The following is a 57,840-nucleotide window of genomic DNA, read 5'->3' on the forward strand; positions in this document are numbered from 1 at the left end:
TTCAAAAATGGAGATGAATGTAAGGAGTTAGATTTCTCCCCATTCCTTGCTGTTGCCACTTTTGCTTAAAGCCCTTGTAATAGTTTACCATTGCCTTTTTTTTTTTTTAATGTCTATTTCTGAGAGGGAGAGAGAGAATCCCAAGCAGGCCCCACACTGCCAGTGCAGAGTCAGACTTGGGGCTCAAACCACAAACCATAAGAGTCGGACCCTTAACTAAGGCATTCAGGCACCCCTACCATTGCCTTTAAGATAGAATCCATAATTCATAAAACCATAATGATCTAGCCCTTACTTATCTCTATCACCCCCTTCAGGCTTTCTCTCCCCTAAAAACCTCTCTCTATAACCGTTCTTAAACCGAACTAGCTTTTTAAGGGTCAAGATCTTTCCTTTGGACCTCAGGGCCCTGTGTTACCTCTGAAACAGTTTCACCCCCACAGTACCTGGCTAAACCTACCTACCCTTTGGATTTCACTGGAAATACTTCCTCAGCCTCAGATCTGTCCACTACATGCTCTCACAGACCTCTGTATTCTATTTTAGGAACACTTACTACAACTGTGATCAAATTACTGTCTACTCCTTTCTTTCCAGTTCATCTCCAGTCTACATCTTCTACCCTGGGTCTCACTCCCTGCCTTATTTCTAAGGTGCCCAGCACATAGTAGGTTCTCCATAAATACTTAATGACAGTAAATTTATCGGACACATCTACTTGCTACTTAGGAAAAAAGCGCAGATACATAGTTGAAAGATATTTTCTGACACCAAATTAGAAAAAGAAGAGGTCTCTTTGACCCAAGTTTTTTCGGTTTTGTTTTTTGTTTTTTACAGCTTTATTAAGGTATCATTTTTGTTTAGATTAAATAAGCGTTAGTCCACTAAAATCCACCCATGTGGTTAGCTCTTGGCTGAGCTATCAGATGTTGGTCCTCACGGGAGGAGTCACAACCAGGTGGGGCGGGGTACCAACCTTTGAGTATCGGAAGTAAAGATCAAAGAGGAAGCAACCACATTCAGGACTGGAAACGCCCACCTCCCCTACTTCCGGTCCCGCCCTTTGCTGGGCGCTCGACGGATTGGCCCCCGGAACAGAGGGCGTGCTTGGGCGGGACTTCCGGTATTTTGGAGAGGAAAGACGCTTCCGCGGGTTGAGGGAAAATTTGAACTGCTGATTTCCTGTGTTTATTTTGCGGGGAGGTGGTTGGCGTTTCAGCTTCTCTCCCGCTACTGACTCGACGAACGTCTCGGCTAAAAATATTCTCCCTGTGGCCTTATTCCTCTGCGCTTGTCACTGTTTTCTCTCATCAAGAAACATAACTTGTTGGTAATTTGTCAGATTCATGAAATATCCATCGAGAAGCAGTCGTGGGCAGACTTCAAGCATTTTGGCAAATTAAAGCACAGGGGCCGTTGATTGGCCTTATTTCCGCGACTTTTCATCTCAGAATTGCCGTGTTGAGTCCAAGACGTTGGTGGTGGTTTTGGTGAGGCTTTTTCTGTAACTACATATTGCCGTTTTGAAAAATGAGGTCCAATTGATGACAAGTACAGACTTGTCAAGTACGGAGATTGTTAAATATACTGTGACGTAATGTACTGGGTGGTGAAAACAAACAGGAATAAGACGGTAAAGATGAAGCTGAAATGTGGGTTGGAGCCGGATTATGTTTTTTTATGATAGGCTGGGAACTTTAAATATTCCACTGTTTCTTGTGTATGCTTGTTATTTAAGTAAATAAGAACTATATCTCTAACTTTTTTTTTTTAATTAAAAACTTGGCCAAACATAGAGATCTTTTCCCATTCGGCAATTTTTATTTTTTTCTGAAATAGCATCTGAGATATATATATGTGTATATATATATATATATATACACACACACACATATATATTTCTATTTTTTTCTGAAATAGCAAGTAGACATCTGAGATATATATTTCTATTTATATGTATTAACTATATTTCTATATATATGTTTACATATATGCAGTATAAATACATGTATTGTTATGAATATTGCTCGCTAAACGAACAAGTATGTAATCAAGTGTTGTAAAATGGTTGGTATGGTCTGGATAGTGGAAAGTTTCCTATAACAGCAATACTGGAAATGGATTGGAGAGGGAAGAAACTGGAAGAAGGTCCCAGATAGTTGCAGAAATGAAGGGGAAAGTTGATGAACTGAAATGGAAAAGGAGCCGGGTTCATAAAAGAAACCTACCAAATCAACAAGACATGTTACAGGGCTGTGGAGAGAAATATTGCTAACATTGAGATGCCATTAACTTAAATTGCAAATTCAGGAGGAACAAGAATTTTGAAATTCACTTGCTTATTCTTTCATCATTAAATAAATATTTATTGCACCCTTAGTATTTGCCAACTATTGTTTTAAATGCCAGGGATACAATGGTGAGTAAGACAGATGAGGCCTGGTTTGATTGAGTTTATACCCTGGTGGGCAAAGTCAAAAAGCGATCAAATGAATAGAATCAGTTTTGATAGTGATAGATGCTATGAGTAAGAAAGATGAAATGGATAAAAAGTGATTGGGAGATGACTAGGAACAATAAAGTCAGGCCTTTGAGGAAGTGATATTTAAGCTTAAAAGACAAAGAGCCAGCCATGTGATAAGCCAGGGGAAGGACAGGCTAAGCCGAAAGAACAGTGCAAAGGTTCTGATATAGGAAACATCCTGTTTTAAAAACATTAAAAAGGCCAGTGTAGCTAAAGTGTCCTGAGCAAGGAGAGAGTTATGAGATGACATTTGGAGAGGAAGATGGGGCCACATTATGTGGCTGTTATAGGCCATGGTTAGGAATGTCATGTAAGTGCAGAATGGTAGATTGTGAGCCAGCATGTGATAGATCTCATTTTTATTTTAAAAGATCTCTGTGGCTATTGTATGTAGCCTGGACTTGAGGGAAGTAAGAATGAAAGTGAAATTAGGGGACGTTGCAGAAGTTGCTTTGGTGGGAGTGATTATGTTCCATTTTGGTCATGTGGATTGAGTTTGATTAATTTAGTCATGTGGATTGAGTGGAACATGAAGAGAGGTCTATCAGGCAGCTGGAAGCACTGGGAGGGATCTGGTGGATTTGGAAGTTCTCTAGAGAGAAGAAATAAAATTGTGTGGCTCTCCTCAGGAGAGACCATATGGTTTAATGTTTACTTATATTCTGACATATTCTACAGAAGATTATAGGCCAGTCATATGTAGCCGATTACATACATTGAAAGGGGGTAAGACTCTTAAAAAATTTTTTTTTAACGTTTATTTATTTTTGAGACAGAGAGAGACAGAGCATGAATGGGGGAGGGTCAGAGAGAGAGGGAGACACAGAATCTGAAACAGGCTCCAGGCTCTGAGCTGTCAGCACAGAGCCCGACGCAGGGCTCGAACTCACGGACCGCGAGATCATGACCTGAGCCGAAGTCGGCTGCTTAACCGACTGAGCCACCCAGGCGCCCCAAGACTCTTTTAAAAACCAAGGGTGGATGTAAAAGCAACACGGGTGTATATAGTAAGAAGAGATGAAATGGGGACTGAGGTCAGGTCTCGAATCCTTGATTTAAGAGAATGGTGAAAAGGAATGATTAAACTAAGAACAGAGGTAGGGGTGCCTGGTTGCCTCAGTCAGTAGAGCATGTGACTCTTGACCTCAGGATCATGAGTTCAAGCCCCACGTCAGGTGGGGAGCCTACTTAAAACAAAAAAATCAAAAACAGGTAGATGTGGTGGGGTAAACCATGGCACTCCCCCCCTCCCGCTTTTTTTAAAAAAGTAAAAAGGCAGAGGAACACAATTCGGTGCAGAGAAAGGTAGATAACACTATCACAGTGACCAGTTTAGTAGGATGAAGACTGAAGTTACTGGGTGCAGGGAGTCATCGGTGACAGTTCTGAATCAGTGCAACAATTCCAGCACGAAGGTGGAAGGAAACTGGATTGCAATGGATTGAAGATGGATGGGAGTGAAAGTAGATAATGAGTGGATACTTGAGAAGTTTTTTGGTAGGAAAAAGGTAAACTGAGGAACGTTACTTTTTTCTGTCAGGTGAAAGTTGATCACCTGAGTGGCAAAAGATAATGTTCTAGAAGGGGTTGGGTTAGTGTTTAGAAAGGAAAGTCTTAAAAAGGATGATGTCCTAGAGGGAGGTGGGTAAGTGTCAGAGAGGATGGGGTTGGTGTTAGAAAGGAATCATAAGATTTATTGAACTCGACATTGCAATACTGGGACTGGCAAATGTGTTCCCTTGTTTAATCCTTGCAACAATCCTGTTACTGTCCCTCATGTTACAAATAAGGGAAACAGACAACTTGAGGCATTTAACTAGTCTAGTAAATTGTAGAGTATGAATGGAACCCAACCCTCTAATTCCCCTGCAGTCATCCCTATATGGAAAGCATAGGTGATGACACATTCTAAAGGTAGGGAAAAAGAAATTGAATTCAGTGAAGTAAGAATGAGTCTAAGACACTCTATGATTAATTAACTTGCTCAGTAGTGACATGGAACTTCTTCCTTAATGTCAGACTAGGGACAAAAATCCAGGTATTGGGATTTATTTTTCAGTACTCTTTTTTCTTAGGCCTGATAGTTTTGGCCTGTCTTTTGCATGCATTACAAATGATTTGCTGTATTCTTATGCAAAGGTGGAATTTCCTTTTATTTGAAATTAGTTACTGAGCATAGAATTTACAGAATTTAAGCTTCAGGAGAACTAAAGCTATTGAAATTGTAAAGGCAGTTATAACTAGGTGGGCTTTCTTCTCCCTCTACGTTATCTTCCCACCCTGGAGTAAAGCTCTAGGGGGTAAGGCATTCTGTTAAGGTTGTTAATTTCAGATCATTTAAAAGTATGTAGTAAAGTAATCACTTTTCCCCCCCAAAAAATAAATGCAACGAAAATATGTTTTGTTTATGTTCTTAGAAAATGCATTCACTTTTTATGATAGAACTTTTGTACATTAAGGGAACAATTTGTGCTACCCTGTTTCCTATTCAGTCTTCTCCTTGGAAGGACATTTTATCCGTAGTCATAGTAATGGCAGCTGAAGTGCAAATGGTACTTTATGAAGATGATTCCGTGCAAGTGCAATATGCTGATGGTTCCAGACTACAGCTTTCTCCTTGTGGCTCTGAATTTTTATTTGAAAAGGCACCTCCTGTTTCAGCACATCCTTTAGAACGACCAGAAAGAATTCGTCAAAGGACACATTTTGTTATCAGCACTTACCGAGTAAGTAATGGCTTAAAAACAACTCATTTTGGTACCAGAATATTGGTGAGGTAGCTAGAATGTGGAAAGTAATTAGTATTCTAGATTACTGTCACTTTGAATTGATTTTCAAATTATTTTACATTTTTTGAAGGTTATGTTTTGTATTTCTTTCTGTAGGAGCAACTACAGCGAGCCCTAGATTTTCGAAATTCTTTTGCTACTTGCCCTTTTTTATCTGAAAGCATCATACCTTCTGAAAGAAAAAAGGTAATTTTTTAAAGCTTTTTTATAAGTAATATTTGAGGACAAGTAATTAGAAACAGGTAGTTTAATTTTTTTCTTCATGAAACTTGGGAATACACACTGCTGTAGAATGCGTAGGCCTATATTGTTCACCAGACTACGATGTTCTGATATGATATATATATATATATATGTATGTATATATTTCCATATATATTTTATATTTACATATATGTGTGTGTGTATATATATATATATATTTTAAATAAAGTTTATTTACTTAGAGCATGAGTAGGAGAGGGGCAGAGAGAAAGGGAGAGAATCCCAAGCAGGCTTCATGTGTCAGCACAGAGCCTGATGCAGGGCTTGAATTCACGAACCGTGAGACCATGACCTGAGCCAAAATCAAGAGTCGGATGCCCAACCACTGAACCACCCAGGCACCCTGATATGTTATGTACTGATTGAGACCCAGAAGATGCATAGTTCATCTTCCTGACCTTTTCTTTGTAGCCAAAGATTATACTCAGAATTTTTCAGATTAATGACTTTTTATTTTATATTCATATTTTTCTGTTACTAGCAAGGATTTTAGCCTTCTTCCTTTCACATCTGGGTATGAATTCATTTACTGGAACACTGGACGTTTTATTTTTATTTTTTATTTAAGGAAACTCTACACCCAGCATAGGGCTCAAACTCACAACCCCAAGCTCAAGAGTTGCATCCTCTACTGACTGAGCCAGCCGGACGCCTCCAGGTGGATGACTTTTTGATTCTCAGAGGTGTCAAAATTAAGAAATTATGTGGCTGTTTTCAGTAGTTTATGTGCAGTTCATGTGTAATAGAGATGTGTATATTTGTAGGTATACATATTTTATTTTTTTGCTTATGTTCTATTTTGAACTTTTTTTAATGTTTATTTATTTTTGAGAGAGAGACAGAGAGACAGAGCTTGAGCAGGGGAGGGGCAGAGGGAGAGAGGTAGACACAGAATCTGAAGCGGGCTCCAGGCTCTGCACTGTCAGCACAGAGCCCAACGTGGGGGTCAGACTCACAAATCACGAGATCGTGACCTGAGCCGAAGTTGGACACTTAACCAACTGAGCCACCCAGGTGCCCCTGAACTTTTACGAATAATAATAATGATAGCTGTCATTTATTGAGGATTTACTATGTGCAAAGAAATAGGAATGATGGTAAAAATATTTAATAACACCAGTATGGCATGGGTCTCTGATAATCAAAGTGGGTATTTAGCCAGTCAGAATAGGTATATTGGCTGGATATTATCCCCTTTATATAGCTGAGGGAACTAAATCTCAGAGAGTTTACCTAACCTTGTTCATGGACATTTTCTAAGAGGTAGTCAGGATTTGAATCCAGTCTGTTTGAAGACTGTCTTCTTTTTTTTTTTAAGACTATATCTTTTAATTAGTTTCCACTACTCGATAATGACAAAGGAGCCAAGAAAAATCGTAAGCTGTAATTTAGTGTATAAGGCTATTTTTCCACTATCTTTTGAGTAACTGTATTTGTTGAAACTGCAGTTTGCTGCTGATAGGGTTATTAGATAATCTAATTCTAGAAGAGAGAACTCTCTTAACTGACCACCCTTACAAGCCAGTTTTGCCATCAGTGAATACTGTACTAACATCTGTACATATAAATAGCACTGTAGGTTTAAGAGGCTTTCTTTTCTAAATTTAAAGTTTTATATAAATGAAAGCTGAAATGTTTACCTGTTCGCAAAATTAATTGGCTGAAAGACCGTTATGTGACACTGGCTGGTTTTATCTTATATGGAGAGATGCCATAGTTACTGGCACCTGTCATGAGCCTGTGCTATTGGTCAGGATCAGTTTACTTTTGAGTAATTCAGTTTTTAAAAATGTTGCTTTTTTTAGGGGCACCTGGGTGGCTCAGTTAAGCGTCTGACTTCAGCTCAGGTCGTGATCTCAGTCCGTGGGTTTGAGCCCCGCGTCAGGCTCTTTGCTGACAGTTCAGAGCCTGGAGCCTGCTTTGGATTCTGTGTCTCCCCTCTCTCTGCCCCTCCCATGCTAATGCTCTCTCTGTCTCTCAATAATAAATAAACGTTAAAAAAAATGTTGCTTTTTAAACAACCTAGAATTTTTTATTTAACTTAATTAATTAATTAATTATTATTATTTTTTTAATGCTTATTTATTTATTTTGAGAGAGAACAAGCTGGAGAGAGGCAGAGAGAGGCAGAGTGAGAAGAATCCCAAGCAGGCTTCATGCTGTCAGCCCAGAGCCTGACATGGGGCTCGAACTCACAAACTATGAGATCATGACCTGAGCCAAAATCAAGAGTTAGACACTTAACCAACTGAGCCACCCATGTGCCCCGCTACCTAGAATTTATTTTAGCGTATGGTATGCTAGGTGCTATCTAGGATAGATAGTCTTATTTAGTGTATTTGCTAACCCTTTGAGAGTACCATTTATTTTTATTTTTTTAAGTTTATTTATTTATTTGAGGGAGAGAGAGAGAGGAGAGAAGGAGGGAGAGAGAGAAGGGGAGAGGCAGAGAGAGAATCCCAGCAATCTTTGTGCTGTCAGAGCAGAGCCTGAAGTGGGGCTTGAACTCATGAACCATGAGATCATGACCTGAGCCGAAATTAAGAGTCAGACGCTTAACTGACTGAGCCACCCAGGTCCTCTCTAGTACCATTTATTAAATAAATCATTCTCCCTTTCCCTCCTTGTTCTGAAAGGTTATATTATTACATGTAGCATCTTAAGATGTGGTTGATTCTGTTTCCATATTACCTGAGTTGCTCTGTCAGTGATTTCTATACTAGTTCCATATTAATCATTTAAGTTATGATTGCTTTTAATATAGTATTGTTTGTAGTGTTGTTTGTACATGGTAGTTAGTGCTGGTCTTCCCTCAGTATTCTTTTTCAGAGTAGGCATTTGAGAAGGGTTGAAAATCTTTTTATCTCTGATTCATTGAACATTTTAAACAAAAATGTCTAACGCTAAATATAGTCAGGATAACTTTTTTATTTTTCTTCTCATTCTTTTTAAAAAATATCGATCGATTGATTGATCGATTGATTGAGAGAAAGAGTGCACACACGTGAGCATGGGAGGGACAGAGAGGGAGAGAGAGAATCCCAAGCAGGTTCCACAAACCCGTTGTAGGGCTCTAGCTCACAAACTGTGAGATCATGACCTGAGCTGAAATCGAGAGTTAGATGCTTAACTGACCAAGCCACTGACAGGCACTCCTTTTCTCTCTCTCTCTCTCTCTTTTTTTTTAATATTTATTTTTAGAGAGAGAGAGAAAGAGAGAGAGAGAGAGAGAGAGAATGAGTAGGGGAGAGGTAGAGAGAGGGAGACAGAATCCAAAGCAGGCTCCAGGCTCTGAGCTATCAGCACAGAGCCTGACACCGGGCTCAAACCCATGAAGCGTGAGGTATGACCTGAGCCGAAGTCAGACGCTTAACCAAATGAGCCACTCAGGCGTCCCTTCTCTCTCATTCTTTGTGTGTGTGTGTTTTACATCTCTCTCTGTAAGAGAGAGAATCTTAATATCAAATATTCTTTAGAAAACCATATATATACACCAACACCTGGCTCTCCATTTTCATTCTCTCTAGATAGTAAAACACAAACAAAACTTTTAAGAGCTTTCTTATACAATATGTAAGCATCGAATGTGTGGAAACACTGGACTGCTGACAAAATACTCCCCATCTCTCTTTGTCTCCTCAACTCAGCGTATCTTCATTGACTTCTCAGAAGTCAGATGGCCCAGTCCTGATACTGATGATGGCATGCTGTGTATGCAGAGCGGCACCGTGAAGATATCATCATTAGATGGGCATGCATACCTTTGTCTGCCGAGATCGCAGCTTGAATTTACAGTACATTTTTTGTGTAAAGTAAGCCAGAAGCCAGACTCATCTATAGTATTGTCAGAAAAGAAGATTCAAGCCAGAAAGGACAAACTAGATGAAACAGCAGGCAAAATCTGTACATATGGAAGTTTATCAAGACAGAGACTGAAGAATAAAGAAAACGAACTTTACTATCAGACCATGAAATCCAAGGAACCTTTAGAGAAAAAGAGCTGTGTAAATGGAGCCGAAGGGAGTGGCAAGCCACCTCTGCCTGGTACAAAACACACGTGTGTATACACGTGGGTGAAACAGTGCTGGCCTGTGGCCTCCTGTCCAGAGGAATGGAAATATCCCTTGTCTTTAGCACTGCATTTGCATGATAAAATCAGCAGTGTGTCTAGAATTGATGCAGCCATCACCCAGAATAAAACTTTGACTTCTGATATTTCAGAGGCAAGAGGGAAAGAGGTTTCTGTTCTTCCCAGGGCCCTGTTACTCAGCTGTCCTGTCCCACACCTGCACAGGTAATGGAAGAACAGCTTATTTGTCATAAAGCCCTTGTCAGAGCCAGTCTTTATCTAAAGATATTTTTTCTTTTGTAATCATCTGCTACCATTCATAAGGAAAGTTCACTCAGTGAGCCAAAACTTTGCTAATAACCGATAGTAAAGAATTTCCCTAGCCAATGTGTTCCTTATGTGTCTTACTCTGTGTCCACGCATTGAGTGGTTATGGAAGGCTGACTATACGCTATATACTTTGTTAAGCACAGAGACTATAGAGATGTCTAAGCTATAGTCCCTGCTTTTTAGGAGCTTAGACTCTATTAAGGTCACTGTCACTGACAAGATGGTTAAAGTGTGATAAGTAGTGGCACAGGGCTCTGGCAGTGAGCACAGAGAAGCCTCAGCTGCACCCAGTGGAGCCCGTTACCTTGTAGCTGGAGCATGGTTCCGACCCGCTGATGAGCATGGGTTCTTTCTTTCATACCTAGTCTCAGAGGCCACCCCTGTCTTTGGTTAGCTGACTATAAATCTATTTATTGAAATTTTTTGAAAAAAGGGGTAAATGTGGAGAAGCCTCTGAACACCAGATATAAACCTTTTCTCTCCCTAAGAGGTGAATAAACTAATGGTTACAGATTTGTAACATGAACTTCCATAAGTAGTAGAGTAATAATGGTAATAGCTAACACAAAGCGCTTACGTGCCGGGCACAGCTCTACTGTAGCTATTTGATTCTCATAGTAGCTCCATGAGGAAAACACTGTCATTGCCCCATTTCGTTGAGGAATCTGAGACACAGGAAGGTGAAATAATCTGAGCAGGGTCACGTAGCTAGTGCTTGTAGAATTGGGGTTTGAGCCCAGGTAGTCTCCCAATACATATTTGTTATTTAAATACGTATTTTAAATATGATTTTTCAGGCTGGTCATGATTATTTGGTTAAAATTGAAAGTTCTAGTATTATGAGTACACACTGAAAGAGATTTAGGCTTCTAAATTAACAATTTTCAGTAACTTGCCACTAACTTTGGATTAAAATCCATTATCTTTAAACATGGCTTAACAGGCCTTCCATTTTCTGGTCTCTTCCTACGTCTATGATCCTCACCACGTTTGCCCTTGCTTTTTCTACTCTTGCTAAACTGGACTTTTTACAATCTCTAGAATGCCTGTTCAAGCTTGGTTTCACCATTGCACCTACTCTTTCCTCTGCGAGGAGCACTCCTTTATCTTTCTCAGTTCGCTGACTTGTGCACGTCTTCTGGTCCCAGCACAAGCCTTTCTTCCTTAGGGTGGTTATCCCCAAGTTCCTAGACAGGATTAGGTTCTTCTACGTGTCCATAGCATCCAGTAATTCTCTTTTCTTTGTGTTCAGTGTTTACTACTTAACATCCCTGCTTGATAGGAATCTTCCCTGAGGGCAGTGACCATGTCTGCTTTTTTGGGTGTTATATCTGCAGTGTGCATAGCATAGATATTGCAGGAAATATCTGTTGTTTGGATCCTTAATTTATGTAATTGTGCTGAGATTGAATAAGAAGATTGTTAAAAATACTGAAGGAAAAAAATCCATGGAAAAATAAGATTAGTTTTCAGTTCCTTCATACACTTTTATATTAATTTTTACTTTTCTTGGATCTAACAAGTTAAGCCAGAAATAAATGTTACAGTTGCCCTATGTGGTTGATTTCTAAAGGTAATTTTGTTGAGCAACCAGAATTAATAGCTTGTATTTTGTCCTTCACAGGTGGAATTTTTGTGATTCACTTTCACAAGGACAGTTTGATGAAGAATATTCCTATCCTGAACTAGTGAAAGTAGTTTGGTACAAAGGTGTAACTTATCGGTAAGGCACCAGTGTTGGAAGTATTTAGTGGTGTCTGAGGAGATGGGACTAGCCTTGCAGACAGACTCCCACAAAAGGACACAGTTTGGCAAGGGCCATCATTCTTATGTTTGGTCCTACATTTTATAGGTCTTAAAACTTAGTTTTATTAGTGCACACAGGAGTCTTGTGACTAATTCACATTAACCATATTTACAAGATTTTTGTGACAACTCCAGAGCCAGTGAGGCTTAGTTTTGCTACTGAATGAAATACTTAGGTCAGTTATTTAGGATACCCCTTCCAAGCATCGGGGGATCTAGTTGTCTGAATTAGTCACATCAAAATGTTGCCTATTGAGCATGGAATTAGAGAAGATTAGAGGCTCCTCTGTGTCTGCACTATTCCATTGAATTATCCCTACCCCACCACAAAGTACACCTCTCTAGTGACTAGAATACTAATGTTGGCTAGATTTAGGGTTTTACTTCTATAAATAATGCTAGAATAGCATTGTAAGATTTTGTTCTTAGGGCTTTCCTTTTCTTGCATGAAAGCCCATCCCCTTCTGACAATATATTCTTCATATATTTCTCAGTAAAAACTGACTTGGCTGAAGTTTTGTACATTATATATCCCCAGTACCTTGATTATACTTGGCTACTTCAAATATGATTAGTCACCTTCTCTTAGGGATGGCTCATTTTACACATGGCTAATCTCATTCATCAGGTATAGATTCGACTAGTTTGATTATTAAAGAATTATCTTATTTTCAGGCTCTGGTGTTGTCATATTTAACTCCTTTGCAATGGGCATTTCTTTGGCAACTAGTATATGCCAGCTACTATGATTGGCAGAAGGGACACCAGGATGGTAAGATGCCTGACCTCCAGAAACTAGGCTTAGCTGTTGAAATAGATACATTAACTGATTCTGTGTGTTCTGTTTATTTTTTGCAAAAAATTTAATTTAGCCAGTTGGGTGCAAAGTATGAAATTATCTGTTTTGCTGGATAGGCAGAATTCCATATAGTACTTTGCTTTATTATTTTTTCTTTTTTGATTGCTCTCATTTATGTTTTAATCTTAATTAGAAAAAAAAATTTAATGATTACTTTTCTTCCTTAGACTTACCCATAAAAATGTGAACTCAATAGAGATTTATCCTGGAGATGGCTCTGTTTTCAAATCTGAGGGAGCTTATTTTGGGAGCTATTTTACTTATTATTCCATTCAGGAAGGATCAGAAGAGGTAAGCTGACAATGAGTTTTCAGCTCAAGAAGGCTTTTGTATATAGCTCTTTCTAAATAATTCTGAACATACATAGGAAATTTGATCTTTATATAATATTGCTTGCCTACTACTATGCAGTCTGGAGAGTTAATACAACGTTACTGCCAGCTGTGGCACAGTGATTACTAACCACCTTATGTTTATTGCGTTCTCCTCCTGTATTCTGCCAGTCATTTGCCTAAGTAATTTCCATTTATTATTTTTTTTTAAGATTTTATTTTTAAGTAATATCTAAACCCAAGGTGGGGCTTGCACTTACAACCCCGAGATCAAGAGTTGCACACTGTACTGACTGATCCAGCCAGGTGCCCCAATTTGTGTTTAAATCAGAAGTTAAATTTAAATTTCTTATGTCACAGAATTCATCAATACTAAAACCAGTAGCATATCTTTGAATTAATATATGCACATTAAAAGCACATTCTTTTTTCCCCACCATGTAATTATTTGCATGTTTAAAATACCTCTTAACTCCTGAATCTTTATATACAAGTAGAAAATTGAGCAAGGTTGTTCTCTGTTGTTGAAATAGTGAAATATAACGATATATTTAATATATCAGGCCGAAATGTAATCATATGGATATATTGTCAATAGTCTAAATTTGCTTGTTCCCAATCTGACATTTGACATCCACCCTTATGTATGGATCACCATGGTATCACATGGCTTTGCTTTGCAGAATGGAACATAATATATATGTTTTCTTTTTATATTACAGTGTGGAATTTTGAGTGATAAATTGTTTATCACTTGTTCCATCTGTACTTCCCACTGCTCCCTCCACTCACTATTTATTTTTAAGTAAATCCCAAATATCTGCATTCATTAAAATTTTAGAATGAATATTTCATTCATTTTATATATATGTGTGGGGGGGGTATGTATGTGTGTGTGTGTGTGTATGTGTACACACACACACACACACACACACACATACATACATGTATGCAGATTCCCCACTGGGTCCATTTGCAAGAAAGTATTCATTTATTCAATCAATACATCTTAACTGAACCTTCCTAGGCAGGCACTCTGTCAAGCACTGGGTGAAGACAAAGAACTCCTTCCCTCAAGGGTTCAAAGTTTAGTAGTCAGTCAGACAGGCCAAGAAGCACATGAAATGAAAGCATGACCACTGCTGTGTGTGCGTGTGCGTGTGCGTGTGTGTGTGTGTGTGTGTGTGTGTAGTACATGAGATCATCAAGTAAACAGGCAAATAGAGGGGTGTGTGCAGTTACACTGCTGACTGCTGTGTACTGAGAGTTTGAAAAAGTACAGGATAAATACTGTACATCTTCCTGGAGCTTCAGTTTTACTCAGAGGTGTCAGGGGGAGGGATGATAATTTTCATACTGAAGCAAACATATCATGGAGGAGAACATGAGCTTTGGGATAAAACAGGACTTCCAGATGACCTGTGCCTTTGTGGTAGATGGCTGAGGGCTTCACTCTCAGACCTCTGTCCACTTGAGTAAGAGATTTAGAAATAATTGGCTGTCTTTTCAGGATAGAATTATTTGCTTCTTACTTTAACCCATGCTCTAAAAATAAATTCCAGATGGGTTAAAGGGCTAAATGTAAGAAACCAAAGTTTATCATTGTTAGAAGAAAATCTAGAAGAACAATGTTTATAATCTTGGGGGAGGGGAGGTCTTCTTAAATACAGTACAAAACACCAGAAGGCACAAAATAAAAGTTTGGTAACCTTGGTAAACTTACGTTAAATTTTAAATATTTAATTTTTGTTAAATTAGATAAAGCCAAAAAGTCAAAGGTCTGGAAAAAACTATTCTGTACTATAAATCAGTAATGAAAAACCAAAAAAAATAAAAACCTCTCATAGAAAAATGAATAAACAATAAGAATGGTTAAGCCATTAGAAAAGGCAATATAAATAACTTATAATATTTGGAAACCTGTCCAACTTTACTGCTTGCATCAAAGAAATGAAAATTAAAATAACAACAACATAACATTTTTCACTCATCAAATTATCAAAAGGTTGTTAATATCTATTGCTGGCAAGGGTGCGGGGAAAAGGGTGCTTTCGTAGTACTGGGTTGGAGTGTAAATTGATTTAGCCTTCGTGAAGGACAGTTTGATAATATCAAGTTAAATTGGCTAGAAATTCTGCCTCTAGGTATCTATCATAGAAGAATATTAACACATATATATACAAAGAAATACAGCCAAGGATATGGAATGTGGCATTGTTTGTAGGAGCGAAACACTAGAACCAATCTAAATGTTCCTCAGTAGAGAGATGGTGAAATGAGAGATGGTCAGATTACAGGGTGCTTGTGTGGTGGCTTAAAAGAATGAGGAAGACATAGATGCATAGAGGGATGGAAAGATCTTCAAGGCACTGTGAAAAAAGAAAGTTGCAGAAGAACATGTACAACAATATCTTCTGTGTAAAAAACAAAAACAAACCCCAAACCCAAATATGTTACTGTGTATAATACACATGTAAATGCACAGGGAAAGATTTGGGCAGGTAAAAACCAAACTGAAGCAGTTACTTTTGGGCGGGAGGAGCAGGGAGTGTGGGATTTTGTGAGGGAGGAAAAGTAGGGAGGGACTTAAATGTTGTATTTTCCTAACTTTCTTTTTTTCCAAAAACATAAAATGGTAATGTACTGTTACTTGCATAATTAAAATTCTAAGTAGGAAAGATTGTCAAGGGCTCATGATGTAAGTGCTCTCATAGAGATAAGAATGTGATGCTTTGGGACCACATAAGGGGAGGGGCACCTGACCCAATTTTGGAGAAAAGTCAACTGCAGGAAGACATGGCTGAGCTAGGAGATTTTCTTTTCCTTTCCTTTTTAAGTAATATCTACATCCTGTGTGGGTTTCAGACTCACAACCCTGAGATCAAGAGTCGGATGCTGTATCGACTAAGCCAGTCAGGTGTCCCTAGGACCTATACTTTTAAAGGAGTTATACAAAAGAGGGATGAAGGTTGGAGGAATATATAACTGAGGGAACTACTTGTCCAACTCTTTGCATGTTTGGCTTCCTATTATTAAAATTTCTATTTAAATGTCATCTCCTGGAGCACCTGGGTGGCTCAGTCGGTTAAGAGTCCGACTTTGGCTCAGGTTATGATCTCACAGTTCGTGAGTTCGAGCCCTGCATCGGGCTCTGTGCTGACAGCTTAGAGCCTGGAGCCTGCTTCAAATTCTACGTCTCCCTCTCTCTCTGCTCCTCCCCTGCTCATGCTCTTGTCTCTCTCTCCTTCAAAAATAAATAAAAACATTAAAAATAAATAAATACATGTCATCTCCCAACTATCCAAATTAAAGGAGCTACCTTTGACACTATCATGATACCCTCCTCTTTTCTTCTTCATAGCAATTAGTGCTATGTGACATTTTCTTACTGATTAATGTTTGTTTGCTAACCCACTCTAGAAGTAAGCACTGTCTTGTTCAACGCAGTATTATTGCTAGAGCATAGAACAGGTAGATAAACTCACCTAACTGGAGGCTAGAGCCTGGGGCAAGGATGGAGTGTTGAAGGAAAAGAAAATGCTATAGATAGAGAATGCTGTAAAGAGAGTATTGAGGGGAATTTCCAGGGAAGAGACTAAACCACTAAGTTGAGCCAGCTCATAAATGGGGCATGAGAAACCATACTGCTTTTGCACAAGTGCTGAAGGATTAAAATACGGAAGTGACATCATATTTTTGTTAGGTCATTTCAGAGGAAGATAAACTGGAGTGGGAAAGAGATAGTAGACCAGTTAGAGGACATTGATAGCAGTTCAGGGAAGAAAGTATGAGGAACCAGGCAGTGGAAATGAGAATGAAAAGCTAGGAATGGACACGAATATTAAGGAAACAGGACTGATGACTGACTGGATATTGGGGATGAGGAAGGAGTTGAAAATGATGGCAAATTGTTGAATAAATCAGTGAGTGGTGGTGCCAGGCTCTGTGTTAAACCAAAATTTTATCAAATCTAAATTGTTTTGATGACGGTTGCTTTTGATCTTACCAGGAGGTGTCAATAAAACATTTAAATTCTCTTATATCTCAAACTCACCTACCTGAAAGTAAGATACTCTTAAGATGCATCCAGATTTCAGAGAGGCTAAGTTAGGAAAACTGAGTATCTTAGAATTGAAATAGGGTAGTGGAAAAGACAAGAACTCTCAAGGAACTCAGTATCCAATGAAGAAAGATGTAAATAGTTAAAATGCATTAGTTTGAGTGCCTATCATGTACCAAGGCACATTGCTAACAAATGCTAGGGATTCAGACAGAGGTCAGAAGAACAGATACAGCCCCTACCTTCATGAAGCCCCATTCTAGCAGGGAAGACAGACACTTAATAAAAAAAAACTATGAAATTGTAATTATGATGAAAACCAAAAAGCAAGAGTGGTGGGTGCGGTGCTTGTGGACGTAAGTAGGGGATTTCACCTATTCTGGGTAATGGCTTCCTGAGAGCAAAGAAATGCAGGAGTTAGACAAAGGAAGATGATGGAGGAGAGAGCTGAGATCCAGGTAGAGAGAACACACCACAGGTAGATCTGAAGTAGAGAAGGAGAAAATGCAGATTTTGAAATGAAGGTAGTTCCATTTTTGACACGTTGAAGTTGAGATGTCTTTGTGATATTCAGTGGAGAAACCTCATAGAGATTTAGATATTCAAGTCTATAGTCCAGGATAAAAGAGGAGGGACTATTTTTTGGGTAACTACTCTATACTGAATTCTGGCCTGGGTGCTTTATATATGTATTACATCATTAATGCTCAAAACAATCTAGATGGTAGGTAGTATCCCCATTTCACGGGTTATAGGCACTGAGGTTTACAAAAAGTTGCATAAACCTGTCCGTCGTTATAGTTAGTAAGAGGCACCTGTGATTTGAATCCAGCTTTGTCTTCAAAGCCTGTCTTCTCTCACTGATGGTAAAGTATATATGGGGACTATGTTCTCTTGTGGTTCAAGTTAGATCTGTACAAGCCCTCAAGCCTTAAAGGCTTAAAAAAAAAGTCTGAGAAAGGATACTCAAAAGGAATAACAAAAATTTTTTTTTTAATTCAGAAAGCTGAGCTTATAAATAATGTTGTCTTCTATAAACTGTAGTGATAGTTCTTCCATTAATAAAATATGGCAAAATTGTATATTTGTTCAATTAAAATTGTGTTTTTGTTTTTTAAAGTTTATTTATTTTGAGAGAGCGAGAGCAGGGAAGGGGCAGAGAGATAGAGAGAGGGCGAGAGAATCCCAACCAGGCTTTGCACTATCAGCACAGAGCTTAACATGGGGCTCAAATATCATGAAATGTGAGATCATGACCTGAGCCAAAATCAAGAGTTGGACACTTAACCTACTGAGCCACCTAGACGCCCCTGTTTTTGTTTTGATCTAAAGGGGAAAGGGGGCTTATAAGTTTTCTGCTAATGTGTAGGAAAATTAGTTCTGTTGCTATATTAATTTAAATATAGCCAAAACTTAAATTGGACAGTATGTTATAGGGTCTTAGAATAGAACTTTTGTAACTATCCATAAGGAATGCTAGACTTAAAAAAAATGGGACAATGGAAAAGCATAAAATACCTTTAAAAATATTATGGGCTTTTGGTTAAGTTAAAATAACTGCTTGCCTTGTCACAATGTAAATACATATTTCAAGAAAAAATAATAATGGCCAACATTTATTATTGAGATATTTTAAATTAATTTTCAGAAAGAAGAGAAAACTTATTCAGTAAATAACCTTCCTCCTGATAGACCAGGAAGTCTCTTCTCTGTGTGTTCTCTAATTAAACAGGCAACCAGGTAAGTTTTTCACATTCACCTGACTGAAGTGTTGTGTCTGAGAACCCTGATACATTTTCTAGTGGTTAGGGTAAGAGTAAGAAATGGTAGGTACAGTGGAAATATGTGTCTTTGGTAAAGTCTGTCAGCTTTTCTGGTCTCTTCATCCACAAAATAAGGTAATCACATCATTGTAAGAGTACTTCTGGCTTTGAAATTTAAAGTTAAATGTGGAGAAGCATCCATATATAGCAAGCATGCACAGTTAGGAAGTAAGTGCCTTTTCTCTGGGTGAGTGCATCCTTATGGTGTCTTGGAATCAAGTTAAGGGTTTGATGATACATTTAATCCTCAGAGTAATAAAGATTCTGAGAGTATACAGAAGATGAAGTGCAGTTCAGTTCTTCGGTTCATATGTTTTTTTTTTAATTCTAATTAATCTGTGGCAGTCAGAAGCATGAAAGTGTATTCCTGAATTAAATCATTAATTTTTGCAAACTTATGTCTAAGCAACTTCCAAAGTAGATTTGAAGGAACAGAATTGGTAATTTGATTTTTTATGGATAGTTGATTCACCTCCCCAGCAATCTTAGACTACACTAAACCTTTCAGGTGCTGTGAAACCATCACCTCCTAGAAAGGAGCACCTGAAAATTGTCTCCATTTGGAGTCATTTCATTACTAAAAATGAGAGGAGTAACCTATGTAAGATTAACACAAAGGGAAGCAATCACCTTCTAGGGGATTAAAGACTTCTGGAAGAAAGGAGTTCCAAATGTATTTTAGTGGAAATGAGTTACTTGCCTAACATGTTGTATAGCAGTAAGAATGCATTGCTAGAATTGGAAAATGTGATTATTTGCAAATGTTTAAGCAATATTTTTCATGTTCACAGAATTCTTCAGCACTGTGCGAAGACAAGGCTTTCTTTAAGCCATAACTATCGTATATGCTGCTGGAAAATGGTATCTTAAAATTATTATTATTTATTTATTATTTTTGAGAGAGAGAGAGTGTACATACGCAAATGCACACGGGGGAGGGGCAGAGAGAGAGGAGACAGAAGGTCCAAAGCGGGATCTGCACTGATAGCAGAAAGCCCTATGCAGGGCTCGAACTCACAAACCGCGAGATCACGACCTGAGCTGAAGTCGGACATTTACCTGACTGAGCCACCCAGGTGCTCCAAAATTATTTTTATTTATTTATTTATTTATTTGTTTGTTTGTTTGTTTGTTTGTTTATTTGTTTGTTTATTTATTTTTGAGAGAGAGAGCACTCATGTGAGTGGGAGAGAGGCATAGGGAGAGGGAGACAGAATCTCAGATAGGTTCTACACCCACCGCAGGAGCCCAGCGCCAGGCTAGGTCTCATGTCCTTGAGACCATGACCTGAGCTGCAATCAAGAGTCAGATGCTCAACCAGCTGAGCTACTCAGGAATCCTCCCCCCCCTTTTTCTTTTTAATTTTTTTTAATGTTTACTTATTTTTGAGAGAGACAGATCATGAGTGGCAGAGGGGCAGGGAGAGAGAGAGGGAGACACAATCTGAAGCAGGCTCCAGGCTCTGAGCTGTCAGCACAGAGCCCAATGTGGGGCTTGAACTCACAAACTGCAAGATCATGACCTGAGCTGAAGACGGATACTTAACTGACTGAGCCACCCAAGCATCCCTATTAAAATTATTTTAAAAGCAAGATTTTTAAAATAGTTTTATTGTTTACATACATACCTCTAAGTTCAAGTTACTTTCATTGAAGTCATGTGAGAAATTCTTTGTAACATTAATATTGGTTTATTCAGAAAAATATCCACTTACTAGATAAACACTGCAAAATCTGGCTCTTATGTGGAGGGGGAAAGGCAGGGAAATTGATAAGATTTGAAGTATGTCAAAATGTGGTTATTATAAACTATGATAGTACAGTATTCTACTCTATTTCTATAACTGTAAAAGTACTTTCTTTAACGTGGACTTCAAGGAAGTGATTCTCAAACTTTGAATTCTGTATCTGTACTAATTTAATTATAAACCTATATGTTGCTGTACTTCCTAAGTTTTGTCTGTGTTCTAAAATTCAGAACATGGACTTTTCAAAGACTAGAACTTAATCTGCTTGTAATAGACTAATTTGGCTATCCACTTCTGGAAAAGTTAAGACATATATAAGGATTCTACAATATTCAACTTCTGAATAAAGTTGCCTCAGAGTTTATTAATCATTTAAGTCTTATCAATGGATAACTCTCTTTCCTGCTGTTTTTATTTACTTGGTTTTAGGTACCTGGGATAAATGATAGCAATATACTGCCTTTACTTTTGAGAGAATCGCTCATACCCAGCGTGGGAAGATTTCTTGCATACTCTGATGACAAAGTACATGCTCTCTTTTTAAATGGCATTACTCTAACCCTAAATTGGAATTTCAGCTCTTTTACTGAAAAGAGACAGGTGATTATATTTCATACTGAAATCTACTTTTTTATCGTTTCTATCAGTGGAAATAGAACAAAGAAAATCAAGTACCACACTATCTCAATTTTATTTTTTGAGATGTAAAATCTGTCAAGATGCTTTAGTGATCTCATTGGATTTCCTAGCAAAAATCAGAAAGGTGTGACAAATAATCATTTTTATAAAGGCAACTGATTATATAGAGAAGGACCAGAGTGGTGGTTAAACAATACCCATAATCCATGTAAAATATAATCTTTAAATTAGTCAAAATAAAGTTTTAATGATTCATCTACATATTTTTTAAATTGATAATGTAAAAGAGGCTTTTGTTGTGAGTTTTGTCTCAGTTTTAGAACGATAAAACTTGTTTTTCCCTCTTTTCTGCTTAAGGTAAATCAAGGTCTCAACTTAGCTTGGTGTAAGTTAACTTTTCCTGATGGGCAAGATCAGTTAATTCAGATTGGACACCCTGGACCATATGAAAGGTACTGAAAAGCAGTTTTAAAAACTATTTTTATGATGGTAAACAGTTTTCTGACAGAGGGGAAGCATATAAACCTATTTAAATGTTATATTTTCAGTTTTTTCAGGTAGATATTGTGCATGTATCATTTCAGCAGATTTCAGAGTTTACAGAAGTATTGGCATCTTGCATAACTAAATAAATCATATCATTTTTAATCATTTCCATTTGTATTCAAGTGGTTTTTCAAAATGAGTATTTTCGATACACTTGTCTTGCTGTGGAAGTTGGACTGTGGTCAGCTGTGTTAACCGATTAATTAATCCCCTAACCTTTTGAAATAAGGTTTGCACAAATAACTAAAGTTATGTATATTTCTGTGACGTGGAATAAAATTAATTCAGTGATGCTTTTTCTTAAGATGGAGAAGATTCTTAAAATCCATTTTTATGAACATGCTTTTTCTCTTTTGGTTTTATGTAATTTGTTGTAATCAGTCTACTTGTGATGTTCTCGGCATGTTAGTGATTTTATTTGAGAATGTTCATGAAAGAATTGCTTTTTTACCTCATGAATTTATTTTCCTGTTGGGATTTATTGCATTTTGGTGTAAATGCTCCAACATTCATTGCTAGGTTGAATAATTTGCCTCAAAAATACAGAGCATCTGGGTGGCTCAGTCAGGTAAGGGGCTGACTCTTGATCTCAGTTCAGGTCATGCCTGATCTCACAGTTTGTGAGATTGAGCCCTGCATCGGGCTGTGCACTGATGGCATGGAGCCTGCTTGGGGTCCTTTCTCTCCCTGTCTCTCTCTGCCCTTTCCCCACTCATATTCTTTCTCTCTCTCTCTCTCTCTCACAACATAAATAAATAAATAAATAAATAAATAAATAAATAAGAAAAAATGCAGTGTCTTTGACAAACATTACTATTTGTTTCAGGCCATCACTTGAGATCATTTGTTTTATTGAACTTGATACTTGTTTTGTATATTGAATGAATTATATATAATTATACATTTGTGTATATGTGTGGGAATTAATGGCTGTGTTCTGGTTTAAATTTTAGAAAGCAAATGCTCACTTAGTCTTAATGTGTAAAGACATTTTCATTATAAAACATAATGAAATTTATTTCACTTTGGAGAATTTAGACATTTGAATTTGAATTTTGAATGAAATCCAAGTATCACTTTGTTCTGATTCTTAAAGCCTGTCTTTATTGGGGCACCTGGGTGGCTCAGGCTGTTAAGCATCCGGCTCTTGATTTCAGCTCAGGTCATGGTCTCATGGTTGGTGAGATCGAGCCCTGTGTTGGGCTCTGTGCTGACAGTGCAAAGCCTGCTTGGGATTATTTCTCTTTCTCTCTCTCTCTGCCCCGTCCCTGCTCATGTTCTCTCTCTCTCTCTCAAAAATAAATTTTAAAAAAGAACTTATAGAAATATCTTTACTAATCATGAATATGAGTAAATCATTTTATTCTTGATGAATAATGAAAAAAACTTTTCCATTTGCTTTGAAAAAGACTCAAAAAATTTACCAGTAAATGCCTCACTTTGGAATTTTTTTCTTTATCATTTTTCCCCAAATTGTCTTAATGATTTTTCCTTTTAAAAAAATGTTTTTAAAAATACTATACAACTTCATTTTTCAAATATTTATTTTAATGTTTTCAATCTAGATATGTGACAGCAGTTATATCATGGTGCAGAAGCCTGACCCAGACTAATCAGAGAGAGATGCCCACACATTCTTCATCTTCTATTCTTGAAGAAAATTGGTATTTATATTTCTTTTAAACTTTATCTGTGTAAAAGAGTCACAAAAATTAAAAATATCAAATGGTAAGCTCTGAGACTCTTTTCTGATAGCTTAAGCTTGAAAATAATTTATCTTTAATCAGATACCCAATTTATTACATTACATCGTATTTTATTTTATCTGAAGTTCAGAAAACTGCATTGAAAACTTCTTACCAAAATGGGCGATTCTTTTTATATGATAAATTCATCCCGAAAACTTTATGGAAAAATTTAAAGGAGAATTTTTAAAATTTTAGTAATATTAAAAGAAGTAAAATGTTGACTAACTTTCAGAAAAAATTGATTTTGAAATCATTTTTATCATATTAATTACCTCCCCCAAATCAACTGGCAAATCAACAAATAAAGTATTTTAGTCCATCCTACGTGCCCTTCAGTGTGCAAGGGGACTAGAACTGGCCTTCAAAGGAATATTTAGGGAAATGAATAAGATATTTTAGGGAGGGAGCAAGGGTAGAGGTAAAAAGTATATTTTGTCCTGTGGAGACAGTGAAAAAATGTTTCTATGGAGCAGATGCTATCTGTTAGGGTGTATTGTGGGTTTTGAAGAATAAGAATAGATCTTGTGATCAATAGAAAAGCTCACACTTGATGGAATTACGAGTTCCTAGGTGGAAAAAATGACAGGAAGAAAGGCCCTTAGAAAGGTTAGTATCACTGAGAGCATACTCTGAATATACAGGTATCCCCTACTTTTTGGAAGTTTGCACTATGCCACTTCACTTACATGAACACATGCCACTTCACTACATCAGCATGTCCCCATTTTTCTACAGCCATACCACCCTGGATGTGCCTGATCTTGTCTGACCTCGAAAGCTAAGCAGTGTTGGGCCTGGTTAGTACTTGGGAGTATGTTCCTGTCTTTGCTAACCAAAAAAAATTCGAGAAGTATTTTCGCTTTCAAGGAAAAAGGCAAAAAGTGAAAATAGCATTCTGCATTTGTTTAGCAGCAAGCTCTTACACGGAGGCAGCTTGCACCCCCAGCAGGGAGCATGGTAGCTCTGAGCTCCTTACCTGAGAACTACACTCAGCATCTCAGCTTCAGTCTGCCACAGCTTTGAACTGTGTCTGTGAGCCTTTGTGCTTTATCCCAGTTTATTTTGTGCATCCATTAGCAAGATGGATCCTTAGGTGTCAGAAAAAGCGTTAAGAGAAGTTATGTTTTGGGTGTGGGAATGATCAAAACATTTTCCATAAAAATGAATGGCAATTGTTTTTTCACTTTGTGCCATTTAAGTTTATGAAAGTTTTCATAGAACACTCTACCATTGGATAGTGGAAGAAACCTGTACTGGAAAAGAGGGATACCAGGAACAATTTAGGAAGCTTTAAAGTGGTTTGTAAGTGTCTTAGCATAGCATGGTGAAAAAATACAAACATTAAGCCTAATTCTCAACACCTTTTCCTAAGTGACTTAGAGAAAGAGGTCGAAATCAAATCAGTAGATGTTATTTGAATATGTTAGGTATCCTAAGGGTTCGGCTTTCCAGATCCTCCATTCTTCAGCTACAGTCTGTTTGGGAGCAGAAAAATTGCCCGAGTAGCTAGCAAAAAACATAGTTGGGATGAAAAGGAAATTATGTATGACGATAAAATTGGTCACTTCATTGCTCAGCTGACAAAGTTTGTAAGATGCTAGCCTTTTTACATGAAGACTTTGAAGAGGATAACTGTAAAGACAACTAAAAAGTGAGGGCATGAGAGAAGTGCATATTGGTGAGAGCAGCCACGGGTGGAAGCAAAAAGGAGCAGCAGAAAGACAAAGGAGTTGAGGAAGAGTAGGGAGAGGAGACGCAGTCCAGTCGCAGTCACTTACAGTAGCTCCATTTCCCTTGCAAAGCCTAACACATCTCCACTCTGATTTGTTTTCTTGTCAGAGAAGGGTTGAAGGAAGAGAAATGACTGCACAATCGATAGCTACCTAAATTGTATTTCAGTATTTTTTTTCCAGCTCACCTTCTATTATTTTTTTACTGATTCAACTTCTTAATAGGGATGCTAGTCAAAAATAGTACAGAAGAGAGTTCATAAGAAGTTGGGTCATCATATGAGCAACAGTACTAAAGGTAGTTTGTATTGTTGCTTTCAGCCAGAAAAATGTCGTATGTGGAAAAAAAAGATGTTTTTCAGTGATGAATAATCAGCAGGCCTTGGAATAAGTCATATGGAAGTCTTTACCACAGATGCTTAAAATGTTGAAAGATCTCTTTCATCCTTCAACGAAAGAGTACAAATTGACAAGGAGGTGAATACATTCCACTGTAGTAAGGCCAGTAAAGCAGACAAGTTCCATGAACTGTGAAGACTTTTCTAGTGACTTGAATAGAGAGATGTTTTAGATATTAAAGTCTTCATTAATTTTACAGTGAGCTAGTTAAGTGACACTATTTTCTAGTTGTGTGCCACTACTCACATTTCATTCTAGCTTAATGAGGAAAAAGAGAAAGGATACACACATCAGAGATTCTGCCCTCTACCCATTACCATTTGTCCCAGTGTCTGTTTCTGTGGAACATGGTAAGCGTTAATGTTCATAATGTTAACCCTTCTATTCAAGGAGAAGAGAATATGTAATATACTGTGTTTAAGAAAACAATGAAATGAGTAAATAGTCTATTCCAGAAGAAACTTAATAGAAAATACTTATATTTTGACACCTAATTCAACTGTAAAAACTTGGCCCCCCAAAACCATCTGTTTCTGAAGGGTTCCATATAAATGAGGCCTTACTTATATGTGCAAAGTACAGAAGAAAAAGAAAAAAGTCCTTTCTCCTGAAAAAGACAATCTAGGTATGAAAATCAGAAGGTTAAAGAGTTCAAGAGATTACAATGAGTATATGATTAGTTAACAGTGCTATAGAAATTCAAGGAAGGAGAGAACACTTCTTTCAGAGAAGTGATAGGATTTTAGTAGGTTTTTAACTTTGACTAAACTTGGAGGAGGAAAGAAGAGGGTATACCAGGTGAGTATTAAAAAAGTTGTAGCAGGCGGGATCTGTGGGTAGATAAGTGGACAGAGGAGTGGGGCCTGGAACTCCAGCAGGATATGGCAGAGGGAGAGAAGAGTAGGAAGTCTCCAACAGAAAGCCCCGATTTTAGATGTGATATCTAGATTTTCATTCCAGTTTCTTTTTGTCTTTTCTTGTTTAGATATCAATCTTTAAAAAAAATTTTTTTTAATGTTTTTTTTGAGAGAGAGAGCAAGCGAGCATGGGGGAAGGGGCAGAGAGAGAGGGAGACGCAAAATTGAGGCAGGCTCCAGGCTCTGAGCTGTCAGCATGGAGCCCGATGTGGGGGCTTGAACTCATGAATTATGAGATCATGACCTGAGCCTAACCGACTGAGCCACCCAGGCACCCCTCGATTACCAATCTTTTAAATTCTTGCATTTCAGTAAGAAGCTACCTTTTTATGGATGTTATACAGTTTATTGACCTAATATTTGCAAATTATCTGTTTGGGCAGATAAAAGTATGTAATAGTGTAGTTTCATGAGAGAATTTTTTTTCTTTTTATTTCCTTCTTTTTTTTTTTTTTAACTTTATAATGTCTCTCAAGTTATGGCCATGTACCTGTGCCACTGAATTTCCAGAGTGTAGCATTTTTTTTTATTGTACTTCAAATAGAAAAAATAGTTATATAAAAAAACTTCAAATAAATAGAAAAAATAGTTATATAAAAAAAAAGTTGGGGCGCCTGGGTGGCTCAGTTGGTTAAGCATTCGACTTCAGCTCAGGTCATGATCTCTTATTTCACAAGTTCGAGCCCCGTGTCGGGTTCTGTGCTGACAGCTCAGAGCTGGAGCCTGCTTCAGACTCTATGTCTCCCTCTCTGCCCCTCCCCCGCTCGTACTCTGTCTCTCTCTCTCAAAAATAAATAAAACATCAAAAAAAAAAATTTGTTTTTAAGTTGTGGCAGGAATGCCAGTTACCTTCAAACATCAATACCTGATTCAAAAGTCCTTGAGGTGAGGACTTCTATTCACTTACATTATTCATTAAAAGCACTCAATAGCAGGGAGCCTGGGTGGCTCAGTCAATTGAGTGTACAACTTGGGCTCAGGTCATGATCTCATGGCTCGTGAGTTCATGCCCTGCATCAGGCTCTGTGCTGACGGCTTGGAGCCTGGAGCCTGCTTCGGATTCTGTGTCTTCCTCTCTCTCTGCCCCTCCCCCACTCATGCTCTGTCTCTCTCTCTCTCTCTCTCTCTCTCTCAAAAATAAACATTCAAAAAATTTTTTTTAATTTAAAAGTACTCAATAGCTATCAGTTGAATCAAGTTGATTTGTTACTAAATAAAGCCAATATAGAGAGAATTCATATGCTCTACTGGCTGAACCAGACAGGCACCCAAATAAAGAGAATTCTTAACTTCTGGGCACTTCTTTCTAAAATTCAAAACTTTATGAAAAAAAAATCAGGTATGCTTACTTGAAATATTGTGGATATAAAAGAATCAGACAACTATCATTAACTTACTTTTTTTTTTCTTTTTGCACAGGTCTGTGGCCTCTGAACTTGAAAAGATAAAGAAGTTTAACTGTATCCTTTAAACAGAATGTACTGTCCTGTATAATTACTCCCTTTAGGTTCTAGGCTTAATTCATGATTCTGTACTTTATATTAATCCATACTTATATATTCTAGAGCTTTACTGAATAACATTTAAGATGGTAATTTAAGATATATCTTGTCTAGGGGCACCAGGGTGGCTCAGTTGGTTAAGCATTCAACTATTTTCAGCTCAGGTTATGATCTCACAGTTTCATGAGTTCAAGTCCCACGTCGGGCTGTGTGCTGACCCTGCAGAGCCTGCTTGAGATTCTCTCTCTCTCTCTCTCTCTCTCTCTTTCTCTTTCTCTCTGCCCCTCCCCTGCTCACCCTCTGTCTCTCAAAATAAATAAATAAACTTAAAAAACAAAGATATATCTTGTCTATAGAAGGTATATCATGTCAACATTTATACTTTTGAGTGAGTTTAAATAGGGCAGGGGACAGTGAACTAGGGTTAAGGTCTCCTATGGAGACTTTTTCACTTATATAATTCTATTCTAAATTATAACAGACCTATGTCTGACTTTTCCTTTCTTTTTTCTTAGGATATTTATTATTAAAAATTATTTTATTTTTAATTTCTGCTTTATTGAGGTATAACTGACAAAATTGTAAGAGATTTAAGGTGTACGTTGTGGTGACTTGACACACACATATTGTGAAAGGATTACCCTGTCTTGTTAATAATGAACACCCATGTCACCTCACATATCTATATCTATATGCCCTATATCTATTCCTTCCTCTCCCCACCCTTTTTTTGGTAAGAACCTCTGAGTTCCATTCTTCTAGCAAACCTCAACCATACAACACAAGGTTATCTACTATAGTCACCATGTTATACATTAGATCCTCAGACCTTATACAATTTAGAGCTGGAAGTTTGTCTTCTTTTACCAATCTCTATTTTATCCACCCCCACCCCCTGGAAACCATTTTTACTGTTTCTATCAATTTGACTTTTTAAAAAAATTCCACATATAAATGACACTGCAGTATTTGTGTTTCTGTCTGGCTTATTTCATTTAGCATAATACCCTCAGAATCCTTCTGTGTTTTAAATGGCAGGATTTCCTTATTTCTCATGGCTGAGTAGTATTCCATTGTATACATATACCATCTCTTTTTTTTTTTTTAATTTTTTATTTTATATTAGAGAAAGGAGAGAGAGAGACACGTGAACAGGGAAGGGGCAGAGAGACGGAGACAAAATCTGAAGCAGACTCCAAGCTCTGAGCTGTCAGCACAGAGCCCAATGCGGGGCTTGAACTCCCAAGTAGTGAGATCATGACCTGAGCTGAAGTCAGACGCTTAACCGACTGAGCCACCCAGGTGCCCCTATACCATATCTTCTTTATCCTTTCATTTGTTACTGGACACTTGGTTTGTTTCCATATCTTGGCTATTGTGAATAATGCTGCAATGAACATGGGAATGCAGATATCTCTTTGAGATCCTGATGTCATTTCCTTTGGATATATCTGCAGAATTTGAATTGCTGAATGGTATGATAGTTCTTTTTTTAATTTTTTGAGGAGCTTCCATACTGTTTTCCATAGTGTCTACACCAATTTACATTGACACCAAGGTACACAAGGGCTCTCTTTTCTCCACATCCTTACCAGCACTTGTTAACTATTGTCTTTTTGATGATAGCCATTCAAATACATATGAGGTGAGACCTCATTGTGGTTTTGATTTGCATTTCCCTGATGATTTGTGATGTTGAGCACTTTTCCATATACCTATTGACCATTTGTATGTCTTTGAAAAAGTATCTATTCACTTTCTCTGCCCATTTTTTTATCAGTTTTTTTTTTTTTGTTTTTGTTTTGTTTTTTTTTTTTTGCTATTTAGTTGTATGAGCTCTTTATGTATTTTGGATATTAACCTCTTATCAAATATATGATTTGCAAATACATTCTCTGATTTCATAGATTGTCTTTTTGTTGATGGTGCCCTTTGCTGTGCAGAAGCTTTTAAGTTTGATGTACTTCCATTTGTTTATTTTTGCTTTTGTTGCCTTTGCTTTGTTATCAAATCCAAAAAAATCACTGCCAAGACTGATGTCAAGGACCTTACCCCGTGGTTTCTTCTAGGGGTTTTATGGTTTCAAGTCTTATATTCAAGTTTTCAGCCCATTTTGAGTTGATATTTGTGTAGGGTGTAAGATAAGGGTCCAGTTTTTCCAGCACCATTTATTGAAGAGACCATCTTTTCCCCCATTGTATATTCTTGGCTCGTTGGTTGTAAATTAATTGACCGTGTATTACGTGGGTTTATTTCTGGGCTCTCTATTCTGTTCCATTGATCTATGTGTCTATCCTTATCCCCATGCTGTACTGTTTTACTATAACTTTGGAATATAGTTTGAGATCAGGAAGCATTATGCCTCCAGCTTTGTTCTTAAATTTTTTTTTTTTCAACGTTTATTTATTTTTGGGACAGAGAGAGACAGAGCATGAACGGGGGAGGGGCAGAGAGAGAGGGAGACACAGAATCGGAAACAGGCTCCAGGCTCCGAGCCATCAGCCCAGAGCCTGACGCGGGGCTCGATCTCACGGACCGCGAGATCGTGACCTGGCTGAAGTTGGACCCAGAGCCTGACGCGGGGCTCGATCTCACGGACCGCGAGATCGTGACCTGGCTGAAGTTGGACGCCCAACCGACTGCGCCACCCAGGCGCCCCTCCAGCTTTGTTCTTAAGATTCGGCTCTTTGGGTTCTTTTGTGGTTCTGTGCAAATTTTAGGATTGTTTATTATGTTTCTTTGAAAAATGCTATTGGAATTTGATAGAGATTGAATTGTATTTGTACATTGTTTTGGGTGGCATGGACATTTTAACAATATTCTTCTAATTTAGGAGTACAAAATAGCTTTGCATTTATTTGTGTCTTCTTCAGTTTCCATCATGAATGTCTTAGTATATAGATCTTTCACTTTCTTGCTTAAATATATTCCTAGGCATTTTATTCTTTTTGATATAATTATAAATGGGATTGTTTTCTTAATTTCTGATAGTTTGTTATTAGTGTATTTAATTGATTTTTTGTACATTGATTTTACATCATGAAACTTTACTGAATTTATTGGTTCTAACAGTTTTTGGTGGAGTCTTTAGGATCTTCTATATATAATGTCATATCATCTGCAAATAGAAACAGTTTTACTTTTTCTGACTTGAATTCCTTTTCTTTTTTGCCTAATTGCTCTGGCTAGGACATTATGTTGAATAACACTGGCGAGAGTGGGCATCCTTGTCTTATTCCTGATCTTAGAGAAAAAGCTTTCAGTTTTTCACCATTGAGTATGATGTTAGCTGTGGGCTAGTCATGTGACCTTTATTATCATGAGGTACATTCCTTCTGTACCCAGTTTGTTGACAGTTTTTCTACATCTATTGAGATAATCAGGTAATTTTTATCCTTCATTTTGTTAATGTGGTGTATCACATTGACTGATTTTCATATGTTGAAACATCCATGCATTTCTGGAATAAATCTCAGTTGATTATGGTATATGATCATTTTAAGGTATTATTGATTCCATTTGCTAATCTTTTGAGGATTTTTTTGCATTTATATTCATCAGGGATATTGGCCTGTAATTTTTTTTAACATTTTTTTTTCATTTATTTATTTATTTATTTATTTATTTATTTATTTATTTATTTATTCAAAAGCAATCTCTTCACCCAATATGCGGCTTGAATCTGTGACCCTGAGATGAAGAGTCATATACTCTTCTGACTGAGCCAGCCAGGCATCCCGATAATTTTTTCTGACCAGTGTTCTTGTCTGGTTTTGGTTGTCAGGGTAATGCTGGACTTAAAGATGAGTTTGGACATACTCCCTCCACTTCTATTTTTTGGAAGAGTTTGAGAAGGATTGGTATTAATTCTTTTTCAGTGCTTGGAGGAATTCACCAGTGAAACCATCTGGCCCTGGGCTCTTATTTATTTGGAGGTTCTGGATTACTGATTCAACCTCCTTATTAGTGATTGATCTATTCAGATTCTCTCTTTCATGATTCAGTCTTGGTAGGTTGTATGTTTCTAGGAATTTATCTGTTTCTTCTAGGTTGTCCAATTTGTTGACATATAACTGGGCTCATTTTCTTAAGAAACTTTTTGTTCTGTAAGTTCCCACCTCATTCATTTAAATTTATCTAATGATTTTTCTGTAATCCTATTCAAATAATAAAGTAGCTCTGCAACAGAGGACAGGTTTCTTTTCATTCTAGATCTTTTTTAAATTAAAAAATACAATGCATAGATTATTTATATTCCTGTCACTCTTTTGTTCTTTTAGTCCCATATCACTTCTTCACTTAAAGGAATGTTGAGATTTTAATTCTTTCATCTCCTATCACCAAATTTCCATCCAAATACACACACATACCTACTCTTTCCTTTCTTCTTCTCTTCTACTCTAACTAGTTTCTTTATCAATAAGGGGTAGACTTGATAAGTTCTAAAGTACCAAATCTATTATGAATCCAAGAGACCTTCCTAACAGAGAAATAATATTTTAATATGAAGACAGGCTTTCTGAAATTAAAAGTACTTATATAATGAAAATTTTGGGGAAAAACTCCTTAACTAAGCAACTTAGTGTTACTGGAGAATAGTGGTATCCTAAACCAGATTTCCAACAAAGAAAATGAACAGTCATCTGATCATTATGAACCAAAACCTTCAGAAACCTTGCTGGAAGAAGTTAATGAAAAGAGAGTATCAGTGGCATTGAAAAAAACCTCTGAAATCCTTCAGGATATTGACTATCTTCTATTAAATTCTAAAAAGTGAATCACAAACCTTAAGGATGTTGTTTCAAGTGACTAGTATTACTAGTAAGCCAAGAAATTACATATATTACTTCTGTGCAATGATTATATGAAAAAATGACAGTTAATTTTGGGGGTTACCTAACTTGTAAATTTTAAGATATATATTTATAATGTACCTTATTAATAAAGAACTATTTTAGAATTTTGAACAATTATTTCATATTTATGAAAAAAATTTATAAAATCATAGTTGTTACTGTTTTATCTTGCAGAGAATTTACTATTAATCCTCAAAGTTGTTTTTTTTTTTTCCTTTTTAAATATGCAGAATTTTGTGCATTTGGTCATTTGCTATTTGGTGTCTCCAAATATTTTTCAACAGAACTGCCCAAAGAGAATTAGATCTTTAAATCATACAGGCAATATTGCTTCAAGCTAAGAATTGAGCACTTCATCAGAGACCAATTTTATCTGAATTGGCTTATTAATTTCTTTTGAACATCTGAAAAAAACTGATGCTATACAAGTGTGTGCAACTAAAATGACCTCATCAAAAGTGCTGTTTATTAGAACCTTGCCAATTGGGAAATAACAAAACCACACACTAAAGAGACTTCAAGATTTGACAAATATAGCAAAAATATTCTGATTAACTTCTGATTTCTAGAAAAGACCAGCTTCTTGACATGGAAGAAAGAACATAGGAAACAAGGAGAAAAAGGAAATGAAGCAGAGCATAGATTAGGAGTGATAATGTCAGTGACTTGAATGGGCACAATGTTCTCTTGATAGCTTCTCTCTGGGCTCCTTGCCACCTTTAAATCTCAGCACCAATTATTACTTCTTCAGAAGGGCCTCCCCCATTAGTCTCTATTACATCATCCTAGTTATTTCCTTTATAGCACATACTGTAGTTGTACAACTTTTGTTTCTTTGTAGTCTAGATCCTTCGCTAGAACTTGAGCTCCATAAAGTCATTCTATAGCCTGTTACTAAGCATGGTGTTCAGCACACAGAGAATTCAGTATGTGTTGTAGAAATGAATCAGTGCCTTCGGGCTGTAGGCTGACTGCACAGAAAAGAACTAACCCTTTCTCTTTGTTTTGGTTGCAGGAAGCCTTCCATGTTGTTCTTCTATAGGATTGGAAAGCCTGGAGTATAAGATGTACAATGCTGCCATAAGGGCAATGTGAAATTGTTACTACAATTGAGACAAATTGTCCTTATCATGACTAAAAGCACCCCATATTGTGGTTAATGTGTTCTTTTTGATTAGCTTTTAAACTATGTGAGTTAAATTGTGTATCGTTTTCCTCAGTTGAATCTTTTCCACTGGCTAAGGACCAAGAGAGTGGCAAGCAATGAAAAGTTCTATCACCGAGAAACTGAGTCACACTTCAGGGTTTTGTGAGAGGCCTAGGAGTTTGCTTGATATTGAAGATCTCACTTTCTACTACAGAATTCTCTTTCAACTCTATGATTAATATAATCCCACTACTACCCTTGCTTTCCATCTGACACTTGTTCTGAGAAACTGTAGGTAGGAAGAAGAAAGCAATGCCCCTCTTTGAGCCTATTCTTTTGGGCCAGTGCTTCCTAGAGCCAGTGCCAAGCTAGACATCTCCTCGGTGCTCACTCAGGCAAAAGACGGGCTGGGACCTGACCACAGTCCCATTAAAAAGCTGCATCTTGTGAGTTTGGTTAATTAGGGTCAAGCTACATTTTACGCAGTTTTTTCAACTCCTGTGCGTTTAGCAGTCACGATTAAGCCAGGCCTGCCACTGCTGCTACAATAAAGTGTAGCACCCACCGTCCGCCCACAAAGTGGCGAAGTATAATTATCAAGAATTCCCCAAGGGGGCGTTGGAGCGCTATGGAGGAGCGGCCGACCCGCAAAGCCGCGTGGTGTCACCGTCTCCTGAAAAACTCTCCGACGCCCAACTTGAAAGACATTTCTCTACCTCTTCGGGACCCAAGACGGCCTGTGGCTCCTAGCTCAAGCGTCTAAGCGTATGGCCTGTGCCTCCGACATTCGGTGAGGCCACTTCTGCTTTCTTAGCTTTCTAGCCGCCAGGGAGGGTGCATTATGGGTATATCGGCTAAGTCTGGGGCACGGCGCCGGCACAGCCAAGAACGAATGCTCAGGTTTGACAGAGGAAACCAACAAGGCACTTTGCACTTATCCCCCCACTATCCCAAAGGTCTCCTTATGTGGTACGGCGGGAGAAAACTGCAGGAACCCACCACCTCCACCAGCGGACCCCAGAGCTATCCGTTCCGGTCCGTTATGCATAGGGCCAGTATCCCGGCGTCCTCTCGGCGGACGTTTGGCAGGTGCTGGGGCCGCTCTGGCCGGCGTCCGGCGTCTCTATGGTGCCGGCCTAGGGGAGGGAAGAGAGGCGGGGCCGCCGTTTGTGCTGCGAAGGACTTCAACCTGAGAGCTGAGGGTGGGTGCGGCTGGGCTCCGCGAGGGACTGGGCGGGAAGGGGACGGAATGGACGCCGCGAAACTGCGTCCTGAGGTGGGAGGCCGAAGCTCCAGAGTCTGGATGGGGTGGGCGTGCAGGGGCGGCGAGCGCGCGGGACGCGAGAGCAAGCGGGGTGTGCTGAACCCGTGGGCCGTCACTGTCTGATGGTCCCGGGATCTGCGCGAAGCCCCGGCGTCTCCCTCAGGCTTCGTCGCGCCTTCGAGATTCCATAAGCACCGGGTCCTCCCCTAGGCTTTGTGCCCCGGCGTTTCCCTGGCCCAGGGCGGCGTGGCGGGGGTCTTGCCGGAGTTGCCCATTGCCCTCTTTACCAGGCACGACAGTCCTGCCCGCTCCGGATCCCTGGAGGCGTGACTGTTAAAAGTGTGATACGGTCTCTTCCCTGCACATGGAATGTTTGGTAACGTTGACGCCAGGCCTTCCTGCCCCATTTTCTTAATCGGCATTTTAAGATTATTGCATCACACCAGCCTTAGGAAAGAACGCTTTGGGAATTTGCCGAGATTTGAAATATACTGAGATTCAGAATTGTATGTTTTGTTACAAATAGTGTAGGAATTAAACATTTTATGTTCAGGCTATAAAAAGTTTCTGTGAAAGTGAGGATTTGTGTTTCCTTCCTTTGCAAATTAGCTGCATTAGATTGGGCATCTGCTCTAGGTATTGTAGCATTAAAAATATATATGTATTTGGGGCGTCTGGCTGGCACACTGGGCGGAGCCTGCTACTTGATCTCTGGTTTGAGTTGGAGCCCCACCTTGGGTGTAGAAATGACTTAAAGAAATTAAAATTAAAAAAAAATATATATGAACTTTTGCAGCACCAACAGTGAAAAAGACTTCTTTGTAAAACAATACTAAAGGTAGTTGTTGGATTTGGGACTACGTTTACCTCAGGTTTTTATAAATTTTTGTGTGATGAGAGAGGGAAGTAGGTGACATTTACATGGGGAATTTGTTAGCTCTTTGTTTTGGCAGAAATATTTGTCTAAGATTATTAATGCATCATAGTGTATAATTAAAGTAACTATGTTTGTGAGTTAAGGAAAGATTACTACTATGTATACTTTTTTAAAAAATGTTTTTAAAGTTTATTTTTGAGAGACAGACAACATGAGCAGAGGAGGGGCAGAGAGAGAGGGAGACACAAAATCCAAAGCAGGCTCCAGGCTCTGAGTTGTCAGCACAGAGCCGGACGCGGGGCTCGAACTCACAAGCGGTGAGATCATGACCTGAGCCCAAGTGGGACGCTTAACCGACTGAGCCACCCAGGCGCCCTACTACTATGTATGTATACTTTAAAGGCCCCATAGTTGATGACATTTTACTGTAATGGGATGGGGTGTGGCAGTTTTACCATTGTAGAAAGTGGCTACAAGTCATAAGGAGAAATTTATCATCTGGGTAACTGGTTGTTAGGAGATGAGAAGTCATCCTAAATAATATGTTTAGTTCATAGGCTGAGGGTTGCTTCCCTGCTTATACCTTGTATTAGTATACTGAAATATTTGTCGAATACCTTGTGCACATTAGGTTTTATGCATGACAGATTTAAGAGAAAATTATAGTTACTAGTCTTAACAGAACTGCCTAACAAAAGTGACTATGTAGAATAAATCGTTATTTTACAGTTTTTGAGGTCCATTCTACTTATAGGGAAGGGGTAGGAGGTAGAAAAAGGTATGACGAAAAATGGATACACTTGGGTGTCCTAGTCAGAGACAATAAATAAAAGGACTACATTCATTAAATTTCTTTTTCCAAAAGAAAAAAATTCTTTCTCATACTCAGAATCTAAGCCAGAGATGTTAAATATCTGCACTAATTGGAGTGGAATAGATGTCAGAATTGTATTTCTAGGACCATAATTATACTCTTTTAACTTTTTTTAATGTTTATTGTTGAGAGAGAGCGCACGAGAGAGCCAGAGCATGAGTGGGGGAGGGGCAGAGAGAGAGGGAGACACAAAAGCTGAAGCAGGCTTCAGGCTCTGAGCTGTCAGCACAGAGCCTGACGCAGGTATTGAATTCATGAATCATGAGATCATGAGCTGAGCCAAAGTTGGACACTCAACCGACTGAGCCACCCAGGCACTCCCATATTATATCTTTTTTAAAAAAAGGAAACAGGTCCTTGGGTGGCTCAGTCATTAAGCATCTGACTTGGGCTCAGGTCATGATCTCAGGGTTCAGGAGTTCGAATCCCACATCAGATGAGCTCAAGCCCTGCTTCCAGGTGAGCTCCTGCCCCACTTCGGGTGAGCTAAGCCCTGCTTCAGGTGAACACCAGCCCCGCTTCTCTTTCTTTCCCCCCTGCCTCTGCCCCTTGTGGGATTCTCTCTCTCTCTCTCTCTCTCTTTCTCTCTCTCTCTCTGCCCTTTGCTCACTTGTGCCCTCTCTGAATGAATGAATGAATGAAACAGTATTGTGTTAGATACCTATTACTGTATAACAAATTACCCCGAAACTTAGAGGCTTAAAACATTTAACAAGTATTATCTCACTGTGTCTGTGGTCTCGGAAAAGGCTTAGCTGGGTGATTCTGGCTCAGGGGCCCATGTACTTGCAGTCCAGAAGTTTGCAGACCTGCAGGCATCTAAAAAACTTGACGGGCTAAGGGATTTACTTCCCTCATTAGTCTTTTGTTGTTCTCTCATCAAGCAAACTGTTTTATACTTTCCATTTATAAAATGTATTTCATGCTGCCCCGTTTTGTGTATGTGTTCCTATTCAAACAACGATATAGTTATAAACAATAAGGTCTTCTTTTTCGGGTCACTTTAAATTTGAATCATCATTTAAATACTTGAAGTGATCTTTTGATGTTTCACTTTGCTCTTAACACTTCATTAGCTACCCTGTCTTTTTAGAATCTGAACTTATGTAAAACACAAGGTTAGTAACATTTAAATATATTTTGGGATGTTAAAAATTGTTTCAAGAGTAAAAGAAGATGGGGGTACCTGGCTGGCTCAGTTAGTGGACTGTGTGACTCTTGGTCTTAGGGTTGTGAATTCGAGCTCCATGTTGGGTGTAGAGATCACTTAAAAGTAAAATCTTAAAAAAAGAGTAAAAGAGTTTGGATGTAATGCAATTTGCAATTAAGTGGATAATGACCTTTTTTTTTTTTGTCTCCTTTCTGAGATAAGATTTGAAAATAAATTTGTAATAAATGCATATACAGTAAAACCTTGTGTTGTGAGTAACTTGTTCTGCGACTGAGTAGTACATGATGCCTAATGTCACATGATCACAAATGAGACAATCGTTCTTTTCTCTCTCTCTCTCTCTCTCTCTCTCTCTCTCTCTCTCTCTGCGGGATGGTGGGTGATCGTCTCCCTTGCTCAGATGCTGGGCCTCATGCTGTGGTGTTTGGCAGAAATCAGTGATTTTTCAGAACATTGGAAGGTACCCAAAACTGGCGATAGTGTATTTTTTGTCACTTCAACAGTCCTTTGCTTTTCCATACATGAGTAAGCTTAGGAATGCTTTGCTTCATTCTAGGTCAGGTTGCCTGCAGATAGAGACCCTCTCCTCTGCTGCATTATTGCCAGTTACATTAAATACAGTATATGACAAGAGTTTATTAATAATGTAGTATAGTTGACATCCATGCAAGTGTATACAATGGCCCCCATGCAGAAAAGGATTCCATTGAGCCAGTAGATAGCAGTGATTTCATTAGTGATAGTGAAAGTCATCCTACACAATAACCCTCTCTCTTGTCTCCCTCACACCAGCCACGAAGGTTTTCAAAGGTAAGTGCAGGTTAATTTATTTGTCTTTATATTTTGTATTTTCTTTATTGTTGTGTCTTCTGTTACAGTATTGTAATGATTTTTATGTGAATATTTTTGGGATGTGGAACAAGTCATCTGAGTTTCCAGTATTTCTCCCGCTTTGACATACAAGTGCTTTGGATTACAAGCATGTTTCCGGAATGAGTTATGCTCGCAAACCAAGGTTTTCCTGAATAAGCATAGTTTCAGTGGCAGCAGAGCTTTTCTGTTAGGCTTTTGTGTGAGTGTGCACAGCCTTCCCTCTCACACTCATCTGCCTGAGTGGCCTTCTTTCTCCTTCGTGCTAATTTGCAGGCCACTGCTTACTGAAGGAGGGGAATATTGCTGCCAGTGCAGCACCTCTCTGACTTGGTCATTAATTCAAATTTGTGTGTCCCGATTCCCATCTGGCTAAGTGGATACTGGCATCTAGTTTTGGTTCAAAGGGATATTTTATAAACTTTAAAATAATGTGCACTGAACCTTTAAATATGTTGACTTCTTTATCCATGCAAGTGTCAAGAGTTTATTTGTAAAGTAGAAACAAATGATTCATTTATGGGACTGTAAATCCTCGGGTTTAATTAAAGGATTCATGACCTTGGAGGTATCTTTTGCATTCTTACATTTTGGTCATATCTCTTGCTTGAAACTACTTTGAAATCATTATTTCCTCATCCTGGAAGAATCTGTAGACTCAAACCCAATCTTAGTGCTTTTCAGAACAGATTTCATTATTGCAAATGACAAGAATTTGAGGATTGTCGTAGACTCCATTATCATTTGCACAGTTGGTCTGTGCAAAGCAAGTCTTCTTCACAATATGAAAGAATTAAAGGAATCTCTATAAGTTTATTTCACCTGGAGACAGAGAAATCTTTTGTAGTCTTTGCATGTGTCAACTAATACATAAATAGGAGCAAATAATTTTTATAGTATAAATTTGGCTTATAAGAATTGTATAAAATTTTATTAAGGTTTATTTTAATTTTAATTTTTTTTTGTTTATTTTTGAAAGAGAGAGCAGGTGGGGTAGGGGTAGAGAGAGAGGGGAGAGAACGAATCCCAAGCAGGCTCCGCACCGTGAGTGCAGAGCCCGATGCAGGCCTTGAACTCACAAACCGTGAGATCATGACCTGAGCCAAAATCAAGAGTTGGGTGCTTAACCTGAGCCACCCAGGCACCTCTATTAATGTTTATTAATGTTATATATTCTCATATTTTTATTAATACATATTTATGATGTTATAAATATACTTCTACTTTTTAAAAATTATACTTTGAAGAGGCTGACAAGCATCATGGTCTGAGTTGTTTAATGACTTCTGACTAACTTTTCAGAGTAGCTTTAATGGTTTTGTGGTCATAATATTAAGGCATTGAAAATGTTTAGGGAATCAAACAAGGGGAAAAAAGTAATGATCATATGTAAGCCCATGAGTGAGATAGGAGCCAAATGAACAGTCTTCTCTATTTTTAAATGTACAGTATAAGTACATATTTTTAATAAAAAGTAATATTTTACATATTATCTTACAGGCTGCCTTTTAAATGTTAATATTTTGAACATCTTTTCATGTCAGTAAAAATAGGAATAAGTGTTTTTTAATGGCTGCTTAATTGTTTGAAATTAATTTCACTAAGTCTTGTATTTAGGACCTTTAATTTCTAATTTTTTCCTTATTATAAACAATGCCATACTGAATATCCATATATACCTCTTTGTATTTAAATCTACTTATTTTCTGTGGATAAATTTGTAGAGTTGGAAATGCTGAGTCAAAAATATTTGTTCATTTTTAAATGGTTTTTGATACATTTATTGTCAAATTGTCCCCTAAAAATTATACCAACTTACACTCCTGCTAATACTCAGTATGAGTGATCATTTCTCTACCACTACTAACAGAAAGTATTAGCAATTTTTTTGTCAATCTTACATTGAAATCTCATTGTTTTAATTAATTTATTAATGCTTATTTATTTTTGAGAGAGAGAGAGCGCGTGAGCAGGGATGGGGCAGAGAGAGAGGGAGACAGAGGATCTGAAGCAGGCTCCCCACTGACAGCAGCAAGCCTGATGCAGGGCTCGAACTCATGTACAGTGAGATCATGATGTGAGCCAAAGTTGGACGCTTAACCAACTGAGCCACCCAGGCACCCCTTATTGTTTTAATTTAAATTCAATTGATTACTAATAAAGTTGAAATCTTCTAGTAATTTTTGATATTTGTATTTCTTCCTTTTCAAAATTGCCTTTCCATAGACATTGCCCACTTTATTACTGGGGTACTTATTTTTCCTTCTTAATTTTAAGTGCCCTTAATAAAGTAAAACTTTAAATCTTTCTCCATCATAAAGGTTCTAAATTTCCTCCATTTGTCTTTAACTTTGCCATGCACAAGTTTTACATTCTTATGTAGTCATGTCTATCAATATTTTTAAAATAATTTTGAGCTCCCCTCTAAAAGTCTACCTGGCTGAACTATGTAGAAGTCTGTTTACAAATTCATGTAAATATCCCAAACTTGATAATCAAACTGATTACAAAAGCTGTCTAATCATAGAAATTTTCCAAGCAGCTAGTCAACGAAACAGATTCCCTTTCTTAATTTAACCAGGGAAATGGTCAATTATATTGCAAAACTGTAATCCATTTGAATGTTGTTTGATTTAACAGCTTTAAAACCTAGAGTTGATTTAACAGCTTTACTGTGTAGAACTGTGCATTGCACAGATTGAAAGCAGATGACCCAGTCTCAGGTTTCGTCTGATGATTGACTCTCTCCAGTACTTCTTAGCACTTAACAGACTAACAACCAGTGTGGACTGCTCACTTCCTGTCCAGATAGTGTATTTGTCAGATTGCTCTTCTAATGCAACTGGAAGAAACAAAGAGCACTCTTTCTACAATACATGCTGAAAAAGCTAAGTACTGTCTTTTCCAACCTCCCTTGCAGCAAAGGTCTGGTCATGTAATGTAGAGCCAGCCAATCAGACACATACCCTGCCCTACTCCAAATTTTGCATTGAGATTAAAAAAAAAAAAAGAAAAAACAAATACTGCCAAGAATCTTTCATGGCCGCAGCAGACAGTGCAGCTTTGACACCAATGCCAGTGGTAACATCTGGTGACGGGTTGGGCAGTGTAAGCTGCGGTCAGTGGTAGGGAGATCGTCACCAGACCAGTTGTCTGGTGTCATTTTCACTGAGGTACTTGAGGCATAGATTTGAGGCCTGGTTCTTAAAACCTGGCAAGTCTGTGATTTCCAATATCCTTTTAATAAGTTTTGTGTTTTGCATTTACTTCTTTTCTTTTCCATGCACTTAGGAACCCTAACTGATACAGGATCTGAGTTAAATAATAAGTGTTCCTCTATCAGTTTAGAATTATACACACATTCCCCACTCCCCCATACACTCACTTAATCTGTTTCTGGACTTTGTATTCACCTTTTAGTACTTATGATACTCTGCTTTTTCAAGTTTACTCCTTTATTTTACCTGAAGCAGAGCCCGTGTTCACCCAAAGCAGGGCTTGAGCTCACCCGAAGCGGGGCACAAACTCACCCAAAGTGGGATTCGAATTCATGAACTGTGAAATCATGACCTGAGTCGAAGTCAGATGCTTAACAAGTAAGCCACCCAGGCACCCGGTATTTGCTCTTCTAAATGAAATTTAGAAACATTTCATGAAGTTCCTAAAAGAAAATGCCTTTTGATTGTAATTAGGAGTATATTAAATTTATAGATTCCATTGGAAGGGAATAACACCATCAATGTTGTCTTCTTACTCAATAAAATGGTCTGGATCTTGTATTAGCTAAGTTCCATCAAAGAAGAACTACTTGCCTGCTAAATAATGTGGGATTTATGACAGGGGTTAGACCTTCTGTAATTGTGGGGTCTGGGAGAGCATTCTGGGCAGACGCTTGCCTCTGAGTCTATTGTCGGGCCTGAAGCTGCTGCAGATCAGCTAGGCAGACAGTCAAAAAGGGAAACAATGTGGAGGAGAGCAAGGACAGAATGGAATCTGCATTGCCTTCTCACCAACTCCAGTTTTGATGCTGTGGGTGATCTGCAGGAGAAGCTAGCATTCTTGACCTTGATTCATTTTGATGTATACATGAAACTATGAACCATGAAACTATTACCATAATCAAGATAGTGAACATAACTCTTCCCCCAAAGTTTCCTTATGTTCCTTTTTAATCCTTCTAAGTCCCTCCCTTCCCCAGGCAACCACTGATCTGCTTTCTGTCACTTAAGTTGATTGGCATTTTCTAGGATTTTATATAAATGGAATCATTATGTATTCTTTAAAAAATTTCTAAATGAAAATTTTAAATATGTAGAAAAGTGGAGGATAGAATAATGAACTACAGGGTATCCATTACCGATATTGAACAATTATAAAATTTCCCATATTTCCTTCATTTATGTCATTTTTAAAAATTAAGACTTCATTTTTGAGAGCAGTCTTAGGTTTACAGAAAAATTGAGCAGATAGTACAGAGTGTTCCATATGTTACCTCTCCCTCCATACATATTTCTCCCTATTATTAACATTTTGTGTTAGTGTGGCACACTTGTTACAATTAATAAACCAACATTGGTGCATTGATTGGAGTCCATAGTTGACATTAAGGCTCATTCTTTGTTTTGTTTTGTTTTGTTTTAAATTTTTTTTTAAATGTTTATTTATTTTTGAGACAGAGAGAGACAGAGCATGAATGGGGGAGGGTCAGAGAGAGAGGGAGACACAGAATCCGAAGCAGGCTCCAGGCTCTGAGATGTCAGCACAGAGCCCGACACGGGGCTCGAACTCACGGACAGCGAGATCATGACCTGAGCCGAAGTCGGACGCTCAACCGACTGAGCCACCCAGGCGCCCCAAGGCTCATTCTTTGTGTTGTCTAGTTACATGGGTTTTGACTATTACTCCATTTTTCTTTTCTTTTTGGTTTGGTTTATTTCACTAAGTATTTGAGGTTCATCAATGTTTTCGTATGCATTACTTTTTTATTTCTTTTTATTCCATGTTTTGTTTAGCCAGTTGGGCTGTTTCCAGTTTGGAGCTAATGTAGATAAAGCTGCTGTGAACGTTCATGTACAAGTCTTTGTATGTCTGTATGCTTGCATTTCTCTCCGGTAAATACGTGGGAGGAGAATGACTATGATCGAAGTATGTTTAACTTTGGAGAAACTGAAAAGTGGTTTACCATTTTATATTTCCACCAGCCGTGTGTGAGGGTTCTGGTTGCTCCACCTCTCTTCAACATTTGGGATGATAAGTCTTTAATTTTAGCCATTCCAGTAGGTATATCTGGTATCTCATTGTGGCCTTAATTTGCATTTCCCTAATAATTGATGACGTTGAGCATATTTCATGTGCTTGTTGACCACTATATATTATCTTTGTAATGGACCTTTCCAAATCCTTAGCCCATTTTTGTATTCGTTTATTTTTCTGTTACTGTGTTTTGAGAATTCTTTGTTCTGGGTAGAAATCCTTTATCAAATACGAGATACGCGAATATTTTATCCCAAATCTGTGGCTTGTTGTTTCATTCTCTTAATGTTTTTCAAAGAGCAGAGCTTCTTAATTTTGACAAAGTTCAGTGTATCAATTTTTAAAAAACAGATTGGCCTTTTGATGTTGCTTCTAAGAACTCTTTACATAATCCAAGGACACAAAAATATTCTATGCTTTCTTCCAGGAGTTTTACAGTTTTATATCTTACTTTTAGGTCTGTAATCCATTTTGACTTAATTTTTGTATATGGAGTAAAGTATGGACCGAGGTTCATTATTTTTACGTATGGATATCCTGTTGTTCCAGCAGTGTTTGGTGAAAGGACCGTCTTTTCTCCGTTTACTTGCTTTTGCACGTTTGTTAAAAATCAATTGACCGTATATGGGTGGATCTATTTCTGATCCCACTTTCTATCCTGTTTCATCAATCTATTTGTCTATCTTTATATCGGTACCACACTGTCTTAATTACTGCGGTTTTATAAAACTTGAAATCAGATGGTGTAAGGCCTTCAACTTAGTTCATCTTTTTCCAAGTTGTTTTCTGATTCAAGGAATGTTTCCTTATAAATTCCGGAATATATATTATGAGCTATGTATAGTTTTTATGACAGAATGGAAGTTGAATCGTTCTTAATACGTCATTTAGTTATTCTTTAGCCTCAGAATTAAAACAGAACAATATAAAACAAAAACTGCAGGTATCACATAATGTTGATAACTTTAACTGTATAAATGATTTCAGTATCCTATGCCAGGTAAGCACTAAGCACAGAATTATGATTGCCTTTTTATATCAATTAAAGTTCTTTGGTTAGAGGCAACAGAAAGGAAAAAGGGATTTATTGGAAGAATGCTAGGGTAGCTCCTAGAAGTAAAAGGTAAGCTGCAGGAAGGAGGCCAGCTCTGAGAAACTTAAAAGACTGGACCTGTGGACTTGAAGTCCTTATGGTTCTTTGTTTTTAGGGTGCTCCGTGTAGTGAAGCCCATGGTCTGTAAGAAGAAGAGTAACTTTCCCCTACCAGCTCCACTTAGGAAAATTCTAGAAGGGAGTCTGATTGGCCCAGCCTGGGTCACCTTAATCACTAGAGTATTCACCACTAGTCCAATCACTACTGGAAAATGATGACTAATTACTACTTACTAATTAATTACTACTACTAAGAGAGACAGGGAATTCTAACTGGTCAGCTCCAGAGTGGGTCTTGCGATGAGCACTTTTCCTAAAAGGAGATGCTGTTTTCAGAAGTATGGAAAATAGATGCTGGGTACACAGACACGGATGCCCACTACCAGGTAGCACACATTGCTGAGAGAGAGAACTGATGGATGACCTCAAAGTAATAGATTACAGTTGGTGGGCTTTCTTAAATTCACCTTGATACCTACTAACATGTAAACTGGTGTTCCTATTCTCTTTGTGCTACATGGCATATTGTATATAACATGTAAGAAATACGATTTTCTTACACTTGAAAATTACTAACAGAGTAGTCTTAAATGTTCTCGCCACATGCACAGAAAGGTAACTATGCGAGGTGACAGAGATGTTAACCACACTGTGGTAATCATTTCACAATATATGCGCATAGGAAATCATCACATTATACACCTTAACCTTATACAGTGTTATATATCAGTTATATCTCAATAAAGCTGGGAAAAATAAAATGAAATTACTGACAACAGTTTAAAAAAAAAAAATACCAGGGGTGTCTGGGTGGCGTAGTCGGTTAAGCATCTGACTTCAACTCATGTTATGATCTCACGGTTCATGGGTTCGAGCCCCGCATTGGGCTCCTTGCTGACAGCTCAGAGCCTAGAGCCTGCTTCGGATTCTGTGTCTCCCTCTCTCTCTGCCCCTCCCCCTCTCACATCCTGTCTCTTAAAAATAAACAAACTATTTAAAAAAAATTTTTTTAAATACCAGTTTCTACAATTTGATTTTGTATTTGTGAAATCATTGCTGATTTTGTTTTGTTTAAATGCTATGTGGCATTAATATTTTTCTTTGTTTTCTATTTTAGGGTGACTGGGGAATGTAAACAAGAATAAGCTGTTTGTCTCCTGATGGCTTTTGCTGTATACTGACGTATTATTTGTGATGGCATCTGAGGCTGAGAAGACCCATGCTTTACTCCAGTCTTGTAGCACTGAATCTCTTTTTTCCAGCCTCGGTCTGGGAATATTTTGCCTAGTAGCTGACAGACTTCTTCAGTTTTCAATCATTCAGCAAAATGACTGGCTTCGAGCCCTCTCAGATAATGCAGTGCATTGCGTGATTGGCATGTGGTTGTGGGCAATTGTCATTGGAGTCAAGAAGACAACTGACTTTGGAGAAATCATTTTAGCTGGATTTTTAGCCTCTGTTATTGATGTAGACCACTTTTTTCTAGCTGGATCTTTATCTTTAAAGGTAGGAGGCATCCATGTTTAATTTTTCTGGTCTTTAACACCATTATATTGACCTTCACAGCATCATTTTAGAGCTAGGGGTTATCTTTATTTTAAAGTAAGAAAGCTCAGGGGCGCCTGGGTGGCTCAGTCGGTTAAGCGTCCGACTTCAGCTCAGGTCACGATCTCACAGTCTGTGAGTTCGAGCCCCGCGTCGGGCTCTGGGCTGATGGCTCAGAGCCTGGAGCCTGCTTCCAGTTCTGTGTCTCCCTCTCTCTCTGCCCCTCCCCTGTTCATGCTCTGTCTCTCTCTGTCTCAAAAATAAATAAACGTTAAAAAAAAAAAATTTAAAGTAAGAAAGCTCATTCAATCCCATTTTTTTGAGCACTCAGTACTTTCCTGAAGATGAATACAGACATGTTGCTAATCAAGTTACTTGGCTTCACAAAGTGCCAAGGATGCATACAGAGCAAGGACTCACTAAATGTACCTGGAGAGTTCTGTGCTGGCTTTACCGAGGACGGTGCTTAGCCAAGTCTTGAAGGAAGCATCAACCCACTGGTTTAAAATAATGGGGGTCATTCTCGGAGCTAACCTGGTTCTTTTTTCTGTGTTCTTTCTTCAGGGCCACAGTTAGGATTTTCCCCCTTACGCTTCATGTTTTACAGTTAGTATGCAGCTCCTACGTGCTCTGTAATAGTGAAGCAGCTTTAAGATGATTCCGAGTCCCAGGGAATGACTTCAGTAGATTCATTCCCCAGCCCCTCTTGGAACCAAAGGTGTGCATTTCAAGGGACTCCTTAGGATACCGTCGCTGGTGGCGAAATTTGAGGAATTTCATTGAGGCTTCAGATGTTTAGCTATACAGTGACCTGCTAGCTTTGTAAATGAGCTATGCTTAAAATGACAGTTCAGACAATATTTTTTTTGCTTTTTTTTTTTTTTTCGTTTTAGAGAGAGAGCGTGCTCACGAGCGGGAGAGAGGGTCAGAGGAGGAGAGAGAGAAAGAGAGAGAGAGAATGAGTGAGTGAGAAGCTCAAGCAGGCTCCACGCTCACCATGGAACCCACCCAGGGCTTGATCCCATGACCCTGGGGTCATGACCTAAGCCAAAATCAAGAGGCACCCAGGCACCCCTGTTCAGATAATATTTTCTAAGTGTCAACAGATTTGCCTACCTTTTACATGTTTATGACCTGTAAATATTTCAGGAAAGAAATACAGACCCACAGAGCAAGGACTTTTCTTGCTCACCACTGCCTGGAACGCAGCCTGGCTCACCTCGTAGGTGTTCGGTAGATATTTGTTGAATGAACGAGAAATGATCACTTTTTCCTTTATGTGTCACACACCAGGTACTTCTCAGAGATTGTCTCACTTATGAAAACACTTAATCAGTTAGGAATCACTAATTCCTGATTAAAGACATAGTGTAACTTTTTGGCTATAAATGGAGGCAGAATAACACTGCGTTTGAGATTGGCATCAGAAGACCTGAGTTTGAATCCCGGTATGTGGTGGTGTTAGCAGAGCCCCTTCCTTCTTTAAGCCTCAGTGCCCTCATCTGTAAAACGTGGATTCTGTCTTTACTGATCTCGTTGGGTTGTCTTGAGTGTTAAGAGAGCATGTTACAGGATGCACCGTGGTAAATAGTTCACAATAAATGTTAGTAGAGATTTGGGTAAGCTAAACCACAGAAAGTGTGGTTCATAAGTGCGTTCACCTAGAATTTAACTATCGTAATTTTTAAAAACGTTTAGGCTACCTACTATATTTATTCTTTGACTCACTTAGAAGCGGTAGTGTTGAGACTATGAGCCAAAGAGTCAGACAGACTCAGTGTTTGTACAACGTGGGGAAGCTACTTGTTCTCTGTAAGCCTCGGCTCCCCGCTCTGTAAAACCATCTCTAACTCATCCAGTTGTTGTAAGGATTAAAGGAGGTAGTGCATAGAAAGTATAGCATAGTGCTGGTACTGATCCTTTTTTAAAAATGAAATATGAACGTTTTTAACCATAAAACTGTTTGTGATCATCAGTAATAAGTACCAAAACTAAGTACTTATGATACTATTTAAAAAATTTTTTTTAACATTTATTGATTTTTTTAGAAACAGAGTGACAGAGTGCAAGCAGGGGAGGGGCAGAGAGAGAGAGAGCGAGACACAGAATCTGAGGCAGACCCCAGGCTCCTGGCTGTCAGCACAGAGCCCGACATGGGGCTCAGACTCATGAACTGTGAGATCATGACCTGAGCCGAAGTCCAACGCTTAACCCACTGAGCCACCCAGGCACCCCATTATGATACTATTTTTTAAATGTCTGTTGTTACTTCTTTTTTTAAGTGATCTATTTTTACTTCTGTAATTTTATGATAATGTCCTTTTATTCTTTATTATTTTTCTTTTTTTTTAATGTCTGTTTATTTTTGAGAGAGAAAGAGAGCGTGAGCAGGGGAGGGGCAGAGAGAGAAGGAGACACAGAATCCGAAGCAGGCTCCAGGCTCTGAGCTGTCAGCATGGAGCCCAATGTGAGGCTCAAACCCACAGACGACGAGATCATGACCTGAGCCAAAGTCGGACGCTTAATCAACTGAGCCACCCAGGCGCCCCCATTATTCATTATTTTTCTATGAAGGAAAAGTCTCGATTGAAGTTTTAGAAGTAAGCCAAGCAACAGAAATTTCTTTAGCATCTATTAATATAAATAGACTTCACAAATGAATGCATAAAGAGTCAGACATATCCAGAGCATAACTGCTAATCACGTCAACTTCAGGCTATTGCTTTCTTCCAAGTCGGGACTACCACGGGCCCCCTTGTCCCACCCTGCTGTTAAGGAGCACGATACAGCGTGGGTATGGAACCAAAAAACAAAGGTAGAGACAAGAATTGAGTAACAATACAGAAATGTCACATGTGCCGGCAAAGTAGAAATAAAACAGCTAAAAATGTAGAGAAGGGAGAAGGAAGGGGAATGTAGCATAAATGCCTTGATTGATGTTTAGTCAGTTGGTGGGAGTAGAGAACCCTGGTTTAAGTAGTGCGTTTAAGAGACCCCCCAGCCGTGTGACTTCACAGGGTGGCAAGGTATAGTGTCTGTCTCTCTCTCTTTTTTAACTTTATTTATTTATTTTGAGAGAGAAAGAGAGAGAGAGCGAGCAGGGGAGGGGCAGAGAGAGAGGGAGACAGAATCCCAAGTAGGCTCCACACTGTCAGCACAGAGCCTAATGTGGAGTTCGAAGCCACAGAACTGGGAGACCATGACCCGAGCCGAAATCAAGAGTCAGATGCTTAACCGACTGAGCCACGCAGGCACCCCCAAGGTACGGTTTTTTTGACAGATGTCTTGTATTTTAGTGTGGTGGGAAGGTTATGCCTCCTAATTTTTTTTTATAGGTACCTAAGTTGTTTTTTTCACTACTCCTTTTCCTCTTGACCGTCCCCAAAGGGTTCCTCTCCCTTCCTCTTTATCATCTTCTCCCCCAGAACCAGTGCCTTGTAATGCCTTGAATCATGCACACTTTGAAGTTTTTGCTTTGTAGCCGGTGCTCTGATCTATGAGGGCCCTTTTCAGTGTTTCTCTTTCTAGTAATTTTAGATCAATCTTAGGTCGCCTCGTCCTTCTTGGCTTGCGGTGGAGGTGTGCAAGAGAGCACGCTGATGTGGTGTTTATCTTCATGCTTTAGAGTATTTGAAGTTTTAGGTGCTCTCTGACGTCTGTCTAATGCCGAGTGGGATTTGGTATAGTTTTATTTGTCCTTGTCTGTAGTGTTTTTGAGGATGTGTGGGGAGATTCAGATTTAGGCAATTTTCACTATCCTCGGCTTCCTTTTCATTCGAAGTTATCTAATTGAGAGGAGCCTGGGTGGCTCAGGCAGTGAAGCATCTGACTCTTGATTTCAGCTCAGGTCATGATCTCTCTGCCCTTCCCCAGCTAGCGCATGCACTCATGGTCTCTCTCTCTCTCTCTCTCTCAAAATAAATAAACTTAAAAAAATAAAATAAAATAATACAGTCTTTCTAAATGTTGTTGTAAGTGCATTCTGAAAATATTCAAGGCCAATATAAACCGGTTACAACAAAATATGTCTTTCTTGCCTTTATTGATAGAAGAATATTTTATTTGGTTGTGAGATTTTTTTTCAATGCTGTTAGAGGCCCCAGATAATTCTCTAAAACTCCAAATTTACACAAACCATACATTTGATATATAAATTATGTTCATATTGTGACTTTTCTAAGCAAATAATAGAAGACTTTAAAAAATTGATGGCCAGGTTCTTGAGATCTTGATTCCATTTTTAATGCAAAGAAATATCCTACTCACACCTATATCTTCTTTGCTTTACACATACCAGATTGAATATGTGTATTCACAGGTGACATAGAAAATGTTTCCATTGCATTTCTAATAGACTCCTGGAAAATATTTTAGAATATTAAGAAGCATCTACAAAATTTTGTTTGCCAAGAGGGAAATGATACCAGCTACTTTCCCCTGCAGGCTGCTTTGACTCTTCCACGAAGACCTTTTCTTCACTGTTCTACCGTGATACCTGTCGTGGCTCTGACCTTGAAGTTTACTATGCACCTTTTCAAGCTCAAAGACTCATGGTGCTTTCTCCCCTGGATGTTATTTATATCCTGGACCTCACATCATATCCGAGATGGAATTCGTCACGGCTTGTGGATATGCCCATTTGGAAAAACTTCTCCTTTGCCATTCTGGCTTTATGTCATAATCACATCCTCTTTACCTCATATCTGTTCATTTGTTATGTATTTAACAGGGACCAGGCAAATGATGTCTGCAAAACATGGAATTCAGATTGACGTCTGAAGTAACTGTATGCCACTCTGAGAGAAGGAAATGGTTCAGACGATAATTAAGGGTAGCTGACATTATAAATTAAAAAATTTATATTAATTATTATAATTCCTGAATCCTCTTGCTCAGGAGGCATGCACCCTTTTTTAAATATATATATATATATATATATATATATATATATATATATTTGTTATAATTTTACTTCTCTCTTCTATAATACACTAGTACAATATTAGAGTTTCATTTATTCCATGACATATTTTTATTGTGTCTTCTGTTTATCTGGCTTTACCAATAGCTCTAGTAGACTAACATCCAGTTACATTTTCTGGAGGTATACATTTAAGGCAGTCCACTTCAGGATGAAAAACAGATCGAATTGTAGGGTGCCTAATTTGAAGGCATTTGTGTCCACATTTTCCTGAGATACTGAAACAGTGAAAGAGCCAGAATAAATGAGATCCTGAATAAGACGTATGGTGACCACTAAGATTTCTTCATTTTCCTCTATGTTGAACCTGAGTGAAGTTTGATTTGCCAGGTACTTTAGTGAGTTGTGATTACTGGTGGAATCTGTGCCAGTACACTTGTAAGAAATCATCATATTCATAAAAGATAGTAACTAATATTAGATCTAGATTATTGTTTCAGGAATCACTTTAGGAAATAATTATTGTAATGTGTTGCCTGTAGTAACATTACTCAAGTATTATTTTTTTTAAAGTTCATCTATTTATTCTGAGAGAGAGAGTGTGTTCATGAATGGGGGAGGGGGAGGGAGAGAGAGAGTCCCAAGCAGGCTCTGCTCTGTTGCACAGAGCCTCATGTGGGGCTTGAACTCACAAATCGAGAGATCATGACCTGAGCCGAAATCAAGAGTCAGACTCTCAACCGACTGAGCCACTCAGGCGCCCCAGTATTATTTTTTTAGTATCTTTGCCCCCGAATCCCATGTGTTAAGGTTTTAACTGTTCTGAAAAAACATAATTAAATTAACAAAATATTAATACATGGCTTATAACCATGGAATTTGAATTCACACAAAAAAAGGACTTACCAGTAATGTTATTTCAGATGTAAACTCCTAAGGTGTCATTAAAATTGTTTTAGTTGCAATCAGTTTGTTTACACACTATTTAAAAATATTATACCAGTTAAATAATTTTTAAAACATATGCCTGATGCAGAGAGACAAAACATACGTTTTTCAAAATGAAGGAGTTTCAGGAAATTTGCCTTTTCCTTTGTCCTTTCAGGTTAACCTGTCAAAAATGATTAACCTTTATTAGAGAAGGAAAATTTGGTTGCTATAAAATTTTACATTTTCACAGTTTAATGTCACTTTGATATAAACGTCAGTGCCCTAAAGACACTTGCTTTGTTTTTTTGTATCCTATGTGCCATCTGCTGTCTTTAGATTTTCTCACACATTTGTGATTTGTAATGCTAGTGATTGTGTGCCTTATTCTCTGAGAAGTGCTGAAGCAACGCCTTATCCAAAGCATATTCTTCTTATTTATTAAGTTAAACAGAGCTCTGTAAACTGTCACAAATGTTCATTTTACTTTGGTTTTTCTTTTTGTTGTTAACCAATTGGTTGCAATCTATTATATCTTAGAATCTATTAGATTTTACAATCTATTATCTTTTGAGAGCAATGATTGTGTCACTTTGGTTGGTATAATAAATATTATATAGTGGGGGGATATTTGAATAAGGTAGGGATTTTTTTTTAAGTATATGATGTCAGAAATCCAAGGAAATAAAGCATATATCTTCTATCGCTTTTTCTGACTAAATTATAAAACTACTTTTTCTTTCTCCAGGTAAAACGAAGGAATGCTATTAAAATATAGGGCCTTATTTAGGAATGTCACACTGGCATTTTAGGGGTGGTTTTTGTATTAGAATGGGAATTGACTTTGACCATGACTCATTGCTTAACCAGTAACTGCACATTTTAAATGTGGGTTTATCTTCTTTCCTACTTCTACCATCAGAAACGATCCTTATCTTCTAAATGGTCTGTGACAGCTGTGGTTGTAACCTCTAGAAATATAGCAGCCAACTTCGCATGCCACCATTTTGTTTTTCACCTCGTTGAAAGAGTTTGTGTCAATACGACATTTATATTGAAAATTGGTGCCGGAGTCCAGCTCCGGCAGGTCCAGGGGTTCCCGAAGGATGAACGGCATCGGCTAAAAAGTGAAAAAAAAAAGGCAAAAAACAAAAATAAAAATGGACACAGACAACAGCAGTGTGTTGAACTGGCCGCTTTCTTGTGGCAAACGTGGCATTATATTTGTTAGCAATTTCCTTGTAGCATGCGTCATCTATGTTTTCTAGCATTACCTAATTCTAAAAATGTTCCTATGTGTAATCACCCTTTAAGGAATAACATGGTTATTTTCTCATAACGTTCCCTCCTGCCCTTTGCTTATTGATTAATTTCTTACATTATTTTCATTATGTATCTACGTTTATCTATAATCTATAAAGCATTTGCTTTGCTGTTTTCATGAAAAGTCATCTCTCTCAACACCTCAAGTGGAACAGTTACAGGGACATGACCTCTTAGTTGTTTCTCTGAACCATTTGTGGCTTGAGGAGCAAAAGTGTTCACCTCGGTCTGAGGTTCCAGGAGGGGGCCAAGAGGGCCTTAGGAACCCACACCTTATACATTCTCAGAGAGACAGTGCACCTAGGAACTAATGAACCATCCTGTACCTTAACCGACTAGGTTCAATCATCATCTGGAATGCCTCCTGGGGGCCAAGTGGGCCTAGGGGTTGGAGTAACTTGTGCCCAGAGATACACTCCTTTGTTGCTGGAGTGGGGCTTTTAAATCCATTTATTCCTCCTTTGCTGGCAAATGTATGAGGCTATCCTTCCTTTAGGTAGAGTTGTCTTTATAGGGGGTGGCAAGGGCTAAATGTTGGGCCGCACAATTTCCTCGCGGAACCTTATTTCTTTCCCCAATGGTTCTTTTCCCAGGGGGCCTGCCGAGGGCAATTCCCCAACAGACAATTCCCCAGGTACTTTTATTAAGGCCAAATTACAATTACAATTACTCCCACCAAAGCGGGAGTACGAGAAGCTTCACTGTCGGTGGACCGCCTGCAGTCCCCATCTGTCCACTCCCCGGGCCCTGCCATCAGGCTGGTTGGATAGCTCGGCTTCCGACAAATTGGATTGTATCTTGTTTGCATATATGTGTTTTCTTAATCCACTAAAGTCCTCCACTCACTTAGTGGAGGCTGGTCCACTGATCTAACCTTCCAATCTGCTGTTTTCTAGAGGCATGTTAGTTGTAGCTACTCAGAAAAACTTCCGCCATTGACCTGCCATTGAACTCTACTCTTCCTCAAGTCTAATTCCCTTTAAGTGATAGGCTAAGTTAAAACACCTCTGTGTCCGCACTTCCTTTCTTCAACTTAGGCAGCCACCATCACTACTACCTCCAATCAGGCGGACACGCCCTGGTTCCATTTTGTTTTGGCTAGTGGGACAATTACTTAGTTTTTCCCATTTTCCCAACTGAAGAGGAGAGGAAATAGGCCATATTCTGGTCCTTGCTCACTATTGTCATGGCTAAACCTATTATCCACCCTAGTTCCCAGTTTTTCCTTTGATATCTCAATATATTACTCGTTCTTAATCCTCCTCATCCCCACATGCTACTCTCTCTAAGGCTCCCTTTCACCTTCTTTGATGATCTCTTTTTCCCTTTTATTCCAATGCTTGATTTTACCCTCAGTCATCAGATGAGCCACCTGAACATTCCCCTTTTTCTTCTATACCAATGACTCATCACTACATCACACCAGCCATGCACAAGTACAGCAGGCCTGCTTTTTAAATGACACTGCTCATTGCTGAGATCTCAAACGTTGTTTAACTTTCTAGACCAGTGGTTCTGAAACTCTAGCATACATCAGAATCACCTGTAAGACTTGTTAGAACAGGGATTGCTGGAGACCCACCTCCAGAGTTTTGATTGGGTAGATCCCAAGAATTTGCATTTCCAACAGTTCCCGGTTGATACTGTGAAAGGTGAAATGAAATGGGCTCACTTATGTCAGGTACCTTGAAAATGGAGCTGGGAGGCCATTAAGGAGATGGGCCTCCTGCATGCCCTCACTGGTGGAACCATGAACTCTTGAACTGAGCCAGCCTCAACTATTACAAGCACTCAAACACCTGCAACTTGCTACACTAAGAGACTTTGCTTAGCAACCAATTTATACTCCCTCAAGAGTAACTTTCTGCCCTGAGCACCAATAAAAAAATTCTTTTGAACAACCTATACAAACTTTCCTTTTTTGCTTTAAAAACCCCTGACTTTGCTCCCTAGTGGGACCCTATTTGGATTACTACCCAAATCTGAACTGCAATTCTTTGATCCCAAAAAAACATTCTTAATTATTGCCTCCTGACGATTTTAGGTTGACAATATTGATGCTGTTATTCAGGAACCACACTTTAAGAACCACGACTCTAGACTCATCCTGTTTCTTTAACTTTATTCCCCTCGCTCCTCTTCCTTGAGCTGACTCTTGCCTTGTCGATATCTTTAATTTTTCTCAGCCTTCCTTTGTTGCTAGGTCCATCAGTCCTCTGCTAGGCACATTTGACTCTGTCCTTCTACCCAGGCAGTGCTCTGGGTTACTGTTTACTATTTCAGCCCTCAGTGCCCAGACGTCCTGTGGACTATCCAATCAGCTGACCTAGAATAATACGCATAGTCGGCTTTCCCCAGTTTTACTTGTGAAACCCTACTGACTTGTCCTGCTATCTAACTTCAACTGGGTATCTTAATAATACTTTGCCCACTACTAAACAATTTTTTTTCCAAATACTGTACCCAAAAAGAGAAGCCTCCGAATTTCGGCCCGTATTAGTTCCAGCCCAAAGCCAAGAGGCTCACAGCATTCCACTGATCTGAGAAATTTATATTAATACTCAATCTCCACAATGACCTTGCACTTTGCATAAACCCAAGGCATTGCCACGTGTGACCCCTTGGCCTTTCTTTACTTCCCAGGAATAAAGATACAAATAAAAGCATTTCTGAAGCATCTTACCCTTTGCCTGACCTGGCAAGGAGTTATTTGGCTCACATACCCAGCAGCACTAAGTAACATTGCTTTGATGTCTGGCAACGGGGAGGGGAAAGTCTGCGTCAAGCTCTAACACTCATTTTGACCCTCTTCAGCACGTTGTGTGAGATTTCAAAGAAAGCACCTATCCGGATTCACACACCCTTTCTCATTCAGTATTCATTGCACTTAATTGAAGCAACACCCAGGTTCCCAGGTCAGCATCATTGGTGCCATGCACATAAAGTGGAAGGCAGAGAGAAAATTTTCCCTAGATATCTGGGTGATGCTCAATAAAGTATAAAACACGGGATAGTGGTTACGTAACAGACCGCGTGCAGGTGTAAAACATAGCTCAGTGACAGCGGTCAGACTTCATTGCCAGCAGCTATTTCACACGGTCGCAGGGAAATGATTGGAGCTTTTTAAAGTCTTCATGAAAGACCCTGCTATAAGGACCTCATTGTGTGCTGTAGAGGCCTTCCTCTCCTTGGAGAGCCGTGTGTAAATACTACCCTTCCCTCTTCCTGGACTGCCACGGCTGTTTGCCCAGAGTCTGTAACAATAGTCTCTCAGTGTTAGGCCTGGTCTCCTGGCCAGTAGAGGCTCCAGTGTTTCTTTAGATTCTGAACAGATTGACACAGGACTGGCTTCACGAAGGGTGGCACGGACTCCAGGCCATTCCTTCTGCAAAGGGCTCTGTCATTCCTCAGATGTGAGACCCACAGCCAGTCACTTGGCAAGTTCTCTGCTCCCATATCCACATGTCAATCCAAGTGAGATGGGATTAAATTAAACCTCAGAGGACCTTTGAAAGGGGGAAAATACTACAAAACAGTGAGAAGAGGGGCTTCTGGGTGGCTCAGTCAGTTAAGCAT

At 38.5% G+C, this 57,840-nt stretch overlaps 2 protein-coding genes across 4 annotated transcripts; both read left to right on the forward strand.

The window, feature by feature from the left end:
• Window positions 1-1,158: 1,158 nt before the first annotated feature.
• Window positions 1,159-33,045, forward strand: CUNH5orf34 (chromosome unknown C5orf34 homolog). 2 transcript variants are annotated; one of them, XM_047092922.1, is made up of 13 exons: window positions 1,159-1,490; window positions 5,017-5,250; window positions 5,410-5,499; window positions 9,225-9,871; window positions 11,601-11,699; window positions 12,809-12,932; window positions 18,682-18,773; window positions 19,648-19,717; window positions 21,033-21,203; window positions 21,600-21,694; window positions 23,354-23,452; window positions 28,002-28,042; window positions 32,668-33,045. In XM_047092922.1, the coding sequence occupies exons 2-13, from the start codon at window positions 5,056-5,058 to the stop codon at window positions 32,859-32,861; spliced, it is 1,917 nt and encodes a 638-aa protein (XP_046948878.1). In that variant the 5' UTR covers window positions 1,159-1,490; window positions 5,017-5,055; the 3' UTR covers window positions 32,862-33,045. The 2 variants fall into 2 exon arrangements, with proteins under 2 accessions (XP_046948878.1, XP_046948888.1); XM_047092932.1 differs by lacking the exons at window positions 5,017-5,250; window positions 5,410-5,499.
• Window positions 33,046-34,717: 1,672 nt separating this feature from the next.
• On the forward strand, window positions 34,718-52,634 carry TMEM267 (transmembrane protein 267). 2 transcript variants are annotated; one of them, XM_047092944.1, is made up of 3 exons: window positions 34,718-34,877; window positions 46,666-47,054; window positions 51,537-52,634. In XM_047092944.1, the coding sequence occupies exons 2-3, from the start codon at window positions 46,743-46,745 to the stop codon at window positions 51,870-51,872; spliced, it is 648 nt and encodes a 215-aa protein (XP_046948900.1). In that variant the 5' UTR covers window positions 34,718-34,877; window positions 46,666-46,742; the 3' UTR covers window positions 51,873-52,634. The 2 variants fall into 2 exon arrangements, with proteins under 2 accessions (XP_046948900.1, XP_046948909.1); XM_047092953.1 differs by lacking the exon at window positions 34,718-34,877 and adding an exon at window positions 34,940-35,289.
• Window positions 52,635-57,840: the final 5,206 nt, after the last annotated feature.

This window comes from Lynx rufus, unplaced genomic scaffold, assembly GCF_022079265.1.
Source record: "Lynx rufus isolate CCGP_SWC_20201006 ecotype Redwood Valley unplaced genomic scaffold, mLynRuf1.p SCAF_1, whole genome shotgun sequence".
NCBI lineage: Eukaryota > Metazoa > Chordata > Mammalia > Carnivora > Felidae > Lynx > Lynx rufus.

Bases quoted from the DNA above. Each gene is read 5' to 3' on its own strand.
- CUNH5orf34 (XM_047092922.1), top strand. From the start codon at position 5,056: ATGGCAGCTGAAGTGCAAATGGTACTTTATGAAGATGATTCCGTGCAA. The intron at 12,933-18,681 runs GTAAGCTGACAA...ATTAATTTTCAG, and splicing joins TTCAGGAAGGATCAGAAGAG to AAAGAAGAGAAAACTTATTC. The intron at 18,774-19,647 runs GTAAGTTTTTCA...TCATGTTCACAG, and splicing joins CTAATTAAACAGGCAACCAG to AATTCTTCAGCACTGTGCGA.
- TMEM267 (XM_047092944.1), top strand. From the start codon at position 46,743: ATGGCATCTGAGGCTGAGAAGACCCATGCTTTACTCCAGTCTTGTAGC. The intron at 47,055-51,536 runs GTAGGAGGCATC...TTTCCCCTGCAG, and splicing joins CTGGATCTTTATCTTTAAAG to GCTGCTTTGACTCTTCCACG.